The following is a 72,089-nucleotide window of genomic DNA, read 5'->3' as shown; positions in this document are numbered from 1 at the left end:
TATGTATAACGATGAAACAATAAACTTATGTGTAGAACTATTTAACTAACATGACATACATACAATATCCTTTTATGTTCCCCATCTTTTCCTTCTTTTTTCCTTTTTTTTACTGTTTATTCAAATTATTTTTTCTCTTTTTTGAAAACAAAGTAAAACTTAATGTTCAATTTTTTAAATATAAAACTTCATATTAGAGTGTGTAGCATTAGATCATTTTGTTTTTGTTAAGAGTCACTGGGAATTTCCAGACAGTGCCAGAATGCGGGTTTTAAAACTGGGACAACAAATCCCGGGACCTGATAGCAGGTCCACACACAGACCTGTCAGTCCCAGGAAATAGTCCCCCACTGTCCTCACAGACTTCCTTTGTAGCAGATCAAGATAGAGGGCAGCCTTCTCGGCTGTGCCCCCCCCCCCCAACCTATGGAACACACTTCCAAAGGAGGTAAGATCCGCTCCCTCCCTCCTGGCTTTTAGGAAAAAAATTAAAATCATGTTTCTGGGACCAGGCCTTCGGACAGTAGATGTATGTAGCATTTTAGAGGAACATTGACTGGAACGGCGATTGGACTGATGAGACTGTTTTATTGTTTTAATGCTTGTTGATATATTGTTTTAATTGTGATTTATGTTTAATTGTGGTTTTACTATTGTACTTGTTTCTATTGGCATCGTATCGGTGCCCAACGTAAGGCATTGAATCTTGCCATTATTTATGTGTAAACCGCTTTGAGTCCCTCCAGGAGAGAGAAAGGTGGTATATAAATACTGTAAATAAATAATAAATATCTTAATGTACACACAAGTAGATTTCTTATCTCTCTCTTCACCCAATTGATAATTCAAACTCTGTTTAATATTTGAAACATTAAAAGAAAGGAATGGTTTTAGAGAATTCTAATTGCTTTCCAGTTATGTTTCCCTTGAGCCATCTATATGTTTGTCGCTCTGATTTTGACAGTCCGACCACCTGATCAGCTGTTTCGGGCTTTTAAAATGTGTACATGTGCTGGAGCAGTCCATACAGGGGAAGGGAAAGAAAGCATGTGTTTTGCATGATTGCAGAGATATACAGCCATGCGTAGGTGTGCATTTTGGGGTCGGAATCAGGTTTTAAATGCATTTTAAAACACATGCTTTTCAGCTGTTAACCTGATTCTGCCTGCACTTTCCCTAAATGCCATGTAGCCACCCCCCCCCCCCATATCAGTTACTTCTGGGTTTTTAAGCATGTGTAGAAGGGACCACTGTCAACAACCAAATAGTTGGAATAGAGTAAAGCTCAGAGAGCTCAGACTCTTTTGCATTAAATAACAAAGTTATTTAATACAGAAGAAGAACAAGAAGAAACAATATACATGTAGTTTAATCTGCAGAATGTTTACTTTGGCATTCAGAAGTGTTGGCCTATTTATTGCTTTTAAATATTTATTTCCAGAGGAGCTGCCTGCGAGTGGGTATCAATCCTCAGGCAGACATATATGGAAAGAGGCACTCACTCAAGTATCCCCCAAGTATCCCCCAAGCCACATAGGGCTTTAAGGACCTCTTTACATGGTCCCTGGGCCCCTATTCCATTTCACCAGCAGTTTCTGGCAAAACAGCAGGAGTGTGGGGTGCCTTGTGGCACCCCCCTCCTTCCTCCATCACATGGTAGGAATGGGACAAGGTGCTTTGGTGCTCTGTCCTCATCAGATAGGGGAAAGAACAGGCAACACATTGTTGCATTGCCCCTTTCCTCGTCAGGTGGAGGAAAGGGCAAAAAATGTGGGTAGCTCCATTGGAACTACCAAAAACACACTTACCTTTCCGTTGTTGCCAAGAAAGCATCTTGCAATGCTTCCACAGCACTTGGAGGATAAATGGGGTGGGGCCTGTTTAGTGTTGTGTGATGGCTCTTGGCAGGCCCCGCTCCCAAAGTGCTTCAAAGGGGCAGAAAACCTCAATGTGATAAGGTGGTCTATGTCTTAACATGCACCTTGAATTCACGCTGGAAGCACATTGGCAGCCAATATAATTCAATTATTACTGACATTAAATGCTGTCAATATGTCAAGCTGCTGCATTTAGTCACAGTTTCAGCTTCCGAGTGTTCAAGAGCAACCCCGCATACAACACATTATAATAGTCTATTCAAGAGGTTAGCAGTTCATGGACTAAAGTGGCCGGGTAATCAAGGAAATGTATACAGGTGTTGACTTGTCAAGTCACTGTTTCTTCAATGGGTCTTCTGTAGTTGAAACTAACAATTGGATTTAGGCTAAAGGATTTTGTATTGACTTCTTTGCTCTTCTACAAATTGAATATGCCTCTTGATCTATCTGTTGACTAATTCATTATGCATTGTAATCGAGTTCAGTGTCTCTGTTGTTTGCTTGTATTGTATATATCCATAAGCTCTTTCTATTTAAGTTACTGTATCTTTGAACAATAAACTTCCAATGGTATTTGTCAAATATGAAATATCATCGCAGGTTACTCAATAAGTGTTTCTGGATACTAAATACCACTGCATATCATTTATCAAATTTGAAGTTGGATACTGTATTAGTGTTATATGCATGTTCATTAAAATTCACATTTTTCCTTTCTACAAAGGGCTCATAAAAAGAATGACACATTATGTATCATATGTAGATAATGAAATAGATAAGGTATCAGATGTTGTAGAATCTCCAATATCATTACAGGGATCTGGATATCATATGCCCTTACATTCCTCTTTATAGGCAATGTTGCTCAGGACTGCTGGGAGTTGAAGTACAACACAACATTCCTAAACAACACAACACAAAGTTCCAAAACAACATTTTGGGCATTTCATATTACACCATTATAACACTATGATTCCAGTTTAACTGCCATGGTTGCATAGGATATTATCATGCAGTTAATGTAGAATCATAGCATTATAATTCACTGTAATTGTGGAAGGATGCTTGAAGTCTCTGGAGCACTGTACAATTCTGCCTGAATTAAATGATAATTTTCTGATACGTCAAGATCAGAGTCTTTATCACATCCTGAAATCCATTATACACTATTGACACACAAAGTGATACAAAATACCCATAATTTTCAGTACAAATATATGTGGAGGAGAATTATAAAGATAATTTATGGGAGATAATTAATACCATCTGTGTAATAAACACTGCATATTTTTGCTTGTAATGCGTTGTGACAGTTTCAATTTCCATACATAGTTCCAAAACAGGCTTCCTCAAGCCCTCCAAAGTCAGCCAATCTTGAACAGAATATCTCCTAGATCTTCATAAATTGATACTGATAGGAGTGTTTCTTTCATTGCTGATAGAAGGCGTGAGGATGGCAGACTTATCAGGACTGTGATGGGAGGAAAAAGTTCAATTTCCCTCCATGGATGTCACAATTTAAATGTGGAGTTCTTGAAGGGACAGTCACTTGATATTCCACACGGAGTTGATTCTTAACCCTAGAATGAAGGGGAGGAGGGAAAGCTAAAACTGGATCTACACTGCCATATAATCCATTTTGCAAATCCGGATTATCTGTTTTGAACTGAATTATATGAGTCTACATTGCCACATATTCCAGTTCAAAGCAGATAATCTGGATTCAGAAAATAGATTATATGGTAGTGTTGGGGCCTAAGAAATGTCCCCTTTCTTTATTCTAACCATGCTGATTGGCTGGTTTGGGGAATTATAGTAAAGAGCCAGTGTAGTGTAGGGGTTTCAGTGTTGAATTAGGTGTCTTGGGGCCCTTCCAGACAGGACCCAAAATGTGGGCCCCATTGGACTTTTACCTGAGGTGTCCAAATGGTGGCTTGGGTAAAAGAGGAATAATTCAAGACAAAGCAGGGAAACCCTGCTTTGTCTCAAATTATTTCGATACCCTATTAGACCTGGGCCTTCCTGAAAGGCCTGAGTCTAATGGGGTGTGGGCCCTGTGGGGACAGACAACAGAGACTGCTTCCGCAGTCCCAGTAGTCTGTCACCACAGCCCAATTTGCTTCTTTGGGCCCTATGAGCCCAGAGATCGAAGAGGGCACTCATCCTCTCCCCACTCCACCCTCAAAAGCCCTAAAAATAAAGAAAAAATAGGTTGCCATGAGGGTGTTCTGGCAGCCTATTTTTTCTTTATTTTTAGGGCTTTTGAGGGTGGAGTGGGGAGAGGATGAGTGCCCTCTTCGATCTCTGGGCTCATAGGGCCCAAAGAAGCAAATTCTCCTGTCCCCTCCTCCTGGCATGACATTTTTACATGCGAGGAGGGCTGCCACGATTTCCCACGATTTCCCTTGCTGTTTCCTGCCTTACATGATGATGGCCCTTTGGATACATTCAGAGCAGCAATACAGTATACCTTTAAATATGTCCTTTCCTATTGTTTCTGTTCTGCCTTTCCCCTTCGGAATCACTCTTCAAATCGACAAAGGCATTAATATCACTTTTATAGCTCATGTCACATATTTCATATGGACTTGTACGTCCTGTAACTCCGTGGCAGACTTGGAGGCTTTCCAAGAAAACAGACTGAGGTTTTGAGGTCAGGCTAATGTAATTTTTCATTTCGTCTTTTACTGCAGTGACCAGAAATACTATGCCCTTTGCCTTCTCCTGCTTGGCTTTGAGTCAAGACCTCAAGCTGGCCGAGAGAGCTGAACTTTTGAAAGGTGAATGCAACAATGAACTGATGCTGTTATCACAGACAAGTGTGGCTCTCTTCCATCTCTGTCCTTGCTCAAGAGATGCTTATGAAGTTAACTGCCAAAAGGATAAAATAATAAATGTGTTGTGTGCATGTGTCACTCAGTGTTAGAGGATTAAAGAAACCAATCGGTTACCTGCTTCTTCACTTAACAAAGTGACAGGCAATGAAGTGAAAGAAGTGACCTGTGCTGTCCAAGACTCATACAGGCAACACAAATGTGAGAGAGCCCTCTGGGATGTATCACTATAACTATAGACTTTGCCAAGATGAAAACAAACTGCTCCATGACAGAACATTTGACAAAAACATTGCCATGCACTTTATATCCTGTATTATATATAACACAGGTAGACAATGTTTTAATCATGTATAGTCAGCAATGTGGATGATTGTTTCATCTTCAGCCATTTCTTTGTGCTTGAGGGACCACATCTGTGTCTTAGTACCTAACAGCAAGTAGTTAGAGGCATGTCACCTAAGATCTTGCAGGAATTATATATTAGTAGTCATTGTCAGCCTGTTTCTGATATGATTATTGATTGTGTGAACTCTGTATCCCCACTTGAATTTCACTTCTATCCTGGGACTTTATCACACAAGGCTGGTAAAGTACAAATATGGCACATAGAACTTACTACACTATTTATTTATTTATTTATTTATTTATTTAAAACGTTTATATCCCGATCTTCTCTACCTCTGCAGAGGGACTCAGACCGGCTAACAGCAAAGATTCAATGCTAACACTGAAAAACTGAAACATAATACACAACATTAAGTTACCAATTACATATTACCAGTATTTATTTGTACCCTGCTAGCATCTCCCAAAGGACTCAATGCGGCTTACCAGTTCCATAGCATTGTTTTCTTGAGACATTAGCTCTACATACAAAGCATATTTCTGTGTACATATGTGGGTTCAACTGGGTAGAGATTTACCAGATGTCAGATGTAAATCTACGGAAGTAAGGAGAACAAAGGGTAGGTCTGGTAGCCAACTGCTAGGAGATACATTAGAGAAAGTCTACCTATCCCTACCCTTCTGCTTGCTCACAAGGATAAAAAACCAGAGCACTAGTACTATACTAACATCTCTACTTAAGCTGTTTTCAGGGCCTCCCATACCTACTGTAAAATGAATGGCTGCTGCCCACTGTCTTACTTTGCTGTGTTATGTAAAATCAAGGGGAAACTAGAAAACACAGGAGTGTGCCCAAAGGTCTGTCTGCAGTGGAGATAGGCAATTTGTAGCCCTTCAGATATTGCTAGACTACAGCTCCCAGCATCCCTTGCCTTTACCTGTGTTATTTATTTATTTGTTTGTTTGTTCATTTATTTGTTTATTTAAAACATTTATACTCCATCCTTCTCAACCTACAAGGAGGGACTCAGAATGGCTTCCAAACAGGCAACAATTCAACGCCAAACGTAATATGAAACATAGAATAAGAGCATCCATACAATAAAGCCGCATCGAGTCCTTCGGGAGATGCTAGCGGGGTACAAATAAAGTTTAATAATAATAATAATAATAATAATAATAATAATACATATAAAATAAATTACATAAAAATTACATAAAAGCCGTTTGCCAGGATAAAATTCTGTCCAACTCAGTCTGTATGTCCAGTCCATATATTGTGATCAGTACCATTAGTCGGTTGCCGGTCTCAGACATCATTCCGCAAAAGCTTTGTTGCACAGCCAGGTTTTCACTAGCTTCCTAAAGGTCAGGAAGGAAGGGCTATCCTATAATCACATTTCACTTAATTCATAATGTGATTGTCTCTTTTCATTGACAGGAAAAACTCATCAATGAATCCAATATTGCTCTTGTTCTTTCCTATGTTATAATCTCCTTCCACTATGCTCCTAGTATTGTGAAGGTGAGGAAGGTTGCATGAAAATGCGGAAACTCTGCAATTCTGCAAATGCAAAACAAATAGCTTTAAAAAAAACAGTGCATATGCATTGGGTGTGATAAAAACAGATAAGAAGTTAGCCTGTGTGGAAGTCTGAGAATGGGAATTTGCATCAAAACATTATCATTATTGTGCAATAGCACTGAGGTATGAAAGAGAATGTTACAATAGCTGATGTTTCTGTTGGCTTAAATCATGGGATTGTGGCAAGATGAAAAGCTTGTGTGACGAAGTCTCTAGTAGGAGTCAAGTATTGGGATTAGACAATGCCCTGCAATCAAGCAGATCTTTTAGAAGTCAACTTACTTTTATTGTTGCATAACATGACTGGAATAAATGCCTACTGTGAGTCACAAAAGCATGTGGAACTATATGAGCTCATACAAATCCTCAAAGCAGTAACCTCAAACCACAACAGCCCCTGGCATACACAATAAGTAATTAATGCCTGATTATGGGTTGCCTGGTTTGGGCCCTGTGGTGCGGATGTAAATCTAGCTTCTTCCAGACTGCACAATGCAACTATATGAGCTCATTTGGGGGATAATTGCAAGACATGTTGAATTTCAGTTCCAATCAAACTTAGCTTATTGCTGGTGCTAACCTATAAAGCCCTAAATAGTTCCAACCCAATTTACCTGTCCAAATGTATCTCCCTCTATGAGGACTTTAGAATCATCCAGGGATCTTCCAGGGACCTTAAGATCAGCCGGGGAGGCCCTGCTTTTGGCCCTACCACCATCAGAGTCGCGTTTGGTGGAGATGAGAGACAGGGCCTTCTCTGTGGTGGCCTCCTGGCTGTGAAACTCCCTCCCCGATGAGGTTAGATCTGCCCCCTCCCTCCTGACCTTCCAGAAGAAATGTAAATCCTGGTTATGGGATAAAGCATTCATAGAATAGTTTGTTTACTGGGAAAGACAAGATTTTATTAGACCATACTTGGACTTCTTTGGACGACTATTTTAATTCTGGTGATTTTAATCTGGTGAGCAGATTTTAATGTATATTTATAATTATTTTATTGTATGGATCCTCTTATTCTGTGTTTCATATTATGTTTGGCGTTGAATTGTTACCTGTTTGGAAGCCATTCTGAGTCCCTCCTCGTAGGTCAAAAAGGATGGAGTATAAATGTTTTAAATAAACAAATAAAGGAACAAACAAACAAACAAATAAATAACACAGGTAAAGGCAAGGGATGCTGGGAGCTGTAGTCTAGCAATATCTGAAGGGCTACAAATTGCTTATCTCCACTGCAGACATTCAGACCTTCGGGCACACTCAAGTATGGTCTAATAAATAGTTTCCCCTTGATTTTACATAACACAGCAAAGTAAGACAGTGGGCAGCAGCCATTCATTTTACAGTCGGTATGGGAGGCCCTGAAAACAGCTTAAGTAGAGATGTTAGTATAGTACTAGTGCTCTGGTTTTTTATCCTTGTGAGCAAGCAGAAGGGTAGACTTTCTCTAATGTATCTCCTAGCAGTTGGCTACCAGACCTACCCTTTGTTCTCCTTACTTCCGTAGATTTACATCTGACATCTGGTAAATCTCTACCCAGTTGAACCCACATATGTACACAGAAATATGCTTTGTATGTAGAACTAATGTCTCAAGAAAACAATGCTATGGAACCCTCCCCTCCAATCCTCACCAAATGGCTGCCTATTCGCTGGAAGAATTACTCAGAGCAGATGCTATACAATGCAAGAAGGGGCACCCTGCTATGAGCACAATGCCAGCCTTTGCTGTCCTTGCCAAAAGTTGATCTAAAATTAAAATTACTTTAAATGGTTTAATTTTTATGTACTGTAATGAGCAACGATTTTACTGGCAGAATCAACAGACAAATTGGCTTTAGCTTCTCTCCATTATTATTTTAGTACCACAAATATAAGTTCAACTAGCCCCAGATGTGATGAAGCAGCTAGCTCAAAGCCGAAAGGAAGGCTAGTGGCCGATAGTGCTGTAGGTGAACGATAAATCCAATGCTCTAAAGATCAACACACCATAGGAACCTGGAATGTAAGATCTATGAGCCAGGGCAAACTGGATGTTGTTATTGGTGAGATGTCAAGACTAAAGATAGACATTCTTCGCATCAGATGACCACCAGCTTTACTACTGTGGACAAGAGGAACACCGAAGAAATGGAGTAGCCTTCATAATTAATAAGAAAGTCGCTAAAGCCGTAGTTGGATACAACCCAAAAAAAGACAGAATGATCTCAACTCCAGTGCAAAGAAAGCCTTTCAAAATTACAGTGATCCAAATATACACCCCAACCATAGCTGCTGAAGAAGCAGTAGATCTGTTCTATGAGGATCTGCAGCACCTACTGGATAATACACCAAAAAGGAGACATTATTTTCATTACAGGAGACTGTAATGCCAAGGTGGGAAGTCAAATGACAACTGGGATCACAGGCAAGCATGGTCTGGGACAACAAAATAAAGCGGGATGCAGGCTTATAGAATTTTGCCAGGAAAACGCGCTGTGTATAACAAACGCTCTATTCCTTCAACCTAAAAGACGGCTACGTGGACTTCACCATCTGGTCAACACCAAAATCAGATTGATTACATCCTTTGCAGTCAAAGGTGGCGGACATCCATCCAGTCGGTGAAATCAAGACCTGGGGCTGACTGTAGTTCAGATCACGAACTTCTTATTGCTCAATTTAGAATAAAACTAAAGAGATCAGGGAAAACACAGAGACCAGTTAGATATGATCTCACTAACATTCCTAGCAAATATGCAGTGGAAGTGAAGAACAGATTTAAAAGACTAGATTTAGTAAATAGAGTCCCAGAAGAACTATGGACAGAAGTCTGCGACATTGTTTAGGAGGCGGCAACAAAGTACGTCCCAAAGAAAAAGAAAACCAAGAAGGCAACATGGTTGTCTGCTGAGACTCTGGAAGTAGCCCAAAAAAGGAGGAAAGCAAAATAAACAGTGATAAGGGGAGATATGCCCAATTAAATGCACAATTCCAAAGGTTAGAAAGAAGTGATAAGGAACTATTTTTAAACAAGCAATGCATGGAAGTGGAAGAAGACAACAGAATAGGAAGGACAAGAGACCTCTTCCAGAAAATTAGAAACACTAGAGGTAAATTTCAGGCAAAAATTGGTATGATAAGAAACAAAGATGGCAGGGACCTAACAGAAACTGAAGAGATCAAGAGAAGGTGGTGAGAATATACAGAAGATCTGTTTAGGAAGGATAATAATATCGAGGATAGTTTTGACAGTGTGGTGAGTGAATTAGAACCAGACATCCTGAGGAGTGAGGTTGAATGGGCCTTAAGAAGCATTGCTAACAACAAGGCAGCAGGAGATGATGGGATCCCAGCTGAACTGTTTAAAATCTTGAAAGGTGATGCTGTCAAGGTGATGAATGCCATATGCCAGCAAATATGGAAAACACAAGAATAGCCATCAGACTGGAAAAAATCAACTTATATCCCCATACCAAAAAAAAGGGAAATGCTAAAGACTGTTCAAACTTCCGTACAGTGGCCCTTATTTCTCATGCCAGTAAGGTAATGCTCAAGATCCTGCAAGGAAAACTCCAGCAATACATGGAGCGAGAGTTGCCAGATGTACAAGCTGGGTTTAGAAAAGGCAGAGGAACGAGAGACCAAATTGCCAATATCCACTGGATAATGGAGAAAGGCAGGGAGTTTCAGAAAAACATCTATTTCTGTTTCATTGAGTATTCTAAAGCCTTTGTGTGGGTCACAATATATTGTGGCAAGTTCTTGGTGGTATGGGCATACCAAATCACCTTGTCTCTCTCCTGAGGAATCTGTATAAGGACCAAGTAGCAACAGTATGAACTGACCATGGAACAACAGACTGGTTCAAGATTGGGAAAGGTGTATGGCAGGGTTGTATACTCTCGCCCAACCTATTCAACTTGTATGCAGAACATATCATGCAATGTGCAGGGCTTGACAAATGCAAGGCTGGGGTAAAAATTGCTGGAAGAAACATTAACAATCTTAGATATGCAGATGACACCACTTTGATGGCCGAAAGCGAGGAGGAGCTGAGGAGCCTTCTAATCAAGGTGAAAGAAGAAAACGCAAAAGCTGGGTTGCAGCTAAACATTAAATAAACCAAGATTATGGCAACAAGAATGATTGACAACTGGGAAATATAAATAGAAATATTGTGTCCAAATTTGGTGTTGATTCATCCAGTGGTTTTTGAGTTATGTTAATCCCACAAATGAACATTACATTTTTGTTTGTATAGATGATGGTCTCCCCTCTTTTCCTCAGTTGGATCCTTCTCGCTCCCACACATCACAGCTAATTTCATGCAACATTTCAGAAATGATTTAGGGCCCTTCCACACAGCCCTATATCCCAGAATATCAAGGCAGAAAATCCCACATTATCTGAGTGTGGACTCAGATAACCCAACTCAAAGCAGATAATGTGGGAATTTCTGCCTTGATATTCTGAGATATAGGGCTGCGTGGAAGGGCTCTTAGTCTGTGTAGGGACTTCTCCTTTCTTTTTGTGCGTCTGTGAGACCAAAGCTTCATTATGGAATCCTAAGATTAGTAGTTTATTGTGACACCAGAGCTCTCTGACAGAGAGGAAAACATCTCTTACAAAACTACAAATCCCAAAATTCCATTGCATGGAACCATGACAGTTAATGTGGTGTCAAGCAACTATAATTCTGCAGTGTGGATACAGCTTATGTGACAGGTTTAACAATGTCAATAGGTAAATTTCTTACATTTGGTTATTTAAGATAAATAAAAAGCCAATCCAAGGAGATTCCATTAAATAAACATATTTCAATCCTTCTTCTTGAGAAGTAATAGCTTTGCTCAAATGCTGAAAACAAGGATTTTATTCCAAGAAATCTTATTTTTTTATCACATTGTTATTTACTCTAATTTTTGCATAAGGGAATAAAATGTATTAAAGTGGAAGATCTGGCAAAGGGGTCTAGTATGTGGGAGGCTTTTTTCATTTCTTTTTTTTGTAATGCAGCAGATGTCTTGGCCCTGGTTTGTGGGTCAAACAAGGCTATATCAAGCATCTACCAATTAAGCTCTTGACAATGCAGCCTGGTATCTATGCATCCTTCTTGTATAGCAAAGCCTTAATTATTCTAGTCAGCAAAGGATAAACAATATTTCAGGGCATGGCATATCCAGAGGCCAGTAGGGCACCGCATGCATTATTTTTCAGACCAGTAAGCAAGTCAAAACATAGCCATCTTGTAAGTGCCATTCCTCTCAAACTAAATAGGCATGAAGTCATGAAGTATTCAAGCACAATACAAACGTCATCCAATCAGATTAATAGGAGGGGAGAGGGAATCAGGGGCCGGGAATTTGGGGAGACAGAAAATTCAAGCCAATTTGACCAACTCATTGTAATCATCTTGATATTGCTTTTCACAAATTGCCAGTTTGAATGCACACTTTTAATAACATGACTGCTAAACTGAACTAAAGAACTTGTGGCAACTCCAGATATCTATCTTGGGGTGAATCTATATTATAACATTAACGCAGTTTGAGACCACTTTGACATGGAATTCTATGGAATCATAGATGTTGTAGTCTTACAACGTCTTTCGTCTTCTCTGCCAAAAAATGCTAATGCCCCACCAAATTACAAAGTCCAGAATGCTGTAACATTGAGCAATGGCAAAGTGATGTAAGAGCAGGCATGGGCAAGCTTTGGCCCTCCAGGCGTTTTGGACTTCAATTCCCAGAATTCCTAACAGCCTCCTGGCTGTTAGGAATTGTGGGAGTTGGAGTCCAAAACACCTGGAGGCCCGAAGTTTGTCCATGCCTGGTGTAGAGTCAGCCTAAAGCTTGCTTTCCTTTTTCAAGTTTTGTGACCAGATATCTGTCTCACTTCCCTCCTTCCCTCCCAGGTTGGGACACAAAGCAGTTCCCAGAGAACATCAACTAAAAAACCTTGACAATCAAATTTAAATGATTAAAATCTGTATAAAGCAATTACAGGCAGCAGTTTAAAAAGATAAACAAAACACCCCAATAAGAAGCTCCAAGCATATGCTTGAACAAAAAACCTATTCTAGCTTTTGTTTGCTTTACAAAAGACAATTCATTATTATCTTGTTCTTCTTTGGCTTGTATTTATCGGGTGATCTCCATAAAGTGGTTGTTAGTGCTGCTCAGGTTATGAATTCTTTGCGGAAATAAATGCCTGGCTGTTTTCACAGCTTCTGGCATTTTTTCCAGTTTTGAATATCAGTGAGATGCAGATGATGGATTTCCCTGTTAGAGCACACTGCTGAACTCAGGCATCCACCCCCCCCCCCCCAGCCTACTTTGTAATACTAAACAAGTGAGAGGATTTTTTCCCCTGTGCAGATTACAGCATTTTTGTCTAGGTCCTTTGCTCATGCTTTCTTTATCATTGCTTTCCAGATCTGCAGGGAGCCTGGATTTTTTTTATTTAAGGTGAACAGGCTCAATTTCGACAGGCAGGTTATTATTACAAAACAATGAAAACACAGAAAACATACACGGAAAGAGAAAGAGCGAGAGTTTTCCCATTTAGTACATTTCTGATTAGCAATTATTGAGCGAGCTTTCTTCATTTCTGTCAGATTTGGAGGTAGAGAGGTTCTGGTTAGATCTGTACTGCCAAATAATGTAGTTCAAGCTGTATTATTTGGCTGTGTAAAAGTAGCCTCTGTCATATGGGAAGGGCTGGGGAATTAAAGTTGGAGAAGGAGTCTCAGAAAAAGGTAAAGATAAAGGTTTTCCCCTGACATTAAGTCTAGTCATGTCTGACTCTGAGAGTTGGTGCTCATCTCCATTTCTAAGCTGAAGAGCTGGCGTTGTCCATAGACACCTCCAAGGTCATGTGGCTAGCATGACTGCATGGAGCACCGTTACCTTCCCGCCAGAGCAGTATCTATTGATCTACTCACATTTGCATGTTTTCAAACTGCTAGGTTGGCAGAAGCTGGGGCTACCAGAGGGAGCTCATGCCGCCCCCTGGATTTGAACCTGTGACCTTTTAGTCAGTAAGTTCAGCAGCTCAGTGGTTTAACCCACTGTGCCACAAATCAGGGAGAATTTAATGGTATTTAGAATTCAGGTGGTTTTGGATCTTGAATGCGCCAAAAGGGTAGACCTTTGTAAGCAGTGCTGTAACAAAGCATTTGGCAAAAGGAAGGGCCAGTTCTGCTACAAAGCAAACCTTGGGCAACTAAAAACAACAAAATCAGTAAAAAAATTATTTCCTTATTTTATTTTACTCAAGAAACATGAAGTGTTTTCTGGATTTTCTTATTATCCAGAATAATAAGAAGGGTGGCATATTTTAAAGGTGGAAGAAAAGCAGAACAAATAACCAGACTCTCCTTATAATAAATCCAGGGCTTTGCAAAACTCACAATGCAACACAACACCTTGTTTTGACATTCCAGGATAGGAGATGTTATTTGTTCATAGTCATTGGGTTGTGGATTTTATATGGAACTCAACCTATCAAAGCGTTATAGTCATCTAATCAGTTTCAAACAAATTTCACCATTTTTCCATATTGACAACAACAAAAACAGTCATGAATTTGAAATACATGCATACATTTCAACTAGTTGTAATGCCTTTCTTTCTTTGAATACCAGCGAATGTAATATATTCAGAGAAAAAGGCCTCTTGCCTACTTTTGGCAAGGCATGGTGCAGTGAAACAGACGGACCACATTTGGGAGAAATTTAATTTTGTTTTCTAGTATTTACTTATTTATTGTGTCAGAAGCAAATTGAGAATGCAGTTATAATGTATAGAAAAACAACAAAGTTAAAAACTTGGCATTAGTCTAAATTTCCTTTGACCAGAAGCTGGCCACTTCAAGTGCCTCGGGTGTTGCTGTAAGAAGGCCCTCTATTGTGTATGTGGCAGGGCTCAGGCTGCATTGTAGTAAGTGGTCTGTGGTTTACTCTCCTCCACACTCGCATGCCATGGACTCCACTTTGCAGCCCCATTTTTTAAGATTGGCCAGCTTTTTCCAGTCGTCCGGCCTTCTGTGTGTCCAGGAGGGAGTTTCTCATCTTGTATCAGCCCCTGATTGAGGTTCCGGGTTTGAACCTGCCGCTTTTGGACTCTCACTTGCTGAGGTATTCTTGCAAGTATCTCTATTTTCTAGTGGCCAACCCCAAAATTCTAAATGAGTGAGGAAGATACATGTTCTGCCCAGTGGCGGCTCAACCATTATGCCAAGTAAGCATTTGCAGTATAGTTGATTTTTCCCAGGGATGCTCTTGAGGCACTCTTGGGGGGAAATAGACCTTGACATATGTGAGTTGTAGTTACTGGGATGTATAGTTCACGTAAAATCAAAGAGCATTCTGAACTCCACCAATGATGGAATTGAACCAAATATGGCACATAGAAATTCCATGACTAACAGAAAATATATATCAGTGATTGGTTGGGGGGGGGGGGGGGGGGGAAGGGCGCCAAAATACTGTTTGCTTACCATTGAAAATTACCTAGGGCTGCCTCTGGTTCTGCCTGAAGTCTAACCCTTTAATGCATTTGAATTGTCACCATGATCAGAAAATACAATATAATATACACATTACATTTTTCACAACCTAGTAGAAGATGGTTAATAAAAACACTGGTACATTTTTTGGATAAAAAAGTTCCTAGGGACAACCCACCTCAATCTTAACATTTGCATTTGAACATGCTATTTTCAAAATATTGCTTGTATTACAGACAATGTGTTATTTGCTATGAATGTATCTAGTCCCCTTTTAGAGCTTTCCAAGGTGGCAGCCAACACTATATCATTTGGCAGTGACCTCCAGAGTTAAACTAATGCTGGCAGTTAGGATGATGTAAGCTAGATTTACAATCCAATAACTGTTTCATTTTCACATTTATGATCACAACACCATTGCCACAACCAAAAATGTCTTCCCACAAGCCTACACAATCAATTTTAAACTGCAAATTTTAACCTGCATTTTATTGACGTTGGTCTTATGTATATTTTGTATTTTCAATTTTAATAGTGTTGTGTCTTGTTTTAACTGTGTTGCACCCCCACATCAAGCTGCAAAGAGAGGCAGGTAATAAATTAGTTTTTCCTCCTCTTCCTCCTCCTCCTCCTCCTCCTCCTCCTTGCTGAAGGGATGTAACATCTCTCAGGGTCCTGCTCACAGTTTAGTATGACTGCCTGGCTTTTAAGGTGGACTTAGAGGATGATATTGGGAGAGGGAGCATAGATATGACATTATAGCTATATCTTGCATTCAGACACTTGGCCTAAGTGTTGTATTAGAAAGCATTTTCTTTTATCTGTCCTGAATCACCTACCACTGAAGTGCAACAATAGCTTTGGGGTCTAATATTATGAGACATGAAGAGAAAAAAAAATCCATGAAGCATCTCTGTGGTTTTCACTAGAAGGTTCAGTATCCCCTTTTAGAAAAAATAAACACCAGAATTATAAGATGTCATGGGTGTATACATGGCGAGGGTCACATCTTGTATTTCTTAATTATTTGACTTGGTGTTTTTTATTTGAATGGCATACCTGCTGCAACTATTGCTGTTGCTTAATTCCTCATGCTTAATTTTGACATTAATAGAAATTCCTTTCACAGAATCTCAGAAGAGGCATAAAATTTTGGCCCTAAAATCCCTAGATGGTTCTGACCTGGCAATCCTAGATGAACACAGGAAATTCCTACTTCTTGGCAGTGGGTTGGACTGGATGGTCCACAAGGTCTCTCCCAAATATATGATTCTATAAAGTAGTTGATTAGAGGATATTTTGCCCAAGCAAAGAGTGTACCTTTTTTTCGCAGACCTGAAGCCAGCCCTATAAATAGAGCCTATCTGTGCACCTTGAACACCTAAATGATTTTGTGTTCCGTATAGATTGTGTGAAGTAGGCTTCTGTGGACATGGACACTGGATGGACCAAGAAGCTTGCATGCCAGAGATTGCAAAGATCAAAGGATTGTGATTTCAGGCCCCACAGTGAGGAAGGTCGTCCAGGTCAGGGTTGGCTTGACGCGCCTTCCTCTTGGCATGTTTTTTCTTTACACCCTCCATTTGAGTCTCTTCGAATTAGTTCAAACTTCTCTGGTTTTAATATCCTCTCCATTACTACTCCTCTAACTTATATAGGAAGCATCTTTTATTTTGGAAACCTTTTTATTTCTAATTTTAAAAGACATTGAAAATGATAGGACACACGTCTTTTCATATTTATGTAAATCCAGCTGCTGACTAGCTGTTTACTCTTTCGGGATTTCCAGAGAACAGCTGTACAAGGGTACAGATAAAGGTTTAAACTTGGCAATTGTGTTCAAATTGTCTGAAATGGCAAAGGAATCAATGCAACATAGGGCGTATGACTTCATTATGTTATAACACTATGAATCTGTAAGTAGCTAAGCAACTCAAGGATGGAGAACTAAAACTAAGAAGAAACACTTTCAAGATGGTCTGTGAGTCACGATGGGATTACATTAACATTGACTTCAAAGTTGATATTCACTAGGGGAAGCTAAAATGACTTGTGATGAGAGGATGTGACTGCTTTTACTACTATGTTATGCAAAGGGTTTTTTTTAATGGAAAGAAAAAACTATACAGTCAACGAGCTATTTGTGACTTTATGTTAGTCACAGATATTGCTGAAGGTATTGTTTAAAAGAAAATGTAGTAAAAACAGCAAAGAGTTGAATGATTTTACAGATTACAATCTGGACACATACAACTAAGCCACATAGGAAAAAATAGAAAAGGTTATTAATGTGGAAAGAGTGGTTGTAGCAGTTTGCTTTTGCCTGCATCTACAAAGCACAACATTGTGGTACCCTCTTTTTCTGCTCCTGCTAAATTCACTACGTGCAAACTATTTTTGCATTCTGAGTTCAGTTTTCAGCAACAGAAGTAGGACTCTCCAGTGGCACAATGGGTTGAATCCTTGTGCCGGCAGGACTGCTGATCGAAAGGTTGGCGGTTCAAATCCGGGGAATGGAGTGAGCTTCCGTCTGTCATCTCCAGCATCTTATGTGGGGACATGAGAGAAGCCTCCCACAGGATGGTAAAACATATGGGTGTCCCCTGAGCACCATCCTTGCAGATGGCCATTTCTCTCGCACCAGAAGTGACTTGCAGTTTCCCAAGTTGCTCCTTACATGAAAAAAGCAACAGAAATAAACTGGACAAAGGGGATAAATGGGAGGAGAAGACAGAAATTGAGAGGATTTAAAAAGCAACTGAAAAAGTATGGTGACAGGAAATTAATTGGGACTTTCGCTACCAAATCGGAACAGTTAGAGGGGATAAAAGTTCGGTGGCACTTTACAGACTTTTCAAATTTGTCATGGCACAGGTGTCTGTGCACACTTTTAACTTCATTGGAGATAGGAAATGTGCTATTCTTTGGGGAGACAGCATATTATTTGGTTTTGCTGTAGCACAGTATTAAAGATCAAATGAAATAAGAAAACACAATGGTAAAAGAATATATAACATATCAGTGTCATAATAGAAGTGACATAGGTGTAGAGAGAGAGGAAGGGAAAAGAGAAAAAAGGAAAGATACTGTCCTCCCCAAATGTCTCAGAATTAATTAAATACTGCAGCCGATGCTGCAAATTGCCCCAAAGCATCTTGGGATGGTAGAAACATCACTGGGACATTTTGCAAAACTTTAGAGAACTTTTACAACAAATTCTGCAATTTCCTGACACAACTGCCCTATCTGAAACAGCCCTTCCTGGTGAGTCTTATTTGGAACAGTAGTGCATTTCTTCCTCTCTATCAGTTCAAACTATTAAAAGTAATGGAAAACATAGGCGTCATTTCTATTATGTAAATACAATCTGATTACTTCTGAGATTATAGGGAGTAAAGGTAAAGGTTTTTCCCTGACATTAAGTCCAGTCGTGTCCGACTGTGGGGGATTAGTGCTCATCTCCATGTCTAATCTGAAGAGCTGGCATTGTCCGTAGACACCTCCAAAGTCATGTGGCTGGCGTGACTGCATGGAGTGCCGTTACCTTCCCACTGGAGTGGTACCTATTGATTTATTTACATTTGAATGTTTTCAAACTGCTAGGTTGGCAGAAGCTGGGGCTAATAGTGGGAGCTCACACCGCTCCCCCGATTCAAACCTGTGACTGCTGTGCAAGTTCAGCAGCTCAGTGGTGCAATTTAACCCACTGTGCCACGAGGGGCTCCATCTGAGATTATACATGCTATTAAAAGTTCTTATGCATTCTTATATCTGTTTAAGGTGGGAATAAACTCATTGAACTCATTGAGGTTTTACTTTTAAGTAGACATGAACATGATTAATCTATAAGAAAGGAGAATGAGCTGTTTGTTTTTAAGCCATGCTTTTGAAAGCATTCTCAGGGAATCTAGACCAGGATTGGGAATCATGTGAATCTCTAGACATTGCCCTACTGCAATGCCAGCATTCTTCACCACTGGCCATATTGGCAAAGGATGCCAGGAGCTAAAATCCAACCACTTGAGGAGGGTTGCATGACTCCTGCCTTTGAACTAGGGCACTTGCACACTGCAGAATTTTAGCACTGTGGTGTCACTTTAAGTATCAACACAACCTCCTATGTGATCCTTAGGTCTGTACTTGAAGAATTTTAGATGGCTCTTCTTAAACAGTAAATTCCAGATTCCATATAATAGAACCATGGCAGCTAAAGTGGAACCGTAGTAATAGAACTGTGTTGTGTGAATGGCCTTCAGTCAGTGCCAAAGGTAGATAATTTTAAACTCTCGTTATATTGGTCTTCTAAAGAGCATGGTCTTTAAAGAGCAATCTGTATTACTTGATTTAATTCAGAATATAGTAAACTATTGGGCATTCTGTACATTCGGCTGACTGGGATTTAGAGCCTCTGCACCAAAGTCCTTCTTCAGTGTCTATTGTGAAACATGGAAAGCACTGCATGGAGTTAAACAGTACTATAAAAGCAATAGGAAGACTTTAATATGAGATTATCTCTTGGGAAAGGAACTTGTCTTCTAGCGCTTTGTAAAGCCTAATACACATAGACGGTGCTAATTAATAAATTAATAAATGTTAATGTGATTAAAGCAGTAATTAGAAGCAAAACAATTAGTGCATTTATTCATGAGACTATAATATCCTTACTACTAAATGACTCATTTATGTGGAAATGCTCTCTTCCAAAGCACTCTGGATTTCTTCAAACCACTTCATTATTAAGTAAGTAGAAATAAAACATCTACCATTAATTTTGCCAAGATACAAATGTAAGGAAGAAAGGCAAACTCAGTCATATGTTTTCATGGCATTGCAACCAACGATATTGACTTTTGACTCAATTAGTAGGAGGCGCAGTATAAACTTTCCAGCTCTGGGTTTGTTCTGTATGCATTTTCCACTTAGGCCATCTCACTGTATGACATAGGAATCTGAACCCTAAGTATTGCTAGCAGACATCAGAAAGCTAGAATGTCACTTTCAAGTATGTCCCTGTTTTTGCCTTTTAAAAAACCTGAAAGCTAACCTCTCATAAAATATCACTTTTGGGTGTAATGAACAAGGTATTACATTTCTTTTTCGATTATGCACAGAGGTACCCCATTAGCTTGAATTTCTGAAGAGCATTGAAGGATTGTTTACAAAGAGTGTGATATTCTTACTTCATATTAGCATAAGGCATTACAAGTCAGAGGTTAGACTTTGAAATGTGATTTATATATGTCTGCCTACTTCTTGTTATGTGTTTTCAAGTTGGCTCTGATGTACCGCACACATTTCTTGGCAAGATTTATTGAAAGGAGGCTTCGCATTTCCTTCCTCTGAGACAGAGACAGTGTGACTTGTCTAAGGTCACCTAGGGAGCAGCTGCACTGTAGAACTGATGCAGCTTGACACCACTTTATTTGCCATGGCTCAATATTGTCGAATCTTAGAATGTGTAGTTTGGTGAGGCATCTAGATTCTTTAGCAAAGAAGGCTAAGACCTTGTAAAACCACAACTCACGTGTTTCTGTAGCATTGTGCCTTGACAGTTAAATTGGTGTCAGACTGACTAATTCTACAGTGTAGTAGATCCACCCCTAGTGAGTTTCCATGGCAGTGTAGAGATTTCAACTCTAGTCTCCAGAATCCAAGTTTAATATCCAAATCACTACATTGTATTGTGTCTCAATGTAGTGCACTGTGTCTCCATGTATGGAGTCCACAACAGGTCCCAACAGGGTAGAATTATTAGGCCAAACATTTTATGATAAAGTCCCATTATGATGGTATGGTCCACCAGCTTGGTGCATTAGTGAATTAGAGGCAGTCCAAGACAGTTGAGTTTATGACACAATGCTGTTATACCATTAGAGCAGAGGATTAATCTTGACTTTGCATCAACTTTATCACATGATGCCATGACTTTTCTAGAATTATTCTTACGTTGAGTTACTGGAAATTTGATTTTTATTCAAGTTGTAAGTCATCTGTTGATTACTCCCCCTTCATGCTGTGGTTCAATAAGTCATATAAATGTCCCATTTCACTTCTTTGTGAGAATCAGACCATATCTACACTGCATGTAATGTTGTTTAGCTGCATTAAATGAATCTACACTGACCATATAATTCAATTTCCTTATCTTTTCTCTGTGTTCCTTGCTATGAACCCCGTTTTATCTCCCCCCATGTTGTAAAAAACAAAATTGTGTTGTTTTGTAGTGTAGTAAGATCCTGACCTGTTAGGCTTTGGGAATCACTGTTCATACAACTTTCCTACATGGGCACATTTTCCAAAGATCTCTCTACTGTTTTCTTGCAGTCCCACATGCCACTATCACAGTGAACCTGTCAACACCATCAGAGGAATTCAGCTGCAATAAGAATATTTTGCCCCATACCTATTCTGGATTAATCCCATTAGCACCACATTTACCTGCAATACCACATCCAAATTAAAACAGGCATTCTTTGTTTTTCTCCTTCTTTTCTAAAGTGTTTTGTCAGTGTATTCCTATCTGCTCAGAGCTGTCACAGCCACCACCAGGCCCGTAGCCGGGGGGGGGGGGGGCTGAGTTTGATTCAGGGGGGGCTGAGTCTGAGTGAAAGAGGGTCTACCCTAGCAAACCTTTCGTATTGTTACCCCAATACCCCCATGCATATGAGATATATTGAGCATGGTGATCAGATCATGATATGAATAAACAGAACAGTTTAAATAACATACAAATAAGGCCTTTTCGCAGACCACCATGAGAATTTCGGGGGGGGGGGGAGGGCGGAAGCCCCCCGAGCCCCCCCCCCCCGGCTATATGCCTGGCCACCACCTTCCCATTCTTCCCATTCTGCCAAAGATCGGTGTGATCTTTGGCAGTAATGGCAGGACCATAGCTATATCAGCTGTGGGAACATTTTAGCTGATTAGTCTTCTCTAGGGAAACAGAGCATCTTTGAACTCAGGTCATCCAAAGCTGGTGCCTCTTTGCTCCCATTAAATAATTAATTAAATAATATGAATAATATAAATAAACTTTATTTATACCCCTCCACCATCTTCCCCAACAGGGACTCGGGGCGGCTCACATAAGGCCAAGCCCAATAACGAATACAATAACATAAAATACAACAAAATAAAACCAAAACACAAACAACAGCACAGCAAAATACAAAACATATGAATACAATAAACGATGTGTACAAAACATAAGAAAGCAATAAACAGTGAGCGGGTCGCATGTACATAAAATAATTTAAAAACTAAGGGTGAGATAAAGGAGCAGAATTATTTGTAAGGGAGAACTCATAGAGAGACAGGGTGATAGACTGACCTTCGTACAAGGGGGGGGGGGGGTGTATTCCTTGGACAAGAATGTTAAAGGGAGCAATAGCTTAAGATTATGTGACTACTCTCCAAAAGCGCAACGGCAGAGCCAGGTCTTGAGATTCTTTTTAAAGGTTTCTACAGTAGGGGCTTTCCTAATCTCTCTGGGCAATGAGTTCCAGAGTCGGGGAGCCAAAGAGTCAGGGGGCCTCATTTCAGGGCTTTCTACCTGACCCCACTGGCTGGAAAACTAGCCCTTTCTGCATGTTCAGTGGATGGCAAAGGATAACCAATATCTCTCTTGGGCATTCCTTTGTACTGGTGGAAATCAACATTATAGAGGGGCACCAATGAACTACCTTGCTCCAACCATCGAAATGTATGGGCGAAGGTGGGGTTAGAGGAGGGATTTGCCTTTGCCTTCCTTTAAGACAATGTGATTTGCCCAAAGTCCCCCAGTGGATTTCCATGACCAAGTGGGGATTTGAACCCTGCTCTCCAGACTCACAGTCCAACGATCAAACACTACCACTCTGGCTGTCAATGGAAAGACAAGTAAATGTATTGTGGCATAAGCTTTAGTGCAGTTGATGCATCCAGTTACATGCCCCCATGAGAGTGTGAGCGGTAAGGAGGGAAATAGGGGAAATATTTTATTTCCCTTAGGGGAAATAAAATAGCTACCCTTACTTCAAAGGAGGGATATGTGAGCTGAGGCTCGAGAGACTTTGATCACAATAGAATAGAATAGAATAACTTTATTGTCATTGCACATTGTACAATGAAATTAAGTGCTTTCCCCAGTGCACGTCACAAAAACAACCCACTCATCCCTCCACTCTCCAACCATCACTGCACAGCCTCCAATGCCACATCAATGTGAAACCATGAAGTTCAGAATAGTTACAGCTCTAGGATAAAAGCTATCAATCTGCTGGGGAATTGTAAGGGAAGTGTGTGTAAAGGGTGGGGTTGGGGAGAGATTAAAAAGAGACAGGGAGAAGTGGAGGATGAAAAAGGACGGGAAGATTTGCCATTAAATCTGTCTGTGATGAAGATGAAATAAAATAGCTGTTGTGAGTATCTTGGCAAGCCTGCCTGCTTTTGTTTATGGACTATCTGGCAGGGTTTTGTTGACTCAAAGGGGCTGCTTTCACCATACAAGCTGAAACCTTAGTTGATTTGGGAAGGAAAGAGGAAGAGGAACAATCTGCAACAGCCCCATTTCTACCCCATTCATTTAATTTTCCAATGACTTCAAATAACATCCTCTTCCACTTGTAACCCCCTGTTTTTTTACCACTTATTTCATTCCCCAATCACAGAAAAATCTCTTAATACAGAAAAATGACAAGACACTGTGACTTTTGATTGCTAGGAGTTCTCTGGATATGCTTTACAATAGCTTCTGCTGTAGGCACCACAAGCATTTTTGCTGCAATAATCTAATAAAAGCCCTTTCAAACATTGAGAAAAAGAAGATGTACATGGATTAGGAAAGTTTTCCCTTTTCTTCCAAAGTGATCCCTTGGGACAAACAATAACTTTTTTTTTACTGAGGAAGATGTTGAGAAGGCAACAACCTGATCAGATCAGTTATTAGAGATGGGAAAATGATGCGTATGTTGGGGGTGTTGCTGTGTGTGTGTAGTTTTCCTTCACTATAAAATCATGTATATCTGCCTTAGAAACCTGAAGGCCAGTTCAATATATTGCCATTTGCTGTTTGATTCAAGTGGGATTGCTTCAAGAACTGAATGAGCCTAACCTTAAATGTACACTCCTGCTGTGTTGTCATATTTGGTTTCTTAGTTTACTTTGGAAAATACCACATTTAGCCATTTAGGGCAGAATATACTGTGAGTGGAAAATGATTCTTAATGACCTGAAGAGGGATTTTGTACTGAGGAATCTATACCTTCCAGCTACTAAGTAATTTTTATAGTTTAGCTTCCGTTTGCATTTTCCCCATTTTTTAAAAGCCTCTGAGGATGATTATCACATACCATAAACAGCAAGTACTGTTTGTTTCTGTTTTTCTATAGAGAAACTCTGTAATAACTTCACAATAAAGAGAAACCTAAAAAAACACATGGTCTCTAAGTTTTATATTTCACTGAATAAATAAATAAATAAATAAATAAATAGACAAATCAGAATGATCTGTCCCACTTTTTTAAAATGGTACTAATGATAGGCTCCTATTCCACAATAAAATGTAATTCATGAGAATGTATTGATTACATTTTTTTAGTATTTTTAGTAATTTTTTTGTTTCTCTCTACTTTCCACACTATCTACACAAACATAGTCCTCCTGAGTGTATAAAAGAACATGTTTGTACTCAGAGTTTGTTTGTGTAATCTCTAGAAGGAAATGTTGAGTTGCAACTAATAGTTGCAACTCAACATGGAAACATGTAGGTCGGACTGGTCAAGTTCAATGTGATGAGAGCAAGGCTAAGCTGTGTGAGGTGGTTTGGGAAAATGGGATATTGATTTAAATGGAGGGCTGCTGTTTTTAGTGTTGTTATTATATTCAGCCCCATGGTACTAATTCTAAGTTTCACACAATTTCAGAAGATTACAGCACTTACCACCTATCACTAAAGTCCAAACACCAGATGTGTGATCCTTAGGATGCTTTCACTCAGGGAATATTGTGAAAACAGTGATAAAGCAAAACAAATTGATTTTTTCCAAATGGTGTATTGTAGTCCTCACCTGTTCTTTCTCACTCTGTCCCATTACTTAGTTCTATATTTCATCGTTCAAATGATAATCCTATTTTATAAGTTCACTTAAATTCTAGTCCTTTGGTTGCCATGACATTGTTCCTAGGCAATATTTCAAAATTTGCAGAATAACTTTTAAAAAGAGAGAGAAACAAACCTCAGTTTTCTACCACATCATTTGCTTCTATTAGTAAAGGTTTTCCCCTGACATTAAGTCTAATCGTGTCCAACTCTGGGGTGGTGTTGCTCATCTCCATTTCTAAGCTGAAGAGATGGTGTTGTCTGTAGACACCTCCTAGGTCATGTGGCCAGCATGACTGCATGGAGTGCCTTTGCCTTCTTGCCGGACTGATACTTATTGATCTACTCACATTTGAATGCTTTTGAACTGCTTCATTAGCAGAAACTGGGGCTAACAGTGGGAGCTCACCCTGCTCCTCAGATTTGAACTGCCCAGCTTTTGGCCAGCAAGTTCCACAGCTCAACGATTTAACTTGCTGTGCCATTGGGGGTTCCCTTGCTCAGAACTAAATATTTCCTGTAACATTTGTTTATAAGTTTTCAATCAAATAAAAATAAAAATATGTTTAGGCAGTAAGAGACTTAATTCTAGTTGTTAGGATAGGCTTAAGTTAACATTTATGTTGGCAACAATTGGATTTGGATCAGAACACTGTGTCATCCACCCACCCTGCAGCCTTTTTGCAACTTGGTGGAGTAATTTTATTTAAAGCTGGTAAGCAACTGTTCATGTCTGGAAGTCCTTGTATGATACCAGTGGAAGTTATGTATCTATAGATGTTGTTGGTATCCATATCTGCATCTTTTGGGCTGACCCAAGGCACTTTGTTTCCAAAGGTAAAAGATTATGATGCCTCTACCATTCCTCTTTTGGTTACTGACTAGACTGTCAATTATATTCTTTTTCAGTACTGCTCATGGAACAACATCTTCCACCTCATCCAAGGGCAGCAGATTAATGTAGGAAGTTCATATTGGTTATAATTTGCATTTTCTCCATTGAAATCTCCATTTTCTTCTTTTCAAAGGTAAGAAATTAGATATAATTTAAACATTATTCAATGTGTACACCAAACCAAATCCTAGCATTGCATGTCACAGAGGAGTGTTTTATCCTTTGGTGTATTTAAAAACAGGGGAAAGATCAGACAAATAATGGTAGGCAGAGCAATCTGAAATCACATTCTATGGCAAATAATTTACTTCTTTGAAAAATCCATGCTGGTTTACTACCATCTCTGCTGGAAACAAAGAGGGCTTTTCAGTTACTTCTTTCTTTGCCTGTCTGGTAGATTTTCATTTTTGTTTATTTTCTGCTTCATTGAAACCACTGGGAAGTAAAATATCTACCATCCATTCTGTGTTTACATATATAATCTGATCTGTGGGCATGGCAGAGGTCATTTTATTTTGAAAATTCTCAGAATCCAAAACCCTAAAGTGGAGTTGCTTATGCAGATATCTAGGACTGACTGAGGACCATCAACAAGACAGCCAAACTGCTTTGCCACTAGCGTTTTCCCCACATCCCTTAAAATTTGCCAGATGGAAACCAGGACACCAGTGGCCATGCAACATTAGCATGTATTTAAGATGGCAAAAATTATTAATAAGGAAGGACACACACATTAAGAGAGGCTGCAACAACTCTATTAAGTTAACTGAGTGCAAACTCTGAACTTTGTTATTGTTTATTCGTTCAGTCGCTTCCAACTCTTTGTGACCTCATGGACCAGCCCACACCAGAGCTCCCTGTCGACTGTCACCACCCTCAGCTCCTTCAAGGTCAAGCCAGTCATTTCAAGGATACCATCCATCCTGCCCTTGGTCGGTCCCTCTTCCTTTTTCCTTCCATTTTCCCCATTATCATTATCTTCTCCAAGCTTTCATGTCTTCTCATTGTTGGCCAAAGTACTTCATCTTTGCCTCTAATATCCTTCCCTTCAGTGAGCAGCCAGGCTTTATTTCCTGGAGTATGGTCTGGTTTGATCTTCATGTGGTCCAAGGCACTTTCAGAATTTTCCTCCAGCACCACAATTCAAAAGCGTCTATCTTCCTTCGCTCAGCCTTCCTTACAGTCCAGCTCTCGCATCCATAGGTTACTATGGGGAATGCCATTGCTTTAACTATGAACTTAGTTTGCATCAATTGAAGAAAGATGAGGGCAAACAGGGGAAGTGGGAGCATAAGAAAGAAAGAGAGGCATATTAAAAGCACCCGAACAAGTGACACAGATAATTAATTCAGATGATCCCTACCACGTTGGGATTGCTGGAAGATATGTACTTCCGGTTTTGTCTTAATGCCTCTCAACAACCTCTTTTTGTCTTAGCTTAAGTGCTTGTGATTTCTTATTGCCTCTAAATAATGTTATTTATTTATTATTCAAACTTATATGCTGCCACTCCCCTGGGGCTCAGAGTGGCTTACAAGAACAGGCTAAAATCTAACACAATTTTAAAACAATTTAAAACAATTTAAAAATAATTTAAAAACAACAATATCAAACATCAAAGGCCTGTTGAAACAGATATGTCTTACATTCCCTGCGGAAAGCTGATAGGTCCCGCAAGACACGGACTTCAGGTGGCAGAGTATTCCAGAGTGATGGTGCCACTGCTGTAAAGGCTCTGCCTCTGGTTGCTGTTAGACGCAAGGTCTTGACACTGGGAATTTTCAATAAATCTTGGTTAACAGATTAACAGAATAAGAAAACAATCATTTGTATACAAAGGGTTATCACAAAAATAACGACAAGCTAATTTTCTAATCTACTAATATGTTGGTTTATGCCATTTAGTTTTGCTTTTCTACTACAGCATCCCTGCAAATTCTTTGAGCCCATCCCCAAGTGGCTATTTTACAGGAAGAACTAGGTGCTATGGCCAAAAAGTTGGAAAACACGGAAAAAGGATGAAAACATACATACTGGGGCTATAATCCTTTGTTCTAACAAAACCATAACGTGTTGGTAGTTTTAATAGCTGGATCATTATGGGTGTATTACAGGTTTACTCCTCACCATCTCACCTATAACGGTGTTAATAAGTGTTAAAGGAGATTTAGCAGGTTCTGCAAAAGACGGTGTGAGTTGTTTGTTGTCTCCACATAGACATATAACTTTTATCCATTCAAGAAAAAAGACTCAAACTGTGATCAACTTGATTTTCATGTTGCAATGGCCCAACTTCTGCCCCTGTTTGTGTCAATTTTGGTGTCTGAGTGAAAATAGGTATTCTATCTGTGGACTCTAGTAGTTTTTTTCTCCTCCTCAGTTGTCACCAAGAGTGCAATAACATTTGTCTGGCAGGCCGAAGGAGGCATATCAATTTTTTATATTTATATATTGTGGGTTTTTCAGAAAGACCACAGTTAAGTTGATATATTTCTCTGCTTATTGATAGCTGAGGGATACTGGAGTTCTAACTGATGAGCAAATTTAATGACAGACGTCCTTTTAGCAATCAGGGTTTAATTAACTGTGGAACAAGGATTATCAAAATTGCACATCTTTGATTGATATTTGGTATTGTATTCCAATAGCAGCACCACCACCACAAATCAACATCCAGAAAATGATATGGTTAAATGTCTGTGGTAACCTAAAGATAATTTTTGTGTGGAAAGGAAAGTCTACAACCTCTGTTTAATTGTATTTAAAATTTAAATACATTTAAATTTTAAAATACATTATTTGGAGATAAATTCATTCATAGACCATTTTGCATTTGAGATTAGGTAACCTGAGATAATTTTCTTTTAACCAGAACCCTAGGATCGACTAACTTGAAATCAACTGGGTGGTTGATTTCTAATTTAAAAAATATTGATACCATAAGTCTGAAATATGGCTTAGAAAACTTCTACCCAATCATCTGAAGCTTACTTCATTGTCATATAACCATAGATTTGAAAGGGATTTCTTGAAGCCTATCCAGTTAAACCAGTGGTCACCAACCTGTGGGTCCCCAGGTGTTTTGGTCTACAACCTCCAGAAAACCCAGCCAGTTTACTAGCTGTTAGGATTTCTGGGAGTTGAAGACCAAAACATCTGGGGACCCACAGGTTGAGAACCATTGATTTAAACATTGATGTTCAGTACAGGAAATCTCAATTTGGAGTATCTCTGATAGCTATCCAGCTTCTGTTGAAATCCTCCAGCAAAGGAGAGTCTACCATCCACTTTTATTTATTTGTTTGTTTATTTATATTTTCATCATGCCTTTCTTCTGAAATAGGGATTCAAGGTGGCCTCCTTTCAGACAACTAGCTCAATTGTCACAACGTCTTATGAGAGGGTACATTTGGGTTCATCCTTAGGAAAAATATCTTGATCAAAATGATCTTGCTAATACTTATCCCAAATGTACTCTCTTATGACATGTTTTTGTCATCTTTTGTGACAGATGTTTGGACAACTACTATCAAGCCCCTCACTCCAACACTCTTTCCTTTGTCATGCTAAATGTACTGAGTTTTTTCTAACTGCTGAAAGGGATATACTTGCTTGTAGACTTCTTTTGAGCCCATGGCAATTTGTCTGCAGTCTTCTTAAAGTCCTTCATCAAACACTCCATTAATACTTTCTTTGACATTATCAAATACACAGAGATGCTGTAGGGCAAAGGCAAGGTAAAATTCAATAAACAAAGATACTATTTGTTTGCACAGTGATCTCAGAGATGAAGCCAAGCTACCATTCTGTACCCTGCTAAAAAAATCAAGTTTTGTCCAGTATTGCAATTCACCTTTACCTGATCATAAGATAATTTATGACAATGTAAATATCTAATAGGATGCCAGCCAATGTTTTCTGTCAATTTTGTAGTTTTGCAGTTTTCCCTTTTTAAAAGAGGGGAATAACAGTGGAAAGAGAAAAAAAATGACCTTTACTTAAATGAGTGCACAAAGAAACAAATAAAATGGCTGAAGTGTTTTAAAAATCTCTTCACATCAGCAAAGTTACCACAAGCCTCTCAGTGTAATTGATTGTGCCACGTTTCTTGAAGACTACATTCAGCTGCTAGGGAGCTGGAGCTGTACAAGCTGCCTGTTAATTAATTCCCTTGCTAGCTAGCCTATCTCTTACAAACACACACACACACACACACACACACACATATTGCAATCACTAAAATACAAAAAAATAGAGGAAAATAAAAATTCACATAGCCAAAGGAGTAAACAGAGAGCGGAAGGGAAAACTTCAATCTGTGGAGAGAGAAAAGCATATGCTAATATGCTTATAAAGCTGGTAATGAAAACAATTGCATCTATAGCAAATATTGCTGGCTAAGTCCACTTCTGTTCATATATCTACTTTCCCACCTATCTGCCTGTTTCAGCAACAACAGCCCTCAAAACAATTTGCAAGAAATGTAAAAACTGCTTAAGGCAGGCATAACCAATCCATACATATTGCTTCTTTAGGCATGTGCAAACAAAACCGACTTCCCTGGAAGGCAGTAAAGATGATGTTAATGAATTTGCTTAAGAAGGAAATTCTGTGTATTCTTCCATATACCCCTGGCCATGTTTTGAGATCTTCTCATCTGCTCTTTTCCCTTGTCCTCGTTGATACATCTGGTGGAAACATAGGAAATGATCCTCTCCTTACTATCTTTCTGCAGGCAACCTGGCCAGTGTTGGAGAAATGATCTTGCTAGTTGAAACAAGTTTAACTACCCACAAGTTGAAAATATTCTTAAGATATTTCCAAAAAGCAAACCTTGATCTTGCCATTTTATATCAGGGACACAAATTTACAATGCCATTGTATATCATGGAACTTGAGCATCCACAGATTTTGATGTCTGCAGGGGTTAGATGGGTCCTGGAACACTAGTGGAAATCAAGCTCCCTCTGTGGTCATTACAGCTCTCTTCTGTGCATTATAATAAGCATTGATCATCATTATACTTTTCTCATTACAAACATATTTGAGTTGGGATATTTTGAGGTGAGCATCCCCTCAAAATATCCCCTTCCTTCCTTCCTTCCTTCCTTCCTTCCTTCCTTCCTTCCTTCCTTCCTTCCTTCCTTCCTTTCTTTCTTTCTTTCATGAAATGTGTAATGAATAGGTACAGCTTATGTTCTGCTCCCCTTTTATCCAAGAATATCATAATAGGGTTTCAATAGTTGTGACACAAAACACTTATTTGAAATAAAGTTGCTTGTTTTTCATTAGTAAACATGGGTTACTTCTTCAATGCACATTAATTTGGCAATTTGGGCAAACCCAATCAATTTTTGTGGATGGTTCCTCCTGTTTTCAAGTTTGAGTGAACAATATTCTTGTTGATGTTATCATGTATTGAAGAAGTAATCTATACTTACTATTGAGATCTTTATCTGTAATGCTGAACAGAAACATCTCTGGTAACATGATAAAATCTTTTACATTATTTTGATTAATGTATAATTCTTAGACCAGTAAATTCCTGCCTTCTTGGTCGTTCACCACATATGAAGAAGGAGCTCTTCTTATCTTAGAAACGTTTGGGATGTTTTTAACAGCTTACTTGCTGTTAGATACCATTTATACATCATCTTATACAACTTTTCTTTGAAATTGCTGCACAAAGTATATTTTCTATTTTTGGGCCACCTTTTTCCACTTATCATATTCTCTTTTACAATTTTATCTTTTGTCTTGAATTTCAGAACCATTTATTTGCTTCTTAAATTACATGGTCATTATCTTTACCCACTTCTAAACAGAACTCATTTTCTTTGTCCTCTATGGCAGCATTTCTCTTATCTTGATTAAATCTAATCTCAGCGTTGCATGTAAGCAACACATTTCTTAAGAATCATTTTCTCTTTATTTAAACATCCAGCTGTCTTGTACAAAATGCAAAATATCTGAATAAAACAACTATCTCCAATTTTTAAACCATGCATGTCAACAAAAGGCTTCCTCCATTGATGTGGCTAGTATTATCTTGGGGAAAATTGCGTACTAAACTTGTAGGAGATCTTTTTTAATATAATGACTTTAGATTCATCAGCAACAACACGTTGCCTTAGCCTTATCATACTAAAGATCAGCATGCCACCCAAACCTTGAAGTATGACCTTCAGTTTACAAGATTCTCACATCCTTAAGCAATAGCTATCTTTCACTCACTGAAAACAACACCTTTCAAAATATAGATTGACAATGGAGCTGCATCTCTCCTTAGCATCATACTATATTTTAAATTTTATTTTTCATAGAATCATAGAATCAAAGAGTTGGAAGAGACCTCATGGGCCATCCAGTCCAACCCTCTGCCAAGAAGCAGGAATATTGCATTCAAATCACCCCTGACAGATGGCCATCCAGCCTCTGCTTAAAAGCTTCCAAAGAAGGAGCCTCCACCACACTCCGGGGCAGAGAGTTCCACTGCTGAATGGCTCTCACAGTCAGAAAGTTCTTCCTCATGTTCAGATGGAATCTCCTCTCTTGTAGTTTGAAGCCATTGTTCCGCGTCCTAGTCTCCAAGGAAGCAGAAAACAAGCTTGCTCCCTCCTCCCTGTGGCTTCCTCTCACATATTTATACATGGCTATCATATCTCCTCTCAGCCTTCTCTTCTTCGGCTAAACATGCCCAGTTCCCTAAGCCGCTCCTCATAGGGCTTGTTCTCCAGACCCTTGATCATTTTAGTCACCCTCCTCTGGACACATTCCAGCTTGTCAATATCTCTCTTGAATTGTGGTGCCCAGAATTGGACACAATATTCCAGATGTGGTCTAACCAAAGCAGAATAGAGGGGTAGCATTACTTCCTTAGATCTAGACACTATGCTCCTATTGATGCAGGCCGAAATCCCATTGGCTTTTTTTGCCGCCACATCACATTGTTGGCTCATGTTTAACTTGTTGTCCACGAGGACTCCAAGATCTTTTTCACACGTACTGCTCTCAAGTCAGGCGTCACCCATTCTGTATCTTTGCATTTCGTTTTTCCTGCCAAAGTGGAGTATCTTGCATTTGTCACTGTTGAACTTCATTTTGTTAGTTTTGGCCCATCTCTCTAATCTGTCAAGATCGTTTTGAATTCTGCTCCTGTCCTCTGGACTATTGGCTATCCCTCCCAATTTGGTGTCGTCTGCAAACTTGATGATCATGCCTTCTAGCCCTTCATCTAAGTCATTAATAAAGATGTTGAACAGGACCGGGCCCAGGACGGAACCCTGCGGCACTCCACTTGTCACTTCTTTCCAAGATGAAGAGGAAGCATTAGTGAGCACTCTCTGTGTTCGTCCACTTAACCAATTACAGATCCACCTCACCGTAGTTTTGCCTAGCCCACATTGGACTAGTTTCCTTGCCAGAAGGTCATGGGGGACCTTGTCAAAGGCCTTACTGAAGTCCAGGTACGCTACATCCACGGCATTCCCCGCATCTACCCAGCTTGTAGTTCTATCGAAGAAAGAGATCAGATTAGTCTGGCATGACTTGTTTTTGATAAATCCATGTTGACTATTAGCGATGACTGCATTTGTTTCTAAGTGTTTGCAGACCGCTTCCTTAACAATCTTTTCCAGAATCTTGCCTGGTATCGACGTGAGGCTGACCGGACGGTAGTTGTTTGGGTCATCCTTTTTTCCCTTCTTGAAGATTGGAACCACATTGGCCCTCCTCCAATCTGCTGGAACTTCTCCCGTTCTCCAAGAACTCTCAAAGATGGTTGCCAATGGTTCCGAAATGACTTCCGCTAGTTCCTTCAATACTCTGGGGTGTAGTTGATCTGGCCCTGGGGACTTGAACTCATTAAGAGCGGCCAGGTATTCCTGGACGACTTCTTTCCCAATTTGGGGTTGGATGTCCTCCAATCCCTCATCCACTCCATCTTGCTGAGGTTGAAGACTCTCTTTTTGTGAGAAGACCGAGGCAAAGAAGGCATTAAGTAGTTCTGCCTTTTCCCTATCCCCTGTCAGCATTGCCCCATCTTCTCCGTGAAGAGGTCCTATCGCCTCCTTGTTTTTCCTTTTTCTACTGACATAAGAATAGAAGCCCTTTTTATTGTTTTTAATGTCCCTGGCAAGTCTGAGCTCGTTTTTTGCTTTAGCCTTGCGGACCTTTTCCCTACAGGTGTTGGCTATTTGTTTGAATTCTTCTTTGGTGATTTCTCCCTTTTTCCACTTCTTGTGCATGTCTCTTTTGTGTCTTAGCACAGTTAGAAGTTCTTTGGACATCCATTCTGGCTTCTTTGCACTTGTCCTATTTTTTCTCTTTGTTGGCACGGTTTGCAATTACGTCTTGAGTATTTCACTCTTGAGAAATTCCCATCCATCCGTAACTCCTTTGTCTTTTAGTATCTGTGTCCACGGAATGCTGCTCAGTGTTTCCTTCATTTTTTGGAAATCAGCTCTCCTAAAGTCCAAAATGCGGGTTTGACTTGTCTTAGTTTCGGCCTTCCTTTGTACCTCAAATTGCAGGAGCACATGGTCACTTGCCCCTAAGGATCCTACCACTTCGACCGCATCGATCAGGTCCTCCGCATTTGTTAGGATGAGATCAAGAGTAGCCAATCCCCTTGTTGCCTCTTCTACCTTCTAGACCATGAAATTGTCTGCAAGGCAAGCGAGGAATTTGTTGGACCTTGTACTCTTGGCCGAGTTTGTTTTCCAGCAAATATCGGGATAGTTGAAATCGCCCATGACTACTACATCTCTTTGGTTTCTTTGCCTGCCAGATATCCAGAGATGTTTCTGCCATTGTGCAAAGGGCACTCCGTTTCATATATTAGAGATAGTTTAAATGAGAAATAAAAGCCTTGGCAAAACATTTGCTTTTATTATGGCAATTCTACTCAAAAAGGGTAAATGTAACTTCCCCCATATTTCTAAAGGCCCATCTACACAGCACCAAAAACATGGAAGTTACTGGTTTAAAAGCGGGGTGGTGGCTACATGACGCTAGTGGTAAATCCGTGCTGATTTGATGCAATGAATAAAAAAACATGGGGCAAAAGGTCCCCTTTTGTCCCAATTATGGTAGGAAAATGTGCATAATCGCTGTATATCCCTGCACTCAAGGAAAACATGGGATTTCCTTTCCCCTCCCCTCTGAAGACTGCTCCAACACATGTCTAGGTCCAGCTGGTCAGCTGATTGGGCTTGAAATGGACACACAGCTGCTTTAAAGGAAGCACAAATGGAGAGCAATTAGAACTCTTTGGAACTCTATTTTAAACTGTATAATATTAAATTGAGAAACCCGGTGGGAGTTTTTTTTTTAAAAAAACTACTCTGTTATGTGCTAAACCTCATATGCACGCATGCAAATCTGCTTATATTTATGTTAAGATATTTGCATGTGTGGATATGCAGTCCAGCTCATAGCAAAGAGGTTTTTTAAAAAAAAACTTCCGCCATATGCTCCCAGTCCACCCTCCATCTGCCTTCCAATACAGGGGAAGCCTGTGAGAACCCAATCCTGGGATTAACAGGCCTGTGTGGGGACCTGCAGTCAAGTTCCAAGTTTTTTTTTACCCTCACTTAAAATGAGGATTTTTGTGCTGTCTCAAATATCCTTTGTCTCTTTTATTTTTTTCCCCCAGACGTTTTCATAGTTCTTTCAAAATGATAGGTGATCACTTTTTGTGATTGTGACTCCCAAATAGTTAATCTCTCTTTTCTTTTTAAAATGGGAAAGAATGTTACTTCATTTTCCTGCCTAAGGTCATATTTTTATTCAACCATTTCATTTTGTCAGTATTCACTTTAATTGCCTCTGCTATAAAACCACTCAATGCATTGTTTATGCTGTGTATTTCATTAGGTTACATTCCAAATTGGTTTGCAACCCTCCACAACTCAGAGTACCTGACGTACTCCCATTATTATGTTTGATAAAAATACGGGATATATCTCAGAGGGCATGAGTCCAGAGCCCAGTTGGTCAAATTTTAATTAATATCAATGGCTAAAATAGCTATTTGCATTCCATTCAGCTGCACAATAAGAAATGGCATTATTCACATCACATACATTTTACAGATTTCCATACTTGAAGCTAAAATGTAATCTGTGTATTGTTGTGTCTGCTTCATGTTTAAATAATGCTAAGCCAAACTCTGTTTCTATGGTGACAGATTTATTGCATTTTAACCCCAAAAGTCAGCACTTCCCCATGATTATTACTTTAGTTAAATCCTGATTTTTAGGGGGAAATTATACACACAGACACATCCATGGCTTTATTTCACTGATCGTCCTGTGCTGTAATTGGCTGTAATATCAAGTTTCTTTAAGACATCACTGAGCACTGAAAACTGACTTATTACTCTCGGTGCATTTTAAAAGAAATTCTTATTCAAAAGATTTGTGAGTAGAAGATTCACCACTGCATACAATCCTGCCATTCAGATTGTGTGTGAGAATATTTTAAAAAAACAGAGTCAATACTGAGAAACAACAGTATCTAAATATATCATATTGCACTTCCATATCTTTCAAACATCTGTATTTGGCAGGGACAGTCTCAATTAATCTTCCGATCCACTTTTTTTCAGTTTCTTTCAAAATTGTCCAGTTTTTCTTTTTTCACTTCCTCTCTTTGTCCGCATCTTAATTCAGTTCTTGCAAACTGAGTTCAAAATGCAAAAGTAGGGGTAGTTCTATACAGACACTATAATTCAGTTTGGAAGTGGATTAAAATGAACTATAGGAACCAGTTGGAGGCTGGGATGGTGGCCATGGTATCTGCTGATTAGGGATCAGAACTGAACCCAGGAACTATGGCATCAATGGCTAGACAGCTACAGGAAAATTTCAAGCCCTGCATGGGATATATGCTAATTGATGGAAGCATATTATCTGGCTTGTTCTGGACTTTCTGGTATTTTTTTAAATAAATGCACTGTTTATAGCTTGACCCATCATACGGTTTGCATTGAGGATGTATATTTTGTGGACACCGCAACTTTGAGCCAGCTTCGAACTGCATTGTAGTATCTGCATAGATTCACTTAGTATGCACTCAACGGTGAGAAGAGGATCAGGAGGAGAAAAGGGAACAGAATTTCATCTTTCCCTGCAGGTAGAAAACTGTACAGTTGCAGTAATTTCCCACCTTGCATATTCTTCCTTGATGCTGATAATCACGATGCCATCTTGGCCGCATGCTGTTGTTACTTGACCACACAAATCCTGGCTTTCACCTGTAAAACGTTGAAAGGTATGATATCCAAGCAATTCATATCAATATTCCGACCTCCTCCAGAAAATGTTTTTAAAAAGAGAAAAATCCTTACAGCACTTATGAAAGCCAAGATCCTCTGAAGATGCTGGCCCCAAATGCAGACAAAATGTCAGGAGAAAATGCTGCTAGAACATGATCATACAGCCTTGAAACCACACAACACACCAAAGCTGAGAAAGATTGGTTAAAACACACAATTGATCTGTGATTGCAAAGTATAACTATTTGAAGACAATTTTTATTTTTGGTTTGCAGTGAAATTTAGGTGATAAAACAGGTAGGGATCATGCAGTTCCCACTTACACTATCCGAAAACTATTTAGACAAACAACTATTACTTAAAATGCTTTAATTACTGAGTAGTGGTGCTACAGGTTATACATACACCAGAGAGGCATTCCAGACCATTCATGGATGGAGTCTGGCATCTCTTCACATCTTATGATATAATTGAACTGTAAGCAGCTAGATCTGCTCAAACTATCCTACATGTAGTAATCACCCCTGCCCTGCAGCTAGCTATGATGCCCTTTGTCCCCCAAAGACAAAGGGAGATGGATTCCCAAGGGTTACATACTGCAGAAGAAATAAAAAAATCCAAAGTGTGCATGTGTGACCCATCTGTCTTCTTTATTAATTATGAAAATGGTACAATTAGTTATCTAAAAGGATGGTTCCCAGTCTTTCTATCTTTTCCCAGGTGCAAGCTGGTGCTAAAGCAGAAGGTGTCTAACAAAGTTACTTAATACAAATTAATCCTTTCCCATTGCTAGCTTTTTTTTGGTCATGTCAGGAGTGACTTGAGAAACTGCAAGTCACTTCTGGTGTGAGAGAATTGGCTGTCTGCAAGGACATTGCCCAGGGGATGCTTGGATGTTTTGATGTGTTACCATCCCTGTGGGAGGCGTCTCTCATGTCCCTGCATGAGGAGCTGGAGCTGATAGAGGGAGCTCATCCACGCTTTCTCCAGATTTGAACCTGTGACCTGTCGGTCTTCAGTCCTGCCGGCACAGGGGTTTAACCCACTGCGTCACTGGAGGCTCCTAGCTGATAGCTATTAACATTTGGCCATGATGTTAACAAAGAAGCCAGAAACCATTTCCCAAATAAATACTCACTGCAGTGAGACCCCAAATATATTGGGCAAATTCCCAGTTCTGTGTGGGAAGGATGGAAAAATCAGGCAGCCATTTCTTGATGGGTAGGAGGATGAATCCTCATCAATCCAAACAGCTACTTACCAGTAAACTAGTAGATTATATAGGCATCAGGAATACATAACAGTTACAGATGTAGATTGTTTATTTGTAAATGCTCAATGGGTTTTCAGCTGTGTTCCTCCTAGCTCCTCCCAAAACGTTTTAGATTTTAAAAATGTTAATTTCCTCAAATGTCTGTCATGGTATTGTGGGGGATATTTCCCCTGCATTTTGGGGAAAGGGACAGGCTGTTTTATGCCCAGAAAAACCAGGAAAAACTGGAAATGAGTTAGGCTTTCACTTTCTTGTTCACAAAACGGCCGAGTGTAAAAATAGCTGGAGTTGGGGGTGGGGGTGGTGGTGGTGGTGAATTTTTTCTTCCAGACTGCAGAATTTTGAATAAAAATGTTTTAAATGTCAGATTGTTAAAAAAAAACCTTGTTGAGATTTCAAGGGTGGGCAATGAATGTTTGCCTACATATGTAAATGCTGTAATCTGCTCTGAGTCTGAGTTATTATTATTAGTATTAGGAGACCCCATATATTTCACTTGGGGCATTTCCAGACAGGCCGTTATCCCATGAGCATCCATGTTTAAAAACACAGATGTTCCCAGGGGTCCATCTGCACACACCCCAGAAAGCCTGCACTTTCTGGGAGTTGGTTGCATATGATGAGTTGGGAGTTGGGATCATCATATGCAACCAACTCCCAGCTCACATGCTGAGAGCGTATGACAACTTTTCTGTAGGCTCCTGATAATGAATAGTTTCAAATTTATGTTTCATTTTATTGATGTCCAAATTGTCTGCAGCTAATATTTCCTTGAAAGCTTCCCCACTTTTATGCTTTGGATAGATAACATCAAAACCAGGCAGCAGCATCGCAACATCATGGATTGTGTAATTGTCAGCCTCTGACTCTTCAATATAAGTAGCTTGCACTTTCTGGGATGGGTGTCCAGATGTTCTCCCAGAACTTTCTGGGAGAATGCCAGGACACTCTAACCCCCTCCCCAAAAGCCCCCCAAAGCAGCGTAAAAAACCAAATGAACTTCCTTGGGCTCCATGAGATGGCTTGCCAGAGCTCTCCTGGCGCATACGAATGATGATTTTCCTCCTTCCCTCCTTTTTCTGGTACATCATTTGTGTGCTCCAGGAGAGCTCCAGCAGCCATCTCATGGAGGCTGGGTAAGTTATTTTTTAATGTTGTTTTGGGGGGCTTTGGGGGAGGGGATTGGTGTTCTCACAATTTTCCAGACTAATTTAACCCGGAAAATCTTGGGAACACTGTCTGGACTGCAGTCCAGACACCGGAAGCAGTAGGTTTATCCCATGTCTTCCAAGAAGACGTGGAACAAACCCACTATCAAATTAATTCACCACAACCCAGGGTTTTCCTGGTTTGTGGCAGATTAATTTGGGTTAGTCCAGGATGTCATCTGGACAGCTCCCTTATTATTGCAGACACTCTTGCAATAAAGTGGCTGTCTGGATAAGCCCACAGACATGTATATTTGATTCTTTTCTCCCATAATTAACATCATTCTTCTGAAGATGCCAGTCGCAGATGCAGGTGAAAATTCATGAGAAAATGCTACTAGACCACCACCATACAGCCTGGAAAGCATACATCCTAGTGATTCCAGCCGTGAAAGCCTTCAACAATACATTGAACACAATTCTTGATAGGCCAATTTGCCCCCCTGCAGGTACAGCTCTACTAATATGTAGGAGTGAGTAAAGTTCTATACTTGGGAACATCATTGGGAAAGTATGATAACTCCAACTATGAGGGTGGGTGAGATCAATATACTCCCTTCTCAGCTGTCCTCTCAGTACATATCACCAATTACAGCTGGCATGCCATGTCCCACACAACATCTCAGTGGAAGCCTCTCACAACTCTAACTCACCCAATGTGTGTTGTTTTTATCCTTAATCTATATCATCCCACCTCAAAATTTGTTTTTTATGGTCTGAGTTAAAAATGATGCCAAATGTGTAAAATAACCTGGTGCTTTTTAGAAACTAGTCTCTTGATTGACTGTAGTCACACAGTTTCCCTGTGTAGGTTTGGTTCCTAAAGTAAGTTAACTTAAGGAAGTTACCACTCTGTAGTTACTGCCTTCTATGCAGTAGGTCCCTTCTGCTGCAGTTGCGATATACCAGCAGTCAGGGGCATTAGTGGGCCTGACTGTCCTCTTCTACCTGCTCCTCTTCCCCTCTATTCCCAAGCAGGCTGTCCCTCTACCAACTTTCCTTTCCTTTGTTGTCTTAATAATACCATATTTGAAGAATTGTGATAAAACCCCTGGAATGCTTGCTATGTAGATCACAGGGCAGGAAGGCAGCATAGAAGAGAGAATATATCACCATAATGCTACAGTGGAAACGTGTGATAATGAATGTACCTATCCCGATATGAATCCATTTCAGACTTTTTCTATTCCTTTAACCAATTGCAAAAGGCTTATAAATCTGCATGCTAAATTCATATTTCCCTGGAGAGAATAAACATCCAAATTGTTACCAACTTTGACAAAGGATTGCCAGCTTTTGTCCTGTATGTAGACTATAAACATATAGTGTTATGAGCGGAGCCCTCCAGAACATTATTTTTTAACACTCTAAGATGCAAGAACTGTGAATAATATTGTCTGCCAAGTGATTCACGATAGCCTGACAACTCTGTGTTCATGAGGCAAATGGAAAGCTTGTTAAGAAATGTTAGGAACAGCAGTGCAAGCTTTCTGTTCTGCCTTGTGCACTCTGGACAGCTAACAAATCCGTTAACAAGTGAAGTGAATATGCTAGTAACTTGCGATCTGCAAAAATTGGGCTCAGTAATTATTGTGAGGCATCACTCATTTGTACTGCTCACAGCACATGCCAGGTGAACTGCTCCAGGAACGGTTAATTTCCCTTCTACTTTGCAGATAAATACACCACTTGACACATCGTCCTTGGCGATGGATAACGGAAAATCTACTGCTGACCCTCAAATCCCTCTGAGATTTCTCATTTGTTTCCAAACTGGAGATGTCATGCAGCTCACTCTGCATATTTAACACGGAAGAAGGACAATCTAGACATCTTTTTGGCTGAGTGGTAAACACTTAACGATTGCTTTTTCTTCCTGAGAGGTAGTGCTTCCAAAGAGAGACCTGACCAGCCAGCTACACACAAAAGCATGTAATTAAACTCATTTTTCAAAGAGGAAAATGAGAGGAATCATGGGAGGCCATGATTTTGAGTGTTTGGGGAAGCGTTCTTTGCCAACTGCTCTTCCACTTAGAATCCTCTCACTGCTTATTCACACCCCATGGGGTTCTTGACGCAGCACTATCTTTGTAAATACGAATTTGGAACAGTGTTAGGTGTGGAGAAAATAGCTGGGATGTACTATTGATCAGGAAAAACTACTAGGAAAAGAATTCAACACAAGTAATGCACATGTGTGCACACACATACAAACAATGGCCTAAATCCTAATTTTAGTCATGGCTAGAATAGATCCATTAAATCAAAGAGATTTATCTATGTGTCGAATCATTATATACCAATTGATTAAATAGGCTTCCTCTAGCTGGAAGATGCCACCCACAAACTGCTATATCTTTCCTTTATTCCAAATTTACTCTCTTTTATTTGCTTTTCATTTTTAAATGTCAAGTGCTATTAAAGTATTTTTAATGTAATTCCTAATGAACCTTTCAGAACTTTAGCTGAATGTTTTATCATATTCCGGAATCCTTCACATTTGTTCTCATTCTGTAATCTATCACATTTGTTCAGTCTCTACATTTCCTTCACATGTTCAAACTGAATGAGTGAATACATAAATGAATGGCAGCACCTGTGGGCAGCAAGAGAGCTGATGGAAGGAAATGTCGAATGCTTCTTTCCTGGGAAGACTTTTGACTGCTGTTCAGATTACAGTCGGTTTTTAAACTGAGGTCGGATCCAGACAGTCCTTTATTCCAGAAACATCCTCGTTAAAAAATGCAGATGTTTCAGCCTGCTTTCTGGGGTGGGTGTCCAGACGTTCTCTCGGGATTAGTCTGAGAAAATGTCTGGAGTCCCTCCCCCTCCCCCTAAGCCCCCAGACCCCTTAGAAAAGTAATAAAAAATTTGTGCCCTCCATTACTGTTGTGACAGAGCTGGAATCAGAGGGTGTTTCTGACGAGAATGATGGGACTCAGCCAGCTCTTCCGGGGGTGGGGGTGGGGGGGGGGGTAGGAGCAATTTTCCTCCCTCCTCCACCCCTGCTCTCCTGGCTTGTCATGTCTACGTGCCAGGAGATCTGGCCGAGGCTTCTAATGGAGACCACATACGTTTTTATTACTTTTCTAAGGGGTCTGGGGGCTTGGGGGGAGGGGGATGGGTATTCCCACAGTTTACCGGGCTTATATGGACTGAAGTATTCTGCAGTCCAGACTTGGAAATAGTGGATTTATCCCACGGCTTCCAAGAAGGCGCAGAATAAATCCACTATCAAATTAATTCACTACAAACCAAGGTTTTCCTGGTTTGTAGCAAATTCATTCAGGACTGTCCCAGATGTTGTCTGGATAGCCCCTCCTTTCTTGTGGTAGATACTGCAATAAAGTTGCTGTCTGGATGGGCCCTGAATCCATATCAGAGAAAGACAAGGGAGGGGGGAGGGGTGATGTAACCCTTAGTTTTGCTCTGCTGATGGCAGTCGTCCATCTCCCCCCCCCCCCGTCCCTCCTGCAATTTTAGTGACAAAATATGCTCCATTGCAATAAATCTTCACTGGGAAATTCATACAGTGCTCTTTATTCAGGAGGATATTAGCTTCAAATACAGGCATCAAATACAGGATCTGTAAAGTCAGCCGGAAAAAGAAATATGATTAGATTTTTATAATGATAAAGTACACACCCTTTTGAGTGCTGAAATATGTGTTCATTCTCAGGATAGAGGGAATATACAAAAGAGGAGAAGAGAGGGAGGAGGAGGAGGAAGGGGAGGAGAAGGAGAAGCGGGAGAAGAAAGACAGAAGTAGGTGTAGGAGAAGGGGAGGAGGAGGAGGTGGAGGAGAAGGAGAAGGGGTGGGGAGAAAGAGAAAAAGAAGAAGGAGAAGGAGGATGAGGAGAAAAAGAGGAAGCAGAAGAAGAAGGAGAGGGAGAAGAAGAAGAGGGAGGAATCTTAAGTGTCTATTCACTTAAAATGCTGTGGCTGCCTCCTGTAGAGTTCAGGGGTTTGTAGTTCAGGAAGGGGCCTTTAAACTGCTCAGCCAGAGAGATCCTGGACCTCATCAAATTAAAAAACCTCAGAATTTTGCAAGAGGCAGCCAAAGCATTGAAAATGGAATGTGACTGTTTATTTTTAATATATATGTGTATGGCATTGAGTAAGGCAGCATTGAGTTCCCTCTGGGATGAGAAGGGCAAGGTATAAATATGGTAAATAAATAAATAAATAAATACATAAATACATAAATAAATAAAATAAGTGAATAGACACCCTAGTGTGATGAGGTCATCATGAGGAGATTTAAGAGCCTCTTTATACCAAATCACTTTTTAGTATTATGACTCCACTCTAAATGCTATTGTAGCATCCTATGGAATTCTGGGCTTGTAGTTTGGAGATGCACTAGAAAACCTCTCTGGCTAAACATTCTAAATACCCCCATAAATTACAAATCTCAGGATCCCACAGACTGGAACCATGGCAGTAAAAATTGGATCTTAGCTCTAGAACTGTCCAGTGTGAAAGAGGCCCCAGATTCCTTTTGTTTTTTTTTTTAATCAAGGCAAATAGCTATCATTCATTAGTCCTTCCTTTCTATGAAATGAGCATACCTTGGGAAATAGCGGGAACATCTGAACAGGTCTGGGCAAAACCTGCATACTTTTTCTGGTTCCAATACAACAGGGCACTGTTTCTCTGATGGAAAAGAGCTAAAAGCTGAAATAAAGTGGAAAGGGTGGATTACCCTAATGTAGGGAGGAGCTGCCAAATTCAGTGTCCTTGTTACTTGATTTGGATAGGACAAATTAACTAGGAAACATCCTGTGCTTAGCATGGGGAACTGCAAATAAGAAAATGAGGCAAACTGATGGGCCCTTCTACACATGCATTATAACCTGTATTAAATTGGGTTAAAAGGTGGTGGCTGAATGATATTTAGCCAAAATGTGGGAGGAATCAGGAGGAATTGGGTTAAAGGCTGGAAAACATGCATTTAAAAGCTGCCCTTTAAACCCAATTGAATTTGGAAAAAACAAACACACCACACACCTTTCCATGCCTGTGTATCCCTGCAGGCATGGAAAACACATGCCCCCCCCCCCAAACACCTGTCTGTGTATTTATGTAGGTGCTTTTATAGCAGTGGAGGGAATCTTGTAGCAGATGTTGTTGAACTACAAGTCACATTAGTATGTTTGAATGAATGTGGTTTCTTCAAGCAGATTTTTAAAATCAAAGAATCCATGAAACTTACATACCTTCACTGATTACACAGTCATTGCTTCACTCTTTTAAATCTCATGATTTCTACCACAGCTTTATAGAACTGAAGCAATAACACTGTGGCCCACTGATTCTATGGGGACACAGTAGTAAAAATAATTTTGTAATCAGTGAAGATATGCACATTCTATGGATTCTTTGATTTCAAAAAGAAGCTCAAAACATTCTCATTTACATTGTCCAAATTCTCTGAGAAATGCTCTTTTACATATGCTTGGGATGGATTTTTTATGGGATGGGAAGGGAAAGGGAAAGTGCAGCTCCTAAGGCTATGTTGATTGATTTTTTTTTATTGACTCCCTGACTGAATGTTATAGAATGCTTTATGCAAGGCTGGGAACCAAGTTATTCAATAAGTTATTCAATGATTCTGGACATTTTGGATGACATATTCTGCATTCAACTTCTATGGACTTCTTGGACTATCTTTGCCTAGGTTCCTTTGGATGACATACTTCTCCCAGGAGATTCTAGGTCCAGCAGATCACATTTTAGTAGCTCCCATTTTTCAAAAGTACAAATGGACTTGAGACACTTCCACAGGGGAAAGGATTTGACTACATACAAAGTCCTTGAAGGTCCTAGGGATAGGGGATTACTCCCCATACCCACTGCTGTTTTACAGGTTTCACCATTGTATACATATTACATATTTTATTTCAGTTGGCATCTATAGAAGCATCAATAAATTGTTTCCAGGAACAACTGAAGAGATTACCATACACTTGCCTTGTTTCAGAAAGTCAACTTCAGTTTTTTGCATAGGACTCGATTCTATGTGGTGCAAGATGGAATCTAGAGATAAATGTAAATTAAAAGGGTAATTTTAAACTATTTTAAACTATTTTCTTTCAGAAAGTGATGGGTGCTATTTATATTTGCCATTAACTTCTCTAGTGACCTAGATTTCAATCTGAAGATTGCATCAAAAAGGTATTTATTTTATTTTGTTTTGTGCTACTACTTAAATCTGTCACAAAAATTACTTAAATCATCTACAGAAGTTAAAGTGAAAAATATTACTGGTAACAAACCTACAACAAAGGTTGTGCACACATCCCTTTTTCAAATCGGGCTTCGGCTGTTTTGGAAGCCTTGATGACATAGGCTCTGCTGAATTTATTTTTCTGGCCACAACAGACCACATGGCTGCTGAAAACGACTGCTTTTGGGTTTTTTTACCTACATATGGAGTGTGAGGAGGGAGGCAGCCCTGCGTGTTTCCCTGTGATGCTATGAGTGCTGCAACCTGCCTGAGTCAATCAGAACAAGAAAGCCACTCACATCACATGCTAGCTAGCTCCATGTTCTATCTCAGTGCCATCACTGCTCTTAGGACCTTGCTTTTGGACTCCATTCCAATCTTTCCCTTTGGCAATTTCATTTATGGGCTGTGAAAGGGAATTTGGGAGGATGCTTGTCAAGCCTGACTCCCTTGAGTTCCCATAGGAGAATTCAGTTCCTCCCCAGCTCTCATTGAAGGATGTGTTTTAACACTGAGGTTTGGGAAGAAAAGCAGCCCATAAATGTGTTTTAATACCAGGGTTTGGAAGGAAAGCAACCCATAGAAGTGTTTTAACACTGACGCTTGGGAAGGAAAGCAGCCTATAGAAGTTTTAACACAGAACGTGGAAGGCATGATGGGAACCAGCTGGCTTGGTGGAGGGCGGAGCCAGAGCATGCCATCTAATTTAACTTCATTTGAAGGGGTAGGTTTCATTGAAGGATATAAGAGGAAAGAATCCCAGAAAATGTGGTTTCTTAAGTCTGATGTCCTAAAAATGATGTAAAAGGGAGCCTCATAAGTTTCCCATTGCCGCCAATGGGTTAATATTCCCAAATCTTTTGGTTGCTGAGCTGAAAAATACTTTTACCCCATTAACTGACTTTGGGAGAATCCTGAAAACAAATCTGGGTGCCCATCAAATTCAAATACCAAAAACTGATTGTGGTCCAGCCGAATTGCACAACCCTACCTACAGCTAAAAACAACATTATATTTTAAAAAAGTAAACAGATACATTAAGACCCATATGATGATAAAAACTAATCCCCAGGGAACTATACTGACATACATGTATAAATGTATAAATACTAGCTCAGCTACCAGCACTAAAATATTAATAGAATATGAAAATCTTTATAATCATTTTAAAACACATGGCAGTGGAGACCTAAATTTGCACAGGATGGCATTGGTTACAGAACAAAAGGACAATATTCCTTATACCCCTGTACAAAGTCTAAAGTGAGGAATAAAAATGGAAACAATTTTATGGAAGCACCTATAAAAAATAGGTACCTCTATAAAGTTGTATCCCTCTTTGTACCTCTTTTTATAGATCTTTCCATAAAATTGTTTCCATCTCTGTTCCCCTCTTCAGTTCCAAGACTACTTTATACTTATAAAAATACTGGCCTAAATACCTTAAAGGCATCAGATCCTATCTGATTTTGGAAACTAAACAAGGTCCGCCCATGTCAATAGTCGGATGGGAAACCTCCAACAAATACTAAGTGCTACAAATTATATTTTAGAGGAAGGAACAGACAAATCTAAGTATTCCATGACTGACATAACCTAGGAAGTTCATGAGGTGCCATAAGTTGACAAGCAACACCATGGACACACCCTTACCTATAAAAATGGTGGCTGCAGATCTTGAAGACTTCTGAGGACTTTGACGATAGTCTTGTGCCTGGTTCAGAAACCTTCTCAATTTTCCTGGGTGCTCCTTAACCTAGAATGTAAATGATTTGATGAACATTACACTGGAAATTTTGTCTGCTAAAATGAGACAAGGGAAATTTAAGAAGCAAAAGCTAAACTTCTTAAGTCAAACAGCTAGATTGGCAAGTGCTTCTTTGGTCTGATGAATCATGTACAAGGAAACAAGCACATACATACCCCCTCCATCACCTATAATAATATTTTATTTATAAACCGCTGTACCAATCAGCTCTGCTTCTGATATCCCTAGTATTTCATGCAGGAATATCAAAATTCAATACATGTTGTGCATGTAAAATTCGATGCATGCAAGTCACAATTGTGAGAGTGTCTTCCTCAAGATAAATCAACCAATAAGTAAATCCAGGAATCAGCCATGTCAGCTTTGGACAAGATATGTTGAATTTTACTTCTATTTTATATATTCTATCAATTCTAGTGTAACATCCTCATATTACTAGCCATGGATATTAGAGACAAACTTGCTCTGTCAATAAGGAGGCGAATCTACTTAGATTTTCCTTTACATAGTGGGCTAAAATTGACTAGGAAGTACTGTCTGATTCAGCTCATGGATCAGAAAGATGACAAATGGTGAGGTACTTATGTTTTAAATGCCTTTTTAAACATTGTGAGATTAAATTTGCATATTCAGTAATAATGCCACCCTGTTGAGTAAAGATTCACAAAAATTCAGAATGGGTGCCTTTAGTTTCTCTATAAATTTTAGTTAATCTAATCAGGAAATTACTTTTGCACTGGTCAATTTAGGTATATTTGTGTAACTACACCCACCCAACCTCTGAACCAGCAATCAAATTGGTGAAACACTGCCAATATTACTGTGACCATGACTGGAAACTATCTTCCCCTTGGAACTGGACAGCAATAAACTCTTCGTAGTTGCAAAACAGCTGGAAGAAGACCATTTTCCTACACTATGAAGTAGCTGAGATTTTGCATAATTTCAATTTAACATATCTATCTACTGGCAGAATTACAGTCCCTGTACTGTATACCAAGATAGAAATATTGGCGATAAATATACATGGTGGACAAGTCATGTGCAATTGCCATGGGCAATGACCAAAGGCAATGCATAGTGGTCAAGTGTAAATGCTTCTCTGTATACTTTAATGTGCTACTGCGTTCACTATACAGGCAGTCTTCAAATTATGAGCAAGACAGGTTCTTTAGGTTTGTTCTTAAGTTGAATTTGTATATAAGTTGGAACAGGTACATTTTACAACTGTAACTCCAGCCTAAATATATCTATCTATCTATCTATCTATCTATCTATCTATCTATCTATCTATCTATCTATCTATCTTTGGATAGCACAGGGAAGCGTTAACACCTCTGTGGTGTTTCCTTTGCTTGTCTGTGCTCCTGTTTAGAAGATTTCACCTCACTTTCTGTCCCCATGATAATTGGATTTTGAAAAAAATGGCTTGTTGTGAAAACAAGGATTGCTGCTAAAGCTTCATTGGAGATGCCCTTTCCCCATGATAACTCTTTCAAGAGTGAATTGCCCTTCCTAGAGGTAGAGTTATCTCATTTCCTGCTGTCTCACCCCCATTCTTAACTATGAGTTATTTGTAACTCAGAGACTGCCTTTAGTCCCATGTTCACAATTCCACAAATACTGCCATCAGATGAATATGACCATCATATACTCTAAAAATCATTCAGCGTGTGAAGCACAATCTTTATGCTTTCATACATTATTAATAGGTTGCCAGTCAGTAAGTGCCATATCATCACATATTATATGTACATGGGTCATATAATTCTTTATACCGCTTGAAGGAAGCCTCTTTCTCTCTGCCTAACATGTTTCTTGATATATTTGAAATCAACAGGTATGAAATTAGCAGATAGCATGAAAAGAAGCACAGGGCTTAAATGGCCTTACGAGCTGCTTGCAAATCATGTCCCAAGAGTCTTCGTTGTCATTTGTTGTCCATCCCAGAAAGACTTTGCATTCCTGCAAGCTGTCCATACGACTCTGTAAAACAAGTAGAGACAAGAAGTTTCCCTACAACTCGATGTGAATGTGAATGTGGAATGTGTGTGCGTGTGTGTGAGTGAGTGAAAGAAAAGAGAATGAGAGGCAGAGGGAGATGTTATAGATGTATATTTGACTTAACACAGGGTGTACTTAAAACCACAGCCAGCATCCCACAGCTTTTTCGGTATAGCTTATTTGTTCTTTCTGGAATGACTGTTACCATAATTATTGAGCTTTAATTTTAAAGAGAAATTTTCCAGTCTTCTTGATGGGAATATTCATGGCCATCTGAGAGCTAAGAAAACCAATTGATCTTTATTCCAATCTCATTATTTTAAAACCTACCCCTGAAATTAAGCTTGCACCTACTTACTATTTAGTTTTCACAATTCCAAACAAATAGATTCCCATGCTCTGTTTAGTGGGCATTGAACAATCAGAAAAACATAAAAGCCCAATATTCTCACATTAAGTTCTGATCTAAGGAAGTCTCATGCTATACTCATTGAAATGTCTGTGCAACCCCCTCAGAAGTAAAGGATAGTGGGCAACCCATAGGGTATCACAATACAGACATTTGTAGGAGTTTTCTTTGACAATAAATATCCTTAAAATCACTTACATTAAAAGTTCCTTAGAGCCAACAACTGAAAGATGTTATCTGGGGACAGTGAAACATATGTCATACAATCCAGTTTCTAAATCCAGATTATCTGCTTTGAACTGGATTATATGGCAATGTAGATGTAGGTTCAGCCTGAGGGGCCACTCTTTTTGACTTTGATTAGTTTAACCACCCCCTGCCCCAATTGCTTTTCTCTCTTTCTGTCCTGCCAAGAGCACCACTTATACTGGAGTATGAACATTCACAGCAGTTCCTTTCTTAGGAGGTGGGTGGGGAAGAGAGGGATCACTGCCTGCACTGTGCCCATTTCCTGAAGATGGGACAGTCCTGTCACCATTCACACATCAGGAGATGGGCAGAAGCAATGATCACACCCATCCACCTCCTTAGGCCAGCTCCATATTCAGGAGGCAGGCTATATTGCCTTTTCCCCACCTCCTGAAGACAAGACTGCCTTGAGAATGTGCTCACAGATGCAGCCTTTGGGAGCCAGCAGTGAGGCGCATATTTCTTTGTGCTCACCACAAACAGGAGCCATCTACTCCCACTGTACAATATTTGCAGCTATTACCCTTTCACATGGTTCTGGCACCTCTAACATCAACGAATGTGGAGGGCCAACTGCATTTTCATCATCATGCTCCCTGTACAGTGATCTCCGGGGTTCCCAATTGCTCAGCCTTAATTCAGGACTCCACTGTGACTGGGTGCCATTTTGATGAGACTATTTTAATAAAGTGTTATGGGAATGTGCAACATTTACTGAAGTACCTTATACCAATAGTAAGCTCAAACCCTCATCTGGGTGGTCCCTTGGAAGGTACAGTCAAATTGTTCTGTAACACAGAGTCAGCCCAAGTTATTTAGCTTCCTGATGAGCACAGTACTCAAAACTAGCCCAATTATCCTGGCACAGGAGGAGAAAAACCTGCAGTGGCTCTCAGTCTTTGGCTGTAATAATACCAACAAGAACTATTAAACCAAGTATTTGCTGCTCTTCATGCTATGCTGTCTTTGGTAGCCATATGAGTCACTTCAGGGAGATAGAACGGTATATTATTATTATTATTATTATTATTATTATTATTATTATTATTATTATTATTATGCAAAGACTCTGGCACAAGCCAGTCACTTCAGGGAGACAGAACAGTATAATAATAATAATAATAATAATAATAATAATAATGCAAAGATGCTGGCACAAGCCAGTCAAGGTGATCCCAGTGGTGATTGACACACTGGATGCAGTGCCTAAAGACCTTGGCCTGCACTTAAACACAATCGGTACTGACAAAATTACCATCTGTCAGCTGCAAAAGGACAACCTAATGGGATCTGCATGCTTTATTTGCAGATACATCATAGTCCTAGACACTTGGGAAGTGTCCAATGTGTTATCCGATACAACAGCCAGAATAGTGATCTTGTTTGCTGTGTACTAATCTTGTTGTGTTTATAATAATAATAATAATAATAATAATAATAATAATAATAATAATAGCCAGTCTACTCTGCCTGAGGGTAGGACCAGTCCTTTTGGAGCACATAATTATGTTTCATTGCTAATTCACGGGGAATGGTTGTGTCCTTGACCCAGGAGGCTGGGACATTTATTCTCTACTTTCGGTGTTTAGATTTCAGCCCTCATGAAGTACATTTGGCAGGAGATGTTACATTGCAAATAGGCATAATTTCATTTACCTTGCCTCCATCCAGATTTAGTTCTTGCAGATTCACCATCAGTGTAACAATAGCGGTGAGAACCTGGTCTTGCATAGCATACTTGTCTTTTGCATCTATGTTTTTAAGTATGTCTTGAAACAATCTATTTGCAGCACAGCTTACTTTGTACCTCCCCTAGGAATGACAGAAAAAAGGAAAGTCGTTACTTGATGACCTACCTGTAAGAGATGCACATATCATAACCTGACATTCACCACTAGCAGGAAACCTGCAGAGTACATTTTAAGCTCTGTTTATTTCCCTTAGCTTATATAGTATCAAAAATGAGGGATGACTCAAACATTCTGAAGGCTGGTATTCTAAGGGAGTAAATGCCCGTGAAAACAGTTTTACTTCTGAGCACAAACACACTGGACTGGATTGCATGTACATTGCCTCTTATAATTTGGCTTCTACTTTTGAGAAGTAATGCTAGATCCATGTGTTATAGTGAGTGGGCAAACCATTGGTTTTAGCTATCTACTAAAATGGCAGGCAATGTCCCGTAGTTTGAATGCAAGTCTGAGCTTTTGTTTCACAATTTTAGGTTGGTGATATTTTCTGGCACCCAAACCATAATATCATCTCCTCTCCATTATCTTGTAGGGAAAGAACTGTCCTGTTGACCATGCAGAGGGACATAAGTTCTTGGGAAATTGCCAGTGACCATTGGTAGCTATGTCAGTGGGGCAATAAATCCAACTCTGCTTTTCGGTCCAAATTTTAAAGAAGCTAGCCAAAGGGCTGCACTTTGGGGGATTTGGAGAATGTGGATCATAACCTTGAATAGCTCCTTTAAAATTCAGATTAAGCACTGGGGAAGATTTAACATCCAGTACACATGGAAGCTACAAGCCCGACCGAAGACTGACATGGATGAATCTCACTTTAATTGCCCTGCTGTTCTGCTTTAGAAAGACCAGAAGTTTCTTTTTCAGCAGGAGCAAAACATAAATTGATACACAATTTTCCTAGTTAGCTATACTCTTTAAGCGGATTATAAAGGCTATAAGAAAGACTGAGGACTCACTTGGTCCTTGGACGCCATTTTATGTTTTCAATTGAACAGGTCAATGATGACTTGCAATTTTGTTATCTATGGCAAAATCCATGGAAAATATGTATATATTACATGTAAAAAGAATAATGTCTCATTGAACACTGTTTTGATTGAGTAGCAAGAACTCTTTTTAATTACAAAAACTCTTGAGTTGACTAATGAGGAGGAAATATCATAAGGCAATGCTTATGATCATACTGAAATCTGCTTTCCCTATGTGCTACTTTCCATAAATGGGCAGAATGTACTATGTCAAAGGCTGACAAATACTCCCTTAATATTAGGGAACACAGTATTATAGAAAAGACTTCCTGAATTCACCCTTTAATCTTTCTATCTATTTGAAAAGTCTCTGTAACATTAATCAGAAATTCTTGTCATGCTTACATCGGCCAGGAATGGCTGAAGCTGCTTGGTAATTTTCACATATAGGTTGACATTGATCTTCTGTTGCACCATGACTTTCGTTATGACCTCCATAGCTGTCGAGGCCACCTTCTCATCAGAGTCATCAAAACTTGGGAGGATATTGAGGATTAGGGCAGTAAGTTCTTTCTTCTAAAAGACATCAGAATGAATTCATTGTTTCTTTATTAACAATCAAAATAATAAAACAACAAAGCAAGCAATAACAAAATAGTAAAACCCTCATTGTCTTATATGTCTAGCAGAGCTACTATGGTGATCCCATGAATTTCATAAGGTTTCCCCTGGAAAGTAATACTCAGAGATAGTTTGCCTATGCCTTCCTCTGAAATATAGCCTTCTGGCATCTAGTATTTCAGAATGTGAAAAATAAAAGCTTTAGCACCTCTTCCAAAATGCAAGGTTTTATGTAGAACTCTAAAATGGTGTCTCCAGTGCCCAAACAGAAACACTATTCAAATGAATGTATTGAACACTGCATGGATTACAAGTACCTGCTGGGCTTTTAAAACATAGCCCAATTGACTTTCACATATTATCTCAAATCTGAGAATGACAAATTCTAGTTGTGATTACTCATTACTTTTCACATTAGTTTGTTTATAACCAGCTGGATTCAGGACCAGAAAAGAGTTTGGCTTGTGGTATTAGTGTTCATTGGAATCCTATGGTTTTGATGCCTTGTATTCATAACTTGTTTTTTTTAAAACTTAGTGGCAGAGATTCTACATCACAGGTGTAAGTACAAATGTATCTATCGTTCTCTGACCTGTCTCCTCAAACTAGCTGGCAGCTTCACTGGGTGACAGAGGTCTAGCCTGCTTGCAATTGGTGCGCAGCAGGATGATGTTTCCATCTCTGCACAACATCAATCTGTGATGTGACAAATCACTATTGCAACTCTTACTAGCACTGCAGTTTGCTGATGGGAAACATCTAGAAATGTTACCTTGCTGCACAATGATCACCAGCACAACAGATCTCTGTTGCTTGATAAAGCTGCTGGCTATGAAAGCTGCCACAATCATAAACATAAATACTGAAGTGAACAGCTATGGGAGTCTTGCTTGGTTACTCATTTGTAACTCCTCAACAGGCTGTCAGCCTATGCTGTTAAAGTCTTTATAAATGAAGTCACATGTGCATGGAAAGTCCATTTCTGACCCACTTCATGTATGTTTAGGCCTGATACTTGGTAGCCAACACAAATTCTACAGCTCTCAAATTTGTAAAACATATTCTTTTTATGTTTTGATTTCACTAAGTCATGTTTTATTCATGCAGAAAGAGCCTGTTTATTTCGGTTCACTGCCCAAAGCTCACTTTTAGCTAGGATTTGTTTTAACAGTAAAATAAAATAATATGGTATGTTAAATGGATGAGGCAAAGCATTGATATTACGCACATTTTGTAGATGATGAGCCACATTGCCCATTCCATGGAGACTGAGCCAGCGGTAAGTTGCACTCGAATCAGCCAGCCAGTTCTTTAAGAGCCCCAAAATGTAATGTTTTTGAAGCACTGTGTAGGTGGACTCAGAAGACAGAAGCTAAAAATGTAAAGTAAATGCATGATGAGAAATGGAGAACTTTTCCTATTCATCATAGCTATAGAAATAGAACAATGGAATATAGTTATTCTCAGCTATTGCTGAAGTTTTACCTAATGAGTAGGGAGTGTCCCTCTTTCCCCAAGTCCCAAAACTTTTAATAAGAGGAACTTTGCAGGGCTGGCATTAAGATTTTCTCTCTTATTGTTTGTCTCTTTTAACTACTGTCTGCCTAACAGCACCAATCCTATCATTTAGGCAGAGTGAGTAAGCTGCCTCAAGCAGTAAATACTGAGGACACAGAGCTATATGTGCCATGTTTGGTGCCTCCTAAACTAGCATGCTGACCTTGAGCATGGTGGAGGATGCTGTCCCATCACTGACTTTAGGTGGAATCATTTGAAGGGAAGACAATTTCTTGTTCTTCACTTTGGTCAGCAAAATGTATTAGCATTACTCAGTTTGCTTCTGATGACAAATGAAGCCAAAATTTTGACACACATACATATGCTTGTCAGCAGTGTACTGACACACATGGTCATGATTTTGCTTGCAGTTTCCCATCATAGTTTCCTAAGATTGTATCTTTCCCCAAAAGAGCCAACAGTAAAAGATTCCAAAATGTCCTAAACTTACTGCTGTGAAAAAGGCCATTGCTGTCAGCTTCTGTTTGTCATCCCCGTGATGGAGAAGTGGAATCACCTTGGTAAATACAGCATAGTCAAGCCCACGGTGATGTTTGACAAGGGCTCTGGAATGACATAATACATATGGACATATTTGGGGGATTCTATACAGATTTTGAGCTGAGAAACAAATTCAGATCTTCCCTTAGTTACCTGGCCAAAAGGAGAACACCTTCGAGATAATTCTCTGGTGAAGACAGGAGGTCCCAGCTTCCAGTTAGACTTGCAAAACATGCCCGAGAAGTCGTCTCCCTTTTGACTAAGGCTTTTAAAGCTTCCATGGTACAGCTGCATTTAGGACAAGAAAAGCATTTGACAGGTGGCATTGGCTGAATCTTCAGGTTTTGATGCCTGTAATTCACAGCTTGCTGCTTTTACAGACAAAGTCTTTACAAATGCAGGTTTCAACATTCTGTATGTTTCAGAAATGATTTCTTCTCAGAAATAAGGGAGCTGCAGTTCTTAAAACATCTGGAAATCTACATGAACCTCATCACTGATTTAGAGGATTGTTTCCCCAATATAGGTTTTTAACTGCATTGTTTTCATAGGCTGCTTCCATGATAGAAATCATATGTGTACTGCTGATACATGAAATTGCTGTCAATGTTGATTGAATGGTTTAACAATCTTCCATTTCACAAATCAGTTCATCTCCTGATCAAGAATAGTAGATTAAAGAAATGGCAGGGCAAAAGCAACATAAGCTCAGTCTTTATGCAGAGGAGTGTGGGAAGTCCTGATGAATTTAGAAATATGGGCAGGAATAACCATTAGACTTGTGCACAGATTCATTTTGAATATTTGCCTTTGGCTTGTTTGACTTGTTTGGCTTGTTTGGCTGGTTTGGAAGCCCATTTTAACTGGCTGCAACAGAACAGTGGCTGTCAAAAACTAGCTGCTTTCAGTTTCTTTTGGTTACACATTGAGTGTGGGAGGGAGGCAGCTGCTAGAAAGAAAAGGACCCAAAGAAGCGAGATTTCTTAAGCCCTTTCTTTAAACGCAGGTCTCTACTAAAGATGGAAGGGGGAGGATCCCAGGAAGCAAGGTTTCTCAAGCCCTTTCTTTAAACTCAGGTCTCCTCTAAAGACAGAAAGGAAAGAATCGCAGGAAGTGAGGTTTCTTAAGCCCTTTCTATAAACCAGGTCTTCTCTAAAGACAGAAAGGATCCCAGGTTTCTTAAGTCCTTTATTAAACACACATCTCTTGTACAGACCCAATGGAAAGGATTGCAGAAAGGTCTTAATGAAGGATATAAGGTCAAACGATGCCTAAAATAATGGGGAGCCTGGGAAGTCCCTTCCATTGCTGCCAATGTGCCGGATAGAAAATGAATCTTTTGGCTTCCTGGATCAAAAATGGATTTCTGTCCTCCCAAATTGGAGAGGCTCCTGAAAAACGGATCAGGACTCCCCAGCAAAATCTGGGACATTGAAACGGATTGTGATTTACCTGAACTGCACACACCTAATAACCATATTTTATTTATTTATTTATTTATTTTGGAGATGTCTATGCCACCTTTCTCCAGAATGGACTCAAGGCAGCTCACAACATCTTAAAAATGCATAGAACATAAAACCATAGTTAAAAACAGAAACCCTATATTATAAACCATAAAAATTGACAACAGTCTAAAATTCCACATTCAACTGTAAAATGCCTGGCTTCAACTAAAAGCTGCTTCAAAAAGGAAGGTCTTCATACCTTTCCTAAATGACATCAGTGTGGGAGCTGATCTAACTTTTTCTGGCAGTGAATTCCATAACTTCAGAGATGCACCCGAGAATGTGCCTCCTCTGGTGGCTTTTAAATGCTTGTTGGCTCTGGACTGTATGGAGAGGAGAGTGTCCTTACTAGACCCTTAAGGTCTGCCTGGTCTGTAATGGAGGACACAGTGTCTCAAGTAACCTGGACTGAAGCCGTGCAGGGCTTTATAGGTGCCACCTCCTTGAATTGGGCCTGGAAACAAATCTGAAGCCCATGGAGCTGTTTCAACAGTGGGTGGTTTGTATTCGGGAATCAGCTCCAGTTGTATGTCAGTTGAATGCTTCCTAGAATATGTTTCATTTGAATTTCTCCATGATTTACACAGTGTATCTGTGGATAACTTTAGCTACAACCCTGTTTTATGTGGTAGTAAATCTCATATCTAGGATTTCACTAGAATCACAGAGTTGGAAGAGATCACATGGACCATCCAGTCCAACCCCCTGACAGTCCAGTCCAGTTCAGTTCAGTCCAGTCCAGAGCACTCCTGATAGACACCCACTCAACCTCTCTTTAAAAATCTCCAGAGAAGGAGATTCCACCACACTGCATTTTACACTGTCAAACAACTTTAACCATCAGGAGATTTTCCCTAACATTTAGGTGGAATGCTTTTAGGTGGAAAAGAGATTCCACCGAAACTGGCTTCTGTTTTTTTTTGAAGTTGTAATCATAATCTACAAACCTATTTATAGATTTGTAGTGTAAATTTTGTCTTTCTCTTTCTCTCTTTCCCCACTTACCATCTTCAATCAGCCTGTCTAATTTTGATCTGAATTCTAATTCTTTCCTCTTAGGGATGAAGGAAAGTGGACAAAATGACTCCGGAAATGTGGAGCTGCAGCTGCTTGTCTTTTCTGTTTTTCCCCTTCTCTCACTCTTTGCTTTGGAAAAGCATCATCATTATAAGTCATCCAGAAAGTAATTCCTTCCAAACTTGACTTGTAAGAATGAAGTGTGATATAGCTAGTCCTTTCCTCACTCATAGCTATAAAGGGACTCTACACATGCCATAAACCCAGAAGACAAAAGGATAAAAGGGGTGGTGGTGGTTAAATGATGTTTCGCAAAAGTGTGGGCTGAATCAGGTGAACAGCTGAAAAGCATGTGTTTAAAAGGTGTGCTTAAAACCCAATTGTGGCCAAAAAATTTGCATATTCACTTGACTGTATATCCATGCAATCACAGAAAATATGTGACTTCCTTCTTATACCCTGGTGTGGATTGCTCCAGGACATGTGTAGGTTTTAAAAGCCCCAAAGAGCTGATCTGGGCTGTTAAAAAATGGAGCCAGGATACATAGGTGGCTAAACGAAAGCATAATTGGAAAGCAATTACAATCAGAACTCTCTGCAACCATTCCTTTGTTTGATCTTTATGATATTAAACAGAGCTTGAATTTATAGTTGGGTGAGGAGAGAGAATAAGAAATCTTCTTGTGTGTACATTGAGATACCTGCATGAGTGCATATCAGATCTACCACATCTTGGAGAGAATTTTTTTAAATCTACTAGATTTGTACAATCTGCTACAATGAAAGGTGCCAGGACAGTGGGCAACCATTTCCTGGGACTGACAGGACTGACTTGCTGTCAGGTCCCACAATTTTTAAACTTACTTATTTAATTCGAATTTTGATGCTGTCTAGAAGCGCCCTTGGCTACTGCAAGTGAGATGTTCTGCCAACTGGAGCCCTTTCTCTCTCTTTTAGATACCAATTGAATATTTCCCCCCTCTTTTCCTTCATTTCCTGAATGATGTCTAGGGTACAATTATGAGGGAAAGGGAAACTCATGCCCAACTGAAGAATAATAGCTTGTTTGTGTGTTCTATGAAAAATGGTTTCCAAAAGAGATGTCTTGCTCCACAGCATGGCATAGCAGTGAAAGTTTTCATGTCATTTTAATTAACCAGGAGATCTAACAAGAAAAAACTTCATGTATAGAGATAACATATCTTTTAATAGATACACCCATGTGAAGATAAGTGTATCCTCAAACAGACAAATGGATGACAGAGATGAAAGTAGAGAGACAGACAAGGTTGTGCCTTTCTTTGATCTTATTGTAGCAGAGTGTAGGCAGAGCCATTTTTATACGACATAATAAGCATGTGCCATTTTTGTGTTTTCATGTGTTAAATTAAGTTATATCAACAAGGCTACAGATAGCCACTGAAGGATAGGAGACAAACAAGTTTTCACAAGCAGAACTATAGTAGATATGAATTTCAGTTGATAGTAAATAATAAATAATAACTTGGCCACGGTAGTCCACACTCTGGTTACATCCCGCCTTGATTACTGCAACACTCTCTACGTGGGGTTGCCTTTGAAGACGGCTCGGAAGCTCCAACTAGTCCAACGGGCGGCAGCCATGGTACTAACAGGAGCAGGGCGCAGGGAGCATACAACTCCTCTGCTGTACCAGCTCCACTGGCTGCCGATTAGCTACCAGGCCCAATTCAAAGTGCTGGCATTGGCCTTTAAAGCCCTAAACGGTTCTGGCCCAACATATCTATCCGAACGTATCTCAGCCTATCAGCCCACCAGGACCCTAAGATCTTTGGGAGAGGCCCTTCTCTCCATCCCGCCTGCTTCACAGGTGCGGCTGGCAGGAACGAGAGACAGGGCCTTTTCTGTGGCGGCCCCGCGGCTTTGGAATGCCCTCCCTATAGAGATAAGATCAGCCTCCTCGCTGATAGTATTTCGGAAAAAACTCAAGACATGGATGTTTGAGCAAGCATTCGGCTAATCCGATGCGATGAAATCTCTGATCAAGGACTGGCAATCACAGACAACGAAATTGGATTATGATTTTAATTTAAGAGATGCATTGGTTTGTATTGGTGGCCCAATACTGTGTATTGTATATGTATGTGTTTTATATTTTTAATTGGAATATTGTTGTTTTTAAATGTTGTAAACCGCAATGAGTCGCCGTTTTAGGCTGAGATATTAGCGGTATACAAGTGTATTAAATAAATAAATAATAAATAAATAAATAGTATCAGGATGCAGTTGGTAGTGAGAACATGAAAATGACAATTCCACTTAGAATTAACTGAAATGAATTACCATTCATAATTAAGGAATATACCTCATTATTTGGATTCTTTGGGAATCCAACATTGCAATGGCATATTGGTTAAGCATTTTTTTGAAGTCACTACCAATTGTGGTGTTGCTATGTAGCCGCTTTGAGTCCTCTTCGAGGGACATAAAGTGGGGTATAAATAATAATAATAATAATAATAATAATAATAATAATAATAATAATTTTGTGAGTCTGAATTTTCCACACACACAGGATTGACTTGTGACACACAGGTTTGACATGTGACAACTATTAATAAGGATATGGAGCTGGATGACTTGTCATGCTTAGGGTAGACTGTTTACATCAATAGAATTTAATATATTTAGTTAGAAGAAAGATCAATTCATTCAGAAGAATTTAATTCCATGAAATGAATCTAGAATTAATAATGCCCAGAACAAGACCTGTGAAATGAACAGGATTTGATTTAGTTACTAAATTAAATCCCATTGATTTTAGTGGATCTGTTCAAAGCATTACTAAATTAACATCCAACCCATGGAATTAAATTCTTCTCGACCAGTTGGTCTTATTCCAAGTGAGTGAATCCAGAACTCAACCAAGAAGTTGTTTGCTGATAGTGGAACAGACAGATGTCAAGACTGGAATTTTTTACTCGAGGACATGTCAGTCATGATATCAAAATACACAGCCATGTTAGTCTGTTTCAGTATTAAAAAGGAAAGAAAAAAGTAACCTTGTAGCACTTTTAAAACCAAACAGTTTATTTCAGCATATGTTTTTGTGAAGTAGGATACAGTCCACAGAAACTTGTGCTGAAATATTTTAGGTAGTCTTAAAGATACCTTATGACTTTTTTTCCTTCATGATTTAATGATAGTTGTTCTCATGGACAGCATGACAATAACAGGGACAATAACCCTGACTCTTTCCTTAAAAACTAGAAAAATTAGTGTTAGAAAATGAGACCCTTCTCTCACTTCCATCACCTTCACAAGCTCAGTTGGTGGGGACAAGGGAAAGGGCCTTCTCGGCTCTGGAACTCCCTCCCCAGGGAGATCAGACAGGCTCCCACTCTCTCCATCTTCCGCAAGGAATTAAAAACTTGGCTGTTCCGTTGTGCCTTTGATTAGGCAGCTCACTACAGAATTTCCCAACCTATCCAGCTCCTTCACTTTAACATGGTCCCTTTCTGCACTTTTAACACCTTAATAGTCTAAGGACAATAGCCTTCTAGCCCAGCCCTCCAATTGTTGCTCTTTCCCCTAGGCACTGAGCCGTACTCAGCATTTTGTTGTTCAGCCATGATATTGTTTTTAATTGTCGTAAAATGTTGTTTGATATTATGTTTATTGATATTTGATATTGACCGTTTTTTGTGGGTTTGTTTTAACCTGTATTTGTTTGGGCATGTCCCTTTGTAAGCCACCCCGAGTCCCTTCAGGGAGATGGAGGCAGGGTATAAAATAATAATAATAATAATAATAATAATAATAATAATAATCCAATATGTACCTGCTTAGCATCCCACTAGCTGTTACCTTATATAGCTTGATGATTGGAGTATTTCCTCCTGTCCATAGTCAATATCTGAACAGTCCATCAGATAATGCAGCTGAATAACCAGGAAGATGATGACAGACACATAAAAGCTGTTCATAGGCACTTTGCACTTTTTATCCCTAAATATTATACACAGGGCCTTTGTTGCCTGAAATAAAATTGTATTCAAACTCATAACCATAATTCTGAACAAGCCATTTGCTCTGACACAAATAGTTATCATTCATCATTTTTCTTTTCTGCTCACTGTGGTTTAAAGAAAGGATTAGTATGGATTAAACAGAGGTATAACTTCTATGTAAACTATTGTAGCAAAGAGATCCTAGCAACATTCACATTTTCCCCCACTATACACCAGTTTTATTGCCATCATCTCACATTCTTGTGCCCCCCAGATGGATCAGGCTACATTAAGCATGTTGAGAGGAAAAAAATTTAGAATTTTAGCCTTATGTGTATAGAAAGTGCTGAGTTAGTGAAGGTTTTTGAGTGTTGGGCATGTTTTGGATTATTTTAAAAACCAGACAATCCACATTGGATATTTAGCATTGCCACAACCGATAGCATAGTCAGAATTAAGATATTAAGATTAGCTTTGAACAAAACAGTACAAATTTTTAAAGGAACCATCCAAGGTCCTGAGCCTATTTGGTGAAAAGGGATCTTTGATGTGTCCTTTGATCCAGCATCTTTGATTGCTCTTTTAAAGTTTGAAAACATGTTTGCTGGTGACATGGGAACTATTCAAAGCACTACTGTTCAGGAATCTGTAGAACTGCTACTACCTCCCAGAATGCACTGTGCAAGGCAGGAACCATACTGTACCTAAAAGCAGAACCCTGAAATGCACTTTATTTTGCTATTGAAATGTGGATTTTTCAGTTATACAGTGACATCAGTCATGTATAGAGCTTGAAAGTAATATTATGAGCAACCATAGCAAGTTACTTATTTTTGGTTTATGCATGGTAACTCATATATAAATACATACATTACAGTCCTCTCCTTTTTGCCTTGTATTTTATTAGTGTTGTATTTTAAAATGGTCACATGACTAGTCAAATAAATAAGTTATTATTATTATTATTATTATTATTATTATTATATTACATTTGTAGCTTAATATGGAGCAGCATAATTCCTTTTGCAATATTAGCTCCACCTTTTAATTAAATGTGTAGTTACAGGGATGTGGTCTTATTAAATTAAAGTGAGAGAATATCACAGGGTTCTGCTGCAGATGTTAAGATCACAACGGCAGGAACAGATCAACGGGCAGTTTGCTATGTTAAGCTTATCCCCCTAAAAAGTACTAAACATAGTTCCTGGACTGGAAAAGGCTGCATTTCAAAATTATAACTATAATGGAATTACTTTATGGGCTTGCTAGTTGAACTGCAGTTAATTACTTTTGAACAAGTAACTTTCTACAGTCTGGTTGTGCATCTTTTTTAGAACCAAGACAAGACTGTCTACAGATTTGCATGGCACATACAGTTGGAGGCAAGAAAATAGGAATTCTTTTGTTGCTCACTGCTAGAGGCAGAAGGGGAGAATTTTCCTTTGATGTTGGGTCTGACTCTGGGAGTTCACTGCTGAGGCCAGGTCTTCTTTTGAGCACTTCAAGAAGCTTTGCCAGAACCTGGAGTCTGACAGGCTGCTTAGCTTGGCCCAGGCCTTCCCAAATTTGAGTAATATGCCTGAAATCAAATAAAAATCAAACCAGAAAAAGACACAAATACAAAAATGGATCTTTCTCTTGCTACCCAAGTGTGGCCTAATGTGCATCTTTGTCAAATGCACACATATGCATGCACGCACATGTACACACGTACGCACACACAGTGTCCTTAGAAAAAGAATAAGCACAGGAGAAAGGCAGGGTAGAAAACCATTAAAAATAATAAAATAAATATGCTGCAGATCTGTCACTTTGCTGCCAAAGTGTTTGCTTACCTTTTCAATGAGAAACTTTGTTCTGTTTGCTTTGGTGTCTAGATTTTTTTTATCAGTCTAGTTGCAGCTCTCAAATTATACCAGACAGCCTAGCTGTGGCCTATCATTCAGCTCTTGTTGTACAGTGTTGAGGCATGTTTTCTCTGAAATCGCCATTCTTTATTTGTGTAATTTTGTACCCTGTATTGCTTTTAGAGGATAAGGATTTATTTGGCAAAATACTATAGCACAGATAACCGCCCTGAGGGCTACATTGGCCAGTGTGCTAGGATGCAAACAACATAAAATGGATCATGTAAACAGAACACAGTAATTTGGTCAATATTTAGTCTTCCATGAACAGCCTAAGTGTGCCTCCAGGGTTCGACCTGATAACACAGTGCTTTGAAAGTGGCAATCTTTGTGCTCGACATTTAGATAGGGTTCTTACTCCAAAGTAAGTCATATTGTGTTCACTTAGGATTATTACATAGTAAATGAATTTAAATGTATTTAGGATTGCAGACTTCAGGAAAATTGTGTTTTTTAATCCCCTGATTTTTGTGAAAGCTCTTTAAAGCATGGATCCCATGGATCAAAGCCAGGAAAGTGAATATGTTGCTTTAGCACGCAGATCCCTAATGACCTCAGTGTGCAAAGTTCTATATGTGACAACTCCAGCTCAAGAGCTTGCTAAGGAGATACAGATAAAGCTCACTGGTAAAGCAAATACTTTGCATTCCTAAGGATTTAGGTTCACTTTTTTGTACTTTTCATTAGAACTAGGAAAGTTCTTGGTCTCAAACTCTAAAGCAGTCGTGTAAATCTTTCCTTATTCCACCTTTGCATTCAAGAACAAGAAACATTTTCCCCCAGTCAGGGAAATTATGAGAGTTTTTGAGGATTTTTCACATTTTAGGATTTGATTTGTTGAAATATTCATTTGCCAAAAATTTGCACAGAAACAATGACATTTTGTATAAATATATAATTTTATGTGCTATTATCACTGTGATATCTCTCTATATATCTGTCTCCATCCATCCATTCCTGTTGGATTGTCTCAGTATGTCGAAGTACTGTCTCTTCTTTAGAAGGAGAAAACTGCAAGTATTCTTTGCATTCATATTTCAGAACGTGAGAGTTTTTGAAGGACTATGAACACTATATATACTGTGCCAGTTAGACTAAAGTACAGTGAGACAGCTTCTTGTGGGGTGATGCAAAGGATGGTGTGGCCACTTGAGGGCTCTGCAGACTGTATGGCTGTTTTCTTATGGTAGAAAAAGGACTTAATAAGCGCGATGAACCCAAAGCTGGTATAACTTACTGAATTCTTGTCTTCTAACTTTTAGATCTATATGTTCTTTTGAAGAACACAAAGACTGAGCAAGATATGTCTCCTGGTATGTCAATTTGTTTTATTTTAGATGACTAGTACATCAAGAATCTGACTCAACTATAATTTACATATTGGTTAAACTCATTTAAACAAGAAAAGAGTAGTTTAAAAACACTTATCTGAAAAATAACAACAGCAACTCCATTTCTCATTAGATCATGGGGAAATTTTCCCATGGATTTCAAATCCCAGATTTCCTAAATCAGCATGAGAAGTTTATGGTCAAGAAATTATGGGAGTTCTGGCCCAAAAAGGAAGTTTCCTAATATCTGCTCCTCACCTGTCACAAAGCAGTGAAAGTCTCAAAAGGCTTGTGATGGCTTCCTCTGTGTGTCTTTCAGCCAGAAGACAAACAGCCCCTATTGCGGCTTCTCTTGCACTAGGTTCCTGGATTGCCCGCATGTGGAAATAAATAATATCAATGATCTCTGGCACCTACAAAACAACAACAAATAAGAGTTTGCCACTGATGGATCTTTCCTGATTACTAATGGCTGTTCACATTTCTAATTCACTTAGCACCCTTCCAGACAGGCCCCAAAATGCAGGACCTGTCAGGCTTTTACAGGAGGCATCCAAATGATGTCTTTGGTAAAAACAAATTAATCCAGAATTATTGTGATGGTTATCGTGAATTAATTAAATATCCCCATTACTTAAAGGCTCGGGTCTAATGGTCCTTGCAGGAATGGGCTTGTGGGGACTGAGTACAGGGTATTCCTGGGACTACCTAGGGGTCAGTCCCCACAGTCATCCCATACTTTTGGGCTCCTGGAACCCAAAGGTGCAAGATGACACCTACCCCCTCTCCCAAAGCCCCCCCCCCCCAAACTAGCCTTAAAATTTAACAAACTTACTGGGTCACCATGAAGTTACTTTGGCAGTCCTCCTAGTGCGTAAAAATGATGCACCAGGAGGTGGGGCAGAAGCAAAACAGCTCCTGCCCCTGTAGTTACTGGGAAGGCATCTAGACATCCCCCAAGAAAGCCCAGGTTTGGGTGGGTGTGGATTTGGGTGCTCAGCCATTGAAGCCACTGAGTGACCTTGGGCAATTGACACTCTCTAAGCCTCAGAGGGAGGAAAGGAAAACCTCTTCTGAATAAATCTTAATAAGACATTTTTTGATAGATTCACCTTAGAATTGCCATAGGTCAGAAATGACTTGAACACACACACTAAGAAAAACAAAGCATCTTACTGAGATTTTGTCAGGTTACTTTTGCTATATAGATGTTAGAAGCCGGTAAATTGAAATAGTGGCATATCAGCACCAACAAGGAGAAGATGGTTTTAGATTATTCCCTTAGTGTTTAGGTAGTGCCCTATATTTCCTTACATTATTAGGTTGCTAGTATGCTTGAAAATGGTTACTTGGAGTGCACTGTCAAAATCATGCAGTACAGAGATTTCAGTACAACCTGAAATCAAGAAGAAAAGTAATTAAGTTCTTATAAAGAACACTTTTCTAGGAATCTCTAGGTCCTCCAGCACAATTTTATGATCAACTTCCAGTAGAATTTGACCACAGAGTCACTCCTGAGGAGCTAGAGATTCCAAGTAGTGTTCTCTCTCATATAGATAAAAAAGTGTTTTTTAATAAAAATAACCATTTTTCCACTTTCAGAGGGATCCTGTGCTCCAACACCCGCAAAAGTGGAAGGATGACTGTTGTTCATTTGTTCATGTTTTACAATATATTTTGCTTAGTTTTTTGTAGTTGTGCTGAACCAATTATGTCAAAAAGGACAGGACTAAGCAAAGTGAAAGGGTTTTCCAGGAGGCAAAGCAGCTTGTCACTTTGGAACAAAACATAACAACCTTGAGTTAGACATTTCTTTGGCATATGGTGCTTCAGCATATGGAAGTTGTGTGATAATTTGCCATGCGATGTCAGATGGAAAAGAATGATTTTTGAGTGCAGAGATCAAGCTTTTAGTCTAGTCTTAGGAATTGCCACCAATTAGTATTCTGTTCAAAGTGAATTTTGTTTTAGGAGCTCATAGTTATGACACCCAAATCAGAATTAAGACTCAGTATTTAAATTCAGATAGCAGCTCACTATTATTACTGGACAGACTGATAGTCATTACCGGGCAAAGCCAACCAAAAGAAAATGGGGAAACTTGTCACTGAAATGTTTAATATTATGCACATTGGTATCCTGCCTATCAGTCCATTACAACCAAGTTGAGAGACATTTCTTACTAGCATGTTTGAAAACGTATCCTAAGATGCTGGGAAACTGAGCCAGTAAAAGGTAAAGGTTTCCCCTTGACATTATGTCTTGTCATGTCAGACTCTGAGGAGTGGTGCTCATCTCCATTTCTAATCTGAAGAGCTAGTGTAGTGGTAGAATAGTAATTGGTTAGGAACTGCTGTCAGCAGTGTAAAATGTTCTTGAACTGGTGTCTCTCCATCCATGGAATTGCCCAGCAACTCTTTTAGAAGTTACTCACTAGGATTTTGAATGATACTGTTTCAGTATAAATTTCACATTACACATGAATTATTATTCCAGGTGGCTCACAATGCACATCACCTGTAATGAAGAAAGGCTCACAAATCTTTTGCTACTTGAGCCAGAGAACAAAATAAGTCCTCTCCCATTCCTTGTACAAAAATAATAATAATCCACTAGACAGGCAGTATATGTAGCATATGAAGGCAGTAAATCCTCATAGGGGATTCAAAGCAGACACCTCTCTCTTCTAACAGCTAATTGGCATCTCTTTCAGCTTCTGCTACCTGAGGCAACTGCCTAATTCTATCTAATAGTAGGGCCAATGCCGCTGATACCTACCCTGAGTACCATACCGGTTTTTAGAAAAATATTGCTCCAACAGGACTTGGAAAGCAGTCATGGCAATCAACTCTGAGATTCTAAATGAAACCTTGATAAAACAAAATTGCATCCACATGCAAATATTGTGGCAGAAAGCTGTACTTTAAAGAAGACCAACAGACCAACTGACTCTCACACACTTCTCTTGGAATCTAAGAATAATGCGTAAGTGTCAGTGAATTAAATACTCACCAGATTTTCAAGAATTGCCCAAAACAAACCTGGGTATGAATATTTTCAAGAGACAAACCTTTGAAGCCACAAGGAAACCACATTTTCTGGAGATAGTGCCACCCTTACATACATTGGCATTGGCACACTGAACCATGACAAGAAAGAAAGTGATGTTCTCAGGAGATAATACCACCCCAGCATTCCTTAGCATTATTATACCTAACCATGACAGAAACAGTTCTCCTTACAATAGTGTTCAATGCTTTATTTATTTATTTATTTATTTATTTATCTATCTATCTATTTACTTCATTTCTGCCTTGCCTTTCTCACCCAAAGGGACTCAAGGTGGTTTATAATTCTGGCAAAATTCAATACACCTGCATGGGAAGATCCAACCAATGAACCGACAGCTGCAGAACCAGATTGCCAAACAGTATCTGTCAGAAGTGGGTAGAAACAGGTACTGGCAGCCCCTGTTTTTTGCATGTTCCTCCAAATTACTTTAGAACCATACCAGCAGCAAACAATTAATGTTTTCTATCTAAAACTATTATGCAATAAAATATGATATTTGCTTTAGTGAATTTGATTTCATTACAAATCTTTTAGAGGTGTTTTAAATGAAAATATTTTAAGTGCTGGTCTTCAACTACAGTTCTGGGCCAGTTTACTTGTCTGAGTATATCTCCCTCTATGACCTACCTTGGAGGCCCTGCTTTCGATCCCACCACCCTTGCAAGTGCAATTGGCGGGGATGAGAGACAGGGCCTTCTTAGCAGTGGTCCTGCATCTGTGGAATGCACTCTCCAGTGAAATTAGGGTGACTCCTTCTCTCCTCTCCTTAAAAAAAAACCTTCAAGTCTTGGCTTTGGAACCAAGCATTCGGGCAGCTGGTTGAGCAACAATGGTAATGACTCATGACAGTTGTCAATGAAGAGACCTTGAACAGGAACTCTGGACTATGATTTGGATTTGTGGACTTGGATGTGTTAATATTTTAAGGGCCAATAATTTAAATGTACGAGTATTTTAAAATGTATTTTAATGTATTTTTACGGTTGTTGACCTGTTTATGTTAATTGTTGTGCTTTGTTTCTTTGTCGGCATCTAATGATTACCAATTGTAAGCTGCCCTGAGACCCCCTTCGGAGGTTGAGAAGGATGGGATACAAATGTCCTAAACAAACAAACAAAAAAATAAATAAAATATTTTAAGATAAACTAACAAATTAAAACTTCTGTTTTAGAAACTCAAAGAAAAAAATGAAAACTAAACAAAAAAACCTACAACAGAACTCTTTTTACCTGTTGCATCCCAGATCAGGAAACGAGACCATAAGATTAAATCCACCACACTGGACTGTGAGAAAAACAATCCTTTTTTATTGATGAAAAATGGTTACAAAAGAAAGGTAAATGCAAAGTCAAAAAGCCACAGTAGAAACTCAGCAATCAGGATAAATCTTTGAACTTGAGCAAAATTCCAAAAACAACAATGCAAAAACCAGGAACCTGTTAGCATATCACTAACCGTACTTGAAAACTAGAAGCTTCTGGGAATGCAGGCCATGGAACACAGGAAAACTGCCAAGGTGCTGCCTCAGTCTAAAACGTTGCTTGATCTAACAAGACAACCGGGGGGGGGGGGGCTTAAAGTAAAGAAACTATTTCTTGAAACGCCTCCAAACTTTGAAGCCTCCCTCACCTGTAATCTATTTGACCTTCGTAGAAACTGTGATTCACTCCTGTTTTTCCAAATCTGTTCCCTTCGGTCCTCATTAAAAAACCCAGGTGTGATTCCCTCTGGAGAGCTATCACGGCTTGATTCTAAAACATTCTCATCAAGCTGTTTAGTTTCACTTTCCCCGCCACTGACCTCAGCATCAACAGTTTCAACACTATCAGGGAAAGATACATGTTCAGTGGCTTGCTCAGTTGCATAAGGAAATACAATCAGAGAATCAGGTTCACACAGAGATTGAGGCTCAGGTTCACACGGATGCTGAACCCCAACATTACCTTTCCTCTCAGTTTGTTCCTCTCTTTCTTCAAGACTGAGTTCAGCATTGCTGCCGCTGCCTGGATACTGTTTTTGTCTGCATCCCTTAGACTTGCCACAGCGAAAAGTATCTGACCTGTAACTGTTGCATCATTTTTCTGAGGTTTCTGAAACAATTAAAAAGCTAAATATTTATGTTGCTTAAAAGTAGTGCATTATCTTGAAGTTAATTTAATCTTTCAAAAAAATACACAAAACACATAAATGGCTTAAATATTCCAAGATGTCCATCCCAGCTGTGTTTTAGGAATAACAAATTTAATCCGTGTTTGAGTACATCAAAAAACAGACATCACATTTCTTTTAATCCCTCCACATAATGAGTTACAGGTATACAGCATTGTTTCCAAGGCATTACTTCAAAGCTCTGCCTATTGTCATGATGGATGAAAATCTGGGGCATGAGAACACAGCCAATAAACAGAAACCCTTATACTGATAAACAGTGGTTATACCTCATCCAAAACATCCTCAACTGGCTGGAAGGTGATACCCAGGTGATATTCCAAGTTCTTGTCTGCTTCCTCTTTTGTTTGTTTCTCCTTTGGGAGGAAGCTCTCAAACTCTGTTTTTGGCTGGACTGTGTAGGCTCTTTCTCTCACTTTGGTTTTTGTCTTCAGCACATAGTGTTTCTCTTGATCAGGTGCCGATAAGTGAGCTGTGTATGAATTTGTCTTCTTGTATTGGGTCTGATCATCAGCAGCCTCAAAAATAGCTTGTGTAGTTTTATCTGAGCAGATAAAGTCTGGTTCACTGGCAAATGACATGTTGAGCCCCACCGATGGGCTATAGTTCTTTTTTGTTTTCTCTTTTATTACCATAGCTGTTCTAGGAGAAAACACAACCAGAAACCCCATTTTATGAGATGGGAGAGCTTCATATTCAAGAGTGTATAAGCGCATCTCTAGTTCAATACAGAATATGGACTTATTAGTGGCAGCTCCTTGATATATTGTCTTAGTAACGTGCAATTAACAATTTAAATGATTTATGCCTCCACATTACTTTCATGAAGTGGGGAAACCTTCAAAATAAGGTTGAGTAGGCATGTTGTCTTAGCCTTTCTTCTTGCACTGTGGACACTGTCTAGTTCTACCTAAAATGCACATTTATTAGTATAGTCATGTATAGTAGAAAGGCCTGGTGTAGTTGCATGCACATCAATTTCTTTGGAACTGGAATACAAAATCCCATTTCAGTGGTGTCCTAATTATGCAAAAGTCTAATGCCTGAGAGAGTCAGTGTGGTGTAGCAATTTGAATACGACTCTTTCTTTGGAGGGTTTTAAACAGATGGCCATCTGTTAGGAGTGCTTTGGTTGTATATTCCTGCATGTCAGGGGTTGAACTGGATGCCCCTTT

At 39.4% G+C, this 72,089-nt stretch overlaps 1 protein-coding gene across 1 annotated transcript; it reads right to left on the bottom strand.

Moving 5' to 3' along the window:
• Positions 1-43,390: 43,390 nt before the first annotated feature.
• Positions 43,391-71,549, bottom strand: MROH6 (maestro heat like repeat family member 6). The gene is made up of 15 exons (XM_060767094.2): positions 71,184-71,549; positions 70,689-70,835; positions 65,931-66,085; positions 63,848-64,013; positions 62,292-62,461; positions 56,074-56,208; positions 55,871-55,985; positions 55,091-55,234; positions 53,647-53,817; positions 52,179-52,334; positions 49,754-49,846; positions 47,746-47,848; positions 45,837-45,902; positions 44,435-44,540; positions 43,391-43,449 (listed from the first exon to the last, which is right to left on the bottom strand). Exons 1-15 carry the CDS (start codon positions 71,547-71,549, stop codon positions 43,437-43,439), a joined length of 2,106 nt encoding a protein of 701 aa, XP_060623077.2. The 3' UTR covers positions 43,391-43,436.
• Positions 71,550-72,089: the final 540 nt, after the last annotated feature.

This window comes from Anolis sagrei, chromosome 3, assembly GCF_037176765.1.
Source record: "Anolis sagrei isolate rAnoSag1 chromosome 3, rAnoSag1.mat, whole genome shotgun sequence".
Taxonomy (NCBI): Eukaryota; Metazoa; Chordata; class Lepidosauria; order Squamata; family Dactyloidae; genus Anolis; species Anolis sagrei.
Note: the sequence above shows the minus strand (reverse complement) of the source record. Positions and strands in the feature narration are given on the sequence as shown.

Bases quoted from the DNA above. Each gene is read 5' to 3' on its own strand.
- MROH6 (XM_060767094.2), bottom strand. From the start codon at position 71,549: ATGGTAATAAAAGAGAAAACAAAAAAGAACTATAGCCCATCGGTGGGG. The intron at 53,818-55,090 runs GTGCGTAATATC...GATGTCTTTTAG, and splicing joins TGGCTCATCATCTACAAAAT to AAGAAAGAACTTACTGCCCT. The intron at 44,541-45,836 runs GCAAGTGTATGG...ACTTTATTTCAG, and splicing joins AGTTGACTTTCTGAAACAAG to CTTTTAGCTCTTTTCCATCA.